We start from the raw sequence: 72,089 nt of genomic DNA, 5'->3' as shown, positions 1-72,089 counted from the left end.
CACATGACCAATCAGTTCAGTTCAGTTGCTCAGTCGTGACCAACTATTGCGACCCAATGGACTGCAGCATGCCAGGTCTCCCTGTCCATCACCAGCTCCCAGAGTTTACTCAAACATGTCCATTGAGTCGGTGATGCTATCCAACCATCTCATCCTCTGTCATCCCCTTCTCCTCCCACCTTCACTCTTTCCCGTCATCAGGGTCTTTTCCAATGAGTCAGTTCTTTGCATCAAGTAGCCAAAGTATTGAAGTTTCAGCTTCAGCATCAGTCCTTCCAATGAATATTCAGGATTGATTTCCTTTAGGATGGACTGGTTGGATCTCCTTGCAGTCCAAGGGACTCTCAAAGTCTTCTCCAACACCACAGTTCAAAAGCATCGATTATTTGGCCCTCAGCTTGCTTTCTAGTCCAACTCTCACATCCATACATGATTACTGGAAAAACCATAGCCTTGATTAGATGGACCTTTGTTGGCAAAGTAATGTCTCTGCTTTTTAATATGCTGTCTAGGTTGTCATAACTTTCCTTCCAAGGAGGAAGTGTGTTTTAATTTCATGGCTGCAGTCACCATCTGCAGTGATTTTGAAGCCCAAGAAAATAAAGTCTGCCACTGTTTCCATTCTTCCCCCACCTATTTGCCATGAAGTGATTGGGACCGGATGCCATGATCTTAGTTTTTTGAATGTTGAGTTTTAAGCCAACTTTTTCACTCTCCACTTTCACTTTCATCAAGAGGCTCTTTAGTTCCTCTTCACTTTCTGCCATAAGGGTGGTGTCATCTGCATATCTGAGGTTATTGAGATTTCTCCCTGCAATCTTGATTCCAGCTTGTCCTTCATCCAGCCCAGTGTTTCTCATGATGTACTCTGCATATAAGTTAAATAAGCAGGGTGACAATATACAGCCTTGACATACTCCATTTCCTATTTGGAACCAGTCTGTTGTTCCATGTCCAGTTCTAACTGTTGATTCCTGACCTGCATTCAGATTTCTCAACAGGCAGGTCAGGTGGTCTGGTATTCCCATCTCTTGAAGAATTTTCCACTTTTTTGTGATCCACACAATCAAAGGCTTTGGCTTAGTCAATATAGCCAAAGTAGATATTTTTCTGAGCTCTCTTGATTTTTTTGATGATCCAGCAGATGTTGGCAATTTGATCTGTGGTTCCTCTGCCTTTTCTAAATCCAGCTTGAACATCTGGAATTTCATGGTTCAAGTACTATTGAAGCCTGACTTGGAGAATTTGAGCATTACTTTACTAGCTTGTGAGATGAGTGCAATTGTGCAGTAGTTTGAACATTCTTTGGCATTGCCTTTCTTTGGAATTAGAATAATAACTGACCTTTTCCAGATGACCAATAAGCCTTAACTAACTGCCTGATGAACTATGGACTGAGGTTCATGACATTGTACAGGAGACAAGGATAAAGACCATCCCCATGGAAAAGAAATGCAAAAAAGCAAAATGGCTGTCCGGGGAGGCCTTGCAAATAGCTGTGAAAAGAAGAGAAGTGAAAAGCAAAGGAGAAAAGGAAAGATATAAGCATCTGAATGCAGAGTTCCAAAGAATAGCAAGGAGAGACAAGAAAGCCTTCCTCAGTGATCAATGCAAAGAAATAGAGGAAAGCAACAGAATGGGAAAGACCAGAGATCTCTTCAAGAAAATTAGAGATACCAAGGGAACATTTCATGCAAAGATGGGCTCGATAAAGGACAGAAATGGTATGGACCTAACAGAAGCAGAAGATATTAAGAAGAGGTGGCAAGAACACACAGAAGAACTGTACAAAAAAGATCTTCATGACCCAGATAATCACGATGGTGTGATCACTGACCTAGAGCCAGACATCCTGGAATGTGAAGTCAAGTGGGCCTTAGAAAACATCACTACAAACAAAGCTAGTGGAGGTGATGGCATTCCAGTTGAACTATTTCAAATCCTGAAAGATGATGCCGTGAAAGTGCTGCACTCAATATGCCAGCAAATTTGGAAAACTCAGCAGTGGCCACAGGACTGGAAAAGGGCAGTTTTCATTCCAATCGCAAAGAAAGGCAATGCCAAAGAATGCTCAAACTACCGCACAATTGCACTCATCTCACACACTAGTAAAGTAATGCTCAAAATTCTCCAAACCAGGCTTCAGCAATATGTGAACTGTGAACTTCCTGATGTGCAAGCTGGTTTTAGAAAAGGCAGAGGAACCAGAGATCAAATTGCCAACATCCACTGGATCATGGAAAAAGCAGGAGAGTTCCAGAAAAACATCTATTTCTGCTTTATTGACTATGCCAAAGCCTTTGACTGTGTGGATCACAATAAACTGGAAAATTCTGAAAGAGATGGGAATACCAGACCACCCGATCTGCCTCTTGAGAAACTTGTATGCAGTTCAGGATGCAACAGTTAGAACTGGACATGGAACAACAGACTAGTTCCAAGTAGGAAAAGGTGTACGTCAAGGCTGTATATTGTCACCCTGCTTATTTAACTTATATGCAGTGTACATCATAGAAACACTGGACTGGAAGAAGCACAAGCTGGAATCAAGATTGCCGTGAGAAATATCAATAACCTCAGATATGCAGATGACACCACCCTTATGGCAGAAAGTGAAGAGGAACTCAAAAGCCTCTTGATGAAAGTGAAAGTGGAGAGTGAAAAAGTTGGCTTAAAGCTCAACATACAGAAAATGAAGATCATGGCATCCGGTCCCAATCACTTCATGGCAAATAGATGAGGAAACAGTGGAAACAGTGTCAGACTTCACTTTTCTGGGCTCCAAAATCACTGCAGATGGTGACTGCAGCCATGAAATTAAAAGATGCTTACTCCTTGGAAGGAAAGTTATGACTAACCGAGATAGCATATTCAAAAGCAGAGACATTACTTTGCCAACAAAAGTCCGTCTAGTCAAGGCTATGGTTTTTCCTGTGGTCATGTATGGATGTGAGAGTTGGACTGTGAAGAAAGCTGAGCGCTGAAGAATTGATGCTTTTGAACTTTGGTGTTGGAGAAGACTCTTGAGAGTCCCTGGGACTGCAAGGAGATGCAGCCAGTCCATTCTGAAGGAGATCAGCCCTCGGATTTCTTTCGAGGGAATGATGCTGAAGCTGAAACTCCAGTACTTTGGCCAACTCATGAGAAGAGTTGACTCATTGGAAAGGACTCTGATGCTGGGAGTGATTGGGGGCAGGAGAAGGGGAAAACAGAGGATGAGATGGCTGGATGGCATCACTCACTCAATGGACGTCAGTCTGGGTGAACTCCAGGAGTTGGTGATGGACAGGGAGGCCTTGTGTGCTGTGATTCATGGGGTCACTAAGAGTCAGACACAACTGAGCGACTGAACTGAACTGAATCTTAATTAATTTTTTCCTTATTAAAATTCCTAAAGTACCTTTCTTCCTAAACTAATGGCAATTAGTCGCTCAGTCATATCCGACTCTTTGCAACCCCATGGCCTGTAGCCCACTAGGCTCCTCTATCCATGGGGATTTTCCAGGTAAGAATACCAGAGTGGGTTGCCGTGCCCTCCTCCAGGGGATCTTTCTGGCCCAAGGATTGAACCCAGGTCTCCTGCATTACAGGCGGATTGTTTACCAACTGAACCACCAGGGAAGCCTAAACACATTAAACTTTTACTAATATTCAACTGTAATAAGGAGAATATCTGGTCTCACATCATTTTTGTTCCCTATACACTTAAGAAACCCAGATAAATTCTAAACATACTTTTTAACTTAAAAACCGATTCAAAAAAAAATAAAATTGACTTAAAAATTTAAGAAAATAACAATATTATCAAATTTGACTTATTAAATAGAGTAGTATGCCTGTGATTTTAATGTAGTCTTTTAATCACATTGTAGTTTTAAATGAATTTTTAAGTAGAGATCCTAATCTCATAAATATTTTTACTAAAGATATAAAGATAATTTAATTGAATGCTCATTTCCTCCAGTATATTTTCTGTTTGGTATTTAAATATAAGAGAACAGAATTAGCAACCATTATCTGACTTTGTGATTTAGAGGGCATTTGTCATAACATGAATTATAGCTATATCAAGAAATACAGGCAATCATAATTTCAAGTGAATTTTTCTATTTTTAAAATAGCGAGAATAATTTACTATGTAATTTAAAATATTTATTTATCTAAAACTTGTTTCATATAGTACAAACGTTTAAATCTCTTTTCTATGTCTATGAATATCTATGTGATAATACCAGAAAGTTTTTCTTTGTCAGTGAAGATAATAAAGTCCAGAAACCTTTCCCAAAGGATACGCACAACTAGCGAAGGGAAAGTCCCTTGCTTTTAACTATTATTAGACCATTTGTTTGTGCCTAAGGTTACTTAAGTCCTCATAGACAATAGCCCAAGAATCTGCACTTATGTCACCATAATTGACGTTACGACTGTGTATGTGCCAAGTCACTTCAGTCATATCCAACTCTTTGTGACCCTGTGGACTGTATCCCACCAGGCTCCTCTGTCCAGAGGATTCTCCAGGCAAGAATACTAGAGTAGGTTGCCATGACCTTCTTCAGGGGATCGTCCCAACCCAGGGATTGAACCTGTATCACTTATGTCTCCTGCATTGGCAGGCACAATCTTTACTGCTACTCCTCTCCCAGTGGAATCCATCACAGAGGATAAGTAAAACCTCAGTGCTGAAATATCCTGAGGAAGGTTTCACAGGCTTATAAATAACTAAGGACATCATAAACATCACTGCTGATACTCTGGCTCATGATCATGGACTCTGGACAATACAAGTTGCTGTGGGCTTTAAATAACTGTAATTACCCACTTATCTTTATCTTAAGACACATACAGTATAACAGAATTTAGGAAAGGAATTTTCCTGTCTGTAATCAGTGAAGTTTACTTGCATTGTTTAAATAGTGAGATCTCTTAAATTGATGGAGCCTTGGTAGAAAGTCATTCATTGCAGTGTAAGGATTTGAATATTCACTACCTTCTCTCTGCTTCAAAAAGAGGGCTAAATTATTATGATTTTTTTAATTGACTACTAATGGAAAAGAAGTATTTATAATGTTACAATAAAAATGTGTGTATTTGGGATAATGGCTTTGACCTGAGAAAAGAATAATGTTTAAAAATAGCTTTGGAGAACTTTATCTTCTAAGTGTCATTTTTGTGTGTTATTAATTTTAACATACAAATAATAACTATTTTTATTCTGTTTTCAAAGATGGCTACAATAAGGGAAACTACATATATTGAGCTAAAACAAGGTAAAAATATTTTTTATATATTTACTACTGTCATGTAATGAGTCAAAACACTGACATAGCTATCATAATGGCTATAAATACTATCTTAAAAATTAGATTCATTGCTCCTATTGTAGATAATATGAAACAGTGCTATTTTAAATGAAGAAAATCTCTTACCTATAAATATACTAAGAGTAGAAATTTAGAATGTGAGTAATTTTAGGCAATAAAATAGGCTAATTTCTTGCAGAAATCCATGCCACATATGATTTAATAAAATAACAAAAGAACATCTTTCATTGCTTAATAGAATAACAGTTTAAGAAGCCTAATGACATCTATTTCAAATTTTTGCATCTTTCTGACATTAAAATTTATTTGTATGCAATGTCTCATTAAAATGTAAACAATTTAATTCTACATCTAGAGAGTATTAATAGTACTACAATCAAAGCCACAATTTCATTTATTTTGCTTTATGCCTATCAGTAGATTTCTGCCATGGGCGACAGGGAAACAAGCAACCACTCAGAAGTGACTGACTTCATTCTTGTCGGCTTCAGGGTCCGCCCAGAGTTCCACATTCTCCTCTTCCTGCTTTTTCTGCTTATCTATGCCATGATCCTTCTAGGGAACGTTGGCATGATGATCATTATTATGACTGATCCCCGGCTGAACACACCAATGTATTTCTTCCTAGGCAACCTCTCCTTCGTTGATCTCTTCTATTCATCTGTTATTGCACCCAAGGCTATGATCAACTTCTGGTCTGAGAGAAAGTCCATCTCCTATGCAGGCTGTGTGGCCCAGCTGTTTCTCTTTGCCCTCTTCATTGTGACTGAGGGATTTCTCCTGGCAGTCATGGCTTATGACCGCTTCATTGCCATCTGCAACCCACTCCTCTACTCCATTCAGATGTCAACACGTCTCTGTGTTCAGTTGGTAGCTGCCTCCTACTTTTGTGGCTGTATCAGCTCAGTTATTGAGACCAGCATGACATTTACTTTACCCTTTTGTGCTTCTCGGGCCATTGACCACTTTTACTGTGATTACCGTCCACTTCAGAGGATTTCTTGTTCTGATCTCTACATTCCTAATATGGTATCCTTTTTCCTATGCAGCATTATCATTTTGCCTACCATAATTGTAATTATTGTGTCTTATATATATATTGTATCCACAGTTCTAAAAATACGCTCCACTGAGGGGTGAAAGAAAGTCTTCTCCACTTGCAGCTCTCACCTGGGAGTCGTGAGTGTACTGTATGGTGCCATCATCTTTATGTATTTCATCCCTGACAGATTTCCTGAGCTGAGTAAAGTGGCCTCCTTGTGTTACACCCTGGTCACTCCCATGTTGAATCCTTTGATTTACTCTCTGAGAAACAAAGATGTCAAAGAATCTCTGAGGAAGATCCTAGGGAATAAACTATGTTTATTTAATTCTATATTAACTGAAAATAGAATTAAGTAAATGTAATATAACTGAAAGCACTAAGTTTTATAGCAACCTGGGGAAGGACTGATGCAAAAAAAAATAAAATGTACCCATTAATTTTAGAGACTATTTGTTTGAATCCTATATACTTACTGCCAAAGAATACATTTGTACTATGTTCTGTCTGGCTGTTGATTTTGGAATGAAATTACTTTCTCTGTACTTCATGTCATGTTCATCTTCATTTTGGATAAGGATAATGATTGCCTTGTAGTTTGTTTTTAGGAAGTACATATTCCAATTTTACTCCAAACTCTGAGATTGTTGTTTGGAATGTATTGTTTATCTTGAATCAGTCACATATGTTATGTGGTTATATGTTTACTTGGTAGAGGTAATACAATCTGATGTATTAAGCAGGACAGAACAAAATATTAGATTTACTGAGGAAATCTTTGTGAATGTCTAGTGAGAGAATCAGATAGTCTGTAGTACATAGAGTCTGAAGTGTGAAATGTAAGTAGCACTTAATGGAGAAGGGAATGGCAACCCACTCCAGTATTCTTGCCTGGCAGGCTACAGTCCATAGGGTCACAAAGAGTCGGACATGACTGAGTGATTAACAGTTTCCAAATGGCTAAATGAATGGCACATTTATTTCATGGTTTCTCTGAGTTAAATCATTATTATTTCTCCCTTCATTTGAATATCTACTAAGCTGATAAATTATTTTTGAAAATTCTCCTTTTTCACAAGAAAACTAGTAAAAATAAACAAGTACAGATAATTCACATTTTGCTATATATGCCTTAGTGAGAATTCATTCATCAAATTAATATTTATTGAATTTTGATGTACTCTTTGCTTATAAAAATTCCTAGGTGTAAATAATTTCTATACTTGAGATCACACTAATTGAGGGAAAATATCTAAACAATAGTCATATGGTAAACCCAGTGAATAAAGGCATATGTATAAATTACAAAGAGAGAGCAGCTTATACAGATGATGATATAAATTACTTTTTTCTGCAGGAAGCAGGGAGCACTGGGGATTTTTTTTTTAAGATATTGTGTTCTAAAAAAAAATAAAGATATTTTGTTCTAATAGGCATTTTATAAAAATCACATTGGTAACTTGCAGTTGATAAATATTCATGGAAGAAGATAATCACAGAAAATGTGTGATTGTTCAAGTAAGAGGTTATGGTGGCTTTAGGATGATAGTCTTACACAAGATGGTGAAAAGAGGGAATACCTTTAAAATTATTGGTAAACTAAACTGAACACTGATTAATGGATGATAAAATAAGAAATAGGTGGAAGTGAATAATGACTTCTAATGTTTGAGCATCTCTGAGGAAACGCTGCCTCACAAATGGAGGAGGAAATATGAGTAATAATAGTTAATCATTAAGAGTTAAGAAAATAATGTCAGATCATACTGAGTTTTCTAATTCTGGTTTTGCTTATGTGCTCCATACTCAACTGTCTTTACTTTGCAGAAACTCCTGTTTCTCAGTTTAATATAATGATGACACTAATGTCTAACAGGCAAAGACTCTGTGCTTCAGATTTAGCTGAAGTGGAACTGAAAAGAATTAGGACTTTCTTTCTTTGAAGGCTTATTCCATTATAGGACTCAGAATGTTGCATGAAAAATTCTATATTTTACATGCAAAAGAGTGCTGGTAAAATATGCCTAAATAGATTGAAGAGCACATTTATCTAAAACATTCTTATGTCTTTAATCTCATCTTATGACATCCCATTACATTTATAGTTATAGCTCATTGTAGAGTCATAACTAGTAAATTTTATTAAATTAAATTTTAGAGTTCATGGTATTGAATCCTCACTCAGTTGCTGCTACACTAACAGCAATTATATTTAAAAATTTAGCCTCCTTTTATTATTCTGTTTTTATATAAGAAATATCTAAATAAATTGTTAATTAATAATGATAATGTTTTTATTATAATATATAATACATACACATAAATAAATTTTCTATTTTCTTGAGTATCTTTCTATTTTTCAGGTGAAAATCAAACCTTTTTTAAAAAAAGATATTTCTGAATCATTGCTCAAAAATGCAAGTTCTCAGATCTAAAAAAGATCTGCTCATTATTTTTTTAAAAAACACGTTATTGAGGAAGAATTTGTGTGAAATAAACAGTATGTATTTAAAGTGAACAACTCTATAAGTTTTGGTGTCAATAAAAACACCACATCTTCAAGATACAGAACATTTCCTTCATTTCCAAAAGGTTAATTATGCCTCTTTTCAGGCCATGCTTCCCTCCAAACCCATTTCTAGATAACCAGTGCTTTGGCTGGTTTATAATGGAGTCATACAGTATGTGCTCTTTTCTCTCAGGCTTCTTCATACTCTTCTTCAATTTACTCTGAGTAAATTGATTTTGAGATTTATTTTGTCATGTATAATATTCCAATTTCCATTACACATGTATACCAATTTTTATGCACTCTTAAATATGGGCAATTGATGTTTGTTAAGCTTTTAGATATTGTGTATACAGCTGTTTTAAGTGTTCATATGTGTTTGCCTAGTTTGTTTCCTTTATCTTTGCTGAATTTTGAGACTTGTGATTCTTAGATCTCATAATAAATATATATTTGACTTGAAGAGACTACCAGGGAAATATATAGAAATAAATAAAGAACAAACCCAACAAAATCGACTAAATCTCAGGAAGAATAGTGAGAATCTATGACATTTGAGCCAGGACCCACTCCCTCCCTGCCCTCTCTCATCCCAGCAGAGGTGAAAGTGCACTCAGGCAAGTACAGGCAGGAACATAGAGATCCCTCTGCTCCTGGATCCCAGTCAAAGGTTGCCATCTAAAAAAGATGGTACAATCAATCCCCTTGATTGTAGTTGCTGCAAACATTACTTGTCCCCTCAAGCTCCACGTTGAAGAAAGTCTAATCAAGGCAAGAGTACCTAAAATGTCTGGTGATCTCTACCCAACCCCCATTCGTGGGTAAAAGCTCTACCCTAAGCATGCCAGGCCAGGAGTACTGGGCCCCAATTCCAGCTGCTTCAGTTCTCTCAAAGGATAGAAATTTTATGCTCAGAATACCATAGGCTAGTGGCCTCCCTCAGAAACCTTCTCCTAAAGCAGGAGTGTCATTCTGAGCTAACTGGGCCACTATTCCTGCTGCAGTGCAGGTTTTACCTAGAACAAAATGTGTACTGTGATAACAGAGGGCTCCACAGCTCTCTGCATGTGAACTGACTCTATCTGTAAAAATGTGTAGGAAATTTAAGCTTAAGTGAACTCCAAAACTTAATAAATATTTGGTGATAAGCAATTAAAAGGAGACTGGTGGTTCTATAAGAGCAAAAAGCTAACTGTAGACCAACTAGATGTTTATCAGAAAGAACCAAGGAAGAAAGCAGCTAAAAAAGGTCCTTCTGAAAGTGAAAGAAAGTGAAAGTGAAGTCGCTCGGTCGTGTCCAACTCTTTGCAGCCCCGTGGACTGTAGCCCACCAGGATTCTCCGTCCATGGGATTCTCCAGGCAAGAATGCTGGAGTGGGGTGCCATTGTCTTCTCCAGGGGATCTTCCTGACCCAGGGATTGAACCCAGGTCTCCCACATTGCAGGCAGAGGCTTTAACCTCTAAGCCACCAGGGAGCCTTAAAAAAGGTCCTTCTAGGGTTGGGTAAGCCTCAAGTTGTGGCCATGCCTCAGCCAATTAGGGGAGTACCCTGCTACCTGCCCCACTTACACAGAATTAGTGGCCCCACCACAGATAGTTATCTCACAGAGTTCACACAAGGGATGCCCCTTGGCTCTGGTGACCTAGAGGCATGGCTCTTCTAGACCTCACACATCATCTACACAGGCCATGCCTTCAAGACTGGGAGAGATAGCTGTTTCATCTGATGTATAGAAACAAACACGGAGAGTCAAGCAAAGCAAGGAGATAGAAGAGTATGTTTCAAATTATTGAACAGATAAAACCTCATTAAAAAGACTTTACAAAACAGAGATAAGTAATCTAGTTGATACAGAGATCAAAGTAATACTCATAAAGATACTGACAGACTTCAAGAGAAAGGAAAAAAAAAAAAAGAAAGATTAGTGGTTACCAAAGGTGAACAGGTTAGAGTGGAGGGATGCACGATGAAATGGGTCAATTGTATGATGATTTATAGAAACTAAATATTTGATGTGAGCATGTTCTACTATTTAGAAGTAGAAATAAAACGCTGTACACATGAAACATGTAATGTCACAAATCAATGTTGCCTAAATAAAAAACAAAGTTAAAAATAGATGATGATGATAATGGTAATAATGATAATATTATTAATTGAAAACTTTCTTCTACCAAAAGCTTAATTTGTGGTACTTTAGGTAATCTGTGTAATAATGTATATAATCCTGTTGAGTGAAGTAGGGAAGTAGTAATAGTGAAGTAGTGATAGTGTTCATTCAACCTTAAAAACCATTCAAGAATTTCTCAAAATCTGTGCTTAGTGGTGCAGGGCCTTAAAACTAGACTGTCTGATATCAGAAGCAGCACTCTTACCCTGTTCTTTTAAATGAGGGTTGCAAACAAATCGGTGATATACTACATGCAATTCTGCTAAAATGCAAATAAGAATTATTTTGAATGAAAAATAATTCTGAAGCTCACAGAAATAGTAAGTAATATTAGCTGAGAAATCTTTAAAGAACATGTTTAATAGTAATGGTGAAAGTGGGCACACTTGTCTTGTTCCTGACTTTAGAGGAAATGCTTTGAATTTTTCACCATTGAGGATAATGTTTGCTGTGGGTTTGTCATATATAGCTTTTATTATGTTGAGGTATGTTCCTTCTATTCCTGCTTTCTGGAGAGTTTTGATCATAAATGGATGTTGAATTTTGTCAAAGGCTTTCTCTGCATCTATTGAGATAATCATATGGCTTTTATTTTTCAATTTGTTAATGAGGTGTATTACATTGATTGCTTTGTGGATATTGAAGAATCCTTGCATCCCTGGGATAAAGCCCACTTGGTCATGGTGTATGATATTTTAGAACTAATCAATGAATATAGTAAAGTTGCAGGATATAAAATCAACACACAAAAATACCTTGCATTCCTATACACTAATAATGAAAAAATAGAAAGAGAAATTAAGGAAACAATTCCACTCACCATTGCAACGAAAAGAATAAAATACTTAGGAATATATCTACCTAAAGAAACTAAAGACCTTATATATAGAAAACAATAAAACAGTGGTGAAAGAAATCAAAGAGGACACTAATAGATGCAGAAATATACCATGTGCATGGATTGGAAGAATCAATATAGTAAAAATGAGTATACTACCCAAAGCAATTTATAGATTCAATGCAATGCCTATCAAGCTACCAACGGTATTCTTCACAGAGCTAGAACAAATAATTTCACAATTTGTATGGAAATACAGAAAACCTCGAATAGCCAAAGCAATCTTGAGAAAGAAGAATGGAACTGGAGGAATCAACCTGCCTGACTTCAGGCTCTACTACAAAGCTACAGTCATCAAGACAGTATGGTACTGGCACAAAGACAGAAATATAGATCAATGGAACAAAATAGAAGGCCCAGAGATAAATCCACACACATATGGACACCTTATCTTTGAAAAAGGAGGGAAGAATATACAATGGATTAAAGACAATCTCTTTAACAAGTGGTGCTGGGAAAACTGGTCAACCACTTATAAAAGAATGAAACTAGAACACTTTCTAACACCATACACAAAAATAAACTCAAAATGGATTAAAGATCTAAATGTAAGACCAGAAACTATGAAACTCCTAGAGGAGAAATAGGCAAAACACTCTCCGCCATACATCACAGCAGGATCCTCTATGACCCACCTCCCAGAATATTGGAAATAAAAGCAGAAGTAAACAAATGGGACCTAATTAAACTTAAAAGCTTCTGCACAAGAAAGGAAACTATAAGCAAGGTGAAAAGACAGCCTTCAGAATGGGAGAAGATAATAGCAAATGAAGCAACTGACAAACAACTCATCTCAAAAATATACAAGCAACTCCTACAGCTCAACTCCAGAAAAATAAATGACCCAATTAAAAAATGGGCCAAAGAACTAAATAGACATTTCTCCAAAGAAGACATACAGATGGCTAACAAACACATGAAAAGATGCTCAACATTACTCATTATCAGAGAAATGCAAATCAAAACCACTATGAGGTACCATTTCACGCCAGTCAGAATGGCTGTGATCCAAAAGTCTACAAGTAATAAATGCTGGAGAAGGTGTGGAGAAAAGGGAACCCTCTTACACTGCTGGTGGGAATGCAAACTAGTACAGCCACTATGGAGAACAGTGTGGAGATTCCTTAAAAAACTGGAAATAGAACTGCCTTATGATTCAGCAATCCCACTGCTGGTCATACACACTAAGGAAATCAGAATTGAAAGAGACACGTGCACCCCAATGTTCATCGCAACACTGTTTATAATAGCCAAGACATGGAAGCAACCTAGATGTCCATCAGCAGATGAAAGGATAAGAAAGCTGTGGTACATATACACAATGGAGTATTATTCAGTCATTATAAGAATACATTAGAATCAGTTCTAATGAGGTGGATGACAATGGAGCCTATTATACAGAGTGAAGTGAGCCAGAAAGAAAAACACCAATACAGAATACTATCTTGAGAAATTTGTATGAAGGTCAGGAAGCAACAGTTAGAACTGGACATGGAACAACAGACTGGTTCCAAATAGGAAAAGGAGTACGTCAAGGCTGTATATTGTCACCCTGCTTATTTAACTTATATGCAGAGTACATCATGAGAAACACTGGACTGGAAGAAACACAAGCTGGAATCAAGATTGCCGGGAGAAATATCATTAACCTCAGATATGCAGATGACACCACCCTTATGGCAGAAAGTGAAGAGGAACTAAAAAGCCTGTTGATGAAAGTGAAAGTGGAGAGTGAAAAAGTTGGCTTAAAGCTCAACATTCAGAAAACGAAGATCATGGCATCCGGTCCCACCACTTCATGGGAAATAGATGGGGAAACAGTGGAAACAGTGTCAGACTTTATTTTTTTGGGCTCCAAAATCACTGTAGATGGTGACTGCAGCCATGAAATTAAAAGACGCTTGCTCCTTGGAAGGAAAGTTATGACCAACCTAGATAGCATATTTAAAAGCAGAAACATTACTTTGCCAAAAAAGGTTCATCTAGTCAAGGCTATGGTTTTTCCTGTGGTCATGCATGGATGTGAGAGTTGGACTGTGAAGAAGGCTGAGCACCGAAGAATTGATGCTTTTGAACTGTGGTGTAGGAGAAGACTCTTGAGAGTCCCTTGGACTGCAAGGAGATCCAACCAGTCCATTCTGAAGGAGATCAGCCTTGGGATTTCGTTGAAAGGAATGATGCTAAAGCTGAAACTCCAGTACTTTGGCTACCTCATGCAAAGAATTTACTCATTGGAAAAGACTCTGATGCTGGGAGGGATTGAGGGCAAGAGGAGAAGGGGACGACAGAGGATGAGATGGCTGGATGGCATCACTGACTCGATGGGCGTGAGTCTGGGTGAACTTCGGAAGCTGGTGATGGACAGGGAGGCCTGGCATGCTGCGATTCATGTGGTCACAAAGAGTCGGACACAACTGAGCGACTGATCTAATCTGATCTGATCTAATGGGACCAGATACCATGATCTTCGTTTTCTGAATGTTGAGCTTTAAGCCAACTTTTTCACTCTCCACTTTCACTTTCATCAACAGGCTTTTTAGTTCCTCTTCACTTTCTGCCATAAGGGTGGTGTCATCTGCATATCTGAGGTTATTGATATTTCTCCCCAAATTCTTGATTCCATCTTGTGCTTCTTCCAGCCCAGCGTTTCTCATGATGTACTCTGCATAAAAGTTAAATAAGCAGGGTGACAATATACAGCCTTGACGTACTCCTTTTCCTATTTGGAACCAGTCTGTTGTTCCATGTCCAGTTCTAACAGTTGCTTCCTGACCTGCATATAGATATCTCAAGAGGCAGGTCAGGTGATCTGGTATTCCCATCTCTTTCAGAATTTTCCACAGTTTATTGTGATCCCCACAGTCAAAGGCTTTGGCATAGTCAATAAAGCAGAAATAGATGTTTTTTCTGGAACTCTCTTCCTTTTTTCTTGATCCAGTGGATGTTGGCAATTTGATCTCTGATTCCTCTGCCTTTTCTAAAACCAGCTTGAACATCTGGAAGTTCACGGTTCATGTATTGCTGAAGCCTGGCTTGGAGAATTTTGAGCATTACTTTACTAGCGTGTGCTGCTAATGCTGCTAAGTCACTTCAGTCGTGTCCATCTCTGTGCGACACCATAGACTTCAGCCATCCCAGGCTCCGCCATCCCTGGGATTCTCCAGGCAAGAACACTGGAGTGGGTTGCCATTTCCTTCTCCAGTGCATAAAAGTGAAAAGTGAAAGTGAAGTTACTCAGTCGTGTCGGACTCCTAGCGACCCCTTGGACTGCAGCCTACCAGGCTCCTCCGTCCATGGGATTTGCCAGGCAAGAGTACTGGAGTGGGTTGCCATTGCCTTCTCCGAGTGTGTGAGATGAGTGCAATTGTGCAGTAGTTTGAGCATTCTTTGGCATTGCCTTTCTTTGGGATTGAAATGAAAACTGCCTTTTTCCAGTCCTGTGGCCACTGCTGAGTTTTCCAAATTTGCTGGCATATTGAGTGCAGCACTTTCACGGCATCATCTTTCAGGATTTGAAATAGCTCAACTGGCATTCCATCACCTCCACTAGCTTTGTTCATAGTGATGCTTTCTAAGGCCCACTCGACTTCACATTCCAGGATGTCTGGCTCTAGGCTAGTGATCACACCATCGTGATTATCTTGGTCATGAAGATCTTTTTTATACAGTTCTTCTGTGTATTCCTGCCACCTATTCTTAATATCTTCTGCTTCTGCTTCTGCTTTGGTGGTGATGTTTTAGTCATTAATTTGTGTCTGACTCTCATGACCCATGGACTTGTAGCCCACCAGGCTTGTCTGTCCATTTCCAGGCATGAATTCTGGAGTGGGTTACCATTTCCTTCTCAAGAGGATCTTCCTGACCCACATCCCCTGCATTGTAGGCAGATTTTTTACTGCTGAACCACCAAGGAAGCCCATGTATTTTATTTTCTTTTTTAAATTTATTTTAATTTGAGGCTAATTACTTTACAATATTGTGGTTGTTTTTGCCATACATTCACATGAATCAGCCATGAGTGTACATGTGTTCCCCATCCTGACCCTCCCTCCCACCTCCCTCCCTATCCCATCCTTCAGGGTCATCCCAGTGCACCAGTCCTGAACACCCTGTCTAATACATAGAACCTGGACTGGCAATCTATTTCACATATGATAATATACATGTTTCAATACTATTCTCTCAAATCATCCCACCCTCACCTTCTCCCATAGAGTCCAAAAGTCTGTTCTTTACATCTGTGTCTCTTTTGCTGTCTTGCATATAGGGTCATTACCATCTTTCTAAATTCCATATATATGTATTAATATATTGCATTGGTGTTTTTCTTTTTCTTCTTTTAAATATAAATTTATTTATTTTAATTGGAGGCTAATTACTTTGCAATATTGTATTAGTTTTGCCATACATTGACTTGAATCTGCCATGACTGTACATGTTTTCCCCATCCTGAACCCCCCCCCACCTCCCTCCCCATCCCATCCCTCTGGGTCATCCCAGTGCATCAGCCCCGAGCACCCTGTATCATGCATCAAACCTGGACTGGCGATTCATTTCACATATGATATTTTACATGTTTCAATGCCATTTCCTAAATCATCCCACCCTCGCCCTCTCCCACAGAGTCCAAAAGACTGTTCTATACATCTGTGTCTCTTTTGCTGTCTCATATACAGGGTTATTGTTACCATCTTTCTAAATTCAATATATATGCATTAGTGTACTTTATTGGTGTTTTTCTTTCTGGCTTACTTCACTCTGTATAATCGGCTCCAGTTTCATCCACCTCATTAGAACTGATTCAAATGTATTCTTTTTAATGGCTGAGTAATACTCATTGTGTACATGTGCCACAACTTTCTTATCCATTTTTCTGTTGATGGACATCTAGGTTGCTTCCATGTCCTAGGGAAACCCATGTATATATGTGTGTGAGTGATATATGTGTGTGTGTGTGTGTGTGTGATGTGTAAACTTATATATGTTATATATATATATATACATACATATACACACACTGTTTATATATATATAAATTCACACTGTTCTCAAGTGTGCACAGAACATTTTTAAGGACAGATCACACACTAGACAAGAAAACAAGTCTCAGTATATTTAAGAAGACTGAAATCATATTAAGCATCTTTTCTGACTATAAGAACATGAGACTAGAAATCAACCATGGGCTTCCCCAGTGGCTCAGTAGTAAAGAATCTGCCTGCAGTGAAGGAGATACAGGAGATGTGGGTTCAATCCCTGGGTCAAGAAGATCCCCTGGAGTAGGAGATCGCAACCCACTCCAGTATTCTTGCTGGGAAAAAAATGCCATAGACAGAGGGGTTTGGCAGGCTAAAGTACATAGGGTCACAAAGAGTCAGACACAACTAAAGTGCCTGAGCATGCATGCATGCAGAAATCAGCTATAAGAAAAAAACTACAAAAACATATGGAGATGAAGCAATATGCTACTAAATAACCAATGAGTCAGTGCAGAAATCAAGAGGAAATCAAAAGTAACTAGAGACAAATGAAAATGAGAATCAGTGATTCAAATTATGGGAAGCAGGAAAAGAAGTCCCAAGAGGGACGTTTATAATGGTACAATCCTACCTCTGGAAGAAAGAAAAATCTCAAATAAACAATCTAATCTCATATCTAAAGGAACAGTGGAAAAAAAAAAAGAAGAAATATAAATTAAGACCAGTACAAAGTTAGTAGTAAGAAAGAAATAATAAGGATTAGAACAGAAATAAATAAAATCAAGACAAACAAACAATAGAAAGACCAACAAAACAAAGATCAGTTATTTGAAAAGATAAACAAAATTGATAAACTTTTAGCCAGACTCATCAGGAAAAAAAGAGAGAGAGAGAGTGAACTCAAATATATAAAATCAGAAGCAAGAGAAGAAATTACAAACCACAGAAATACAAAAAATATTGTGCTCACTGCAAGTTGTGTCTGACTCTTTGTGATCCTTTGAACTGTAGTCTGTGAGACTCCTCTGTCTGTGGTATTCTCCAGGCAAGAATGCTGAGTGGGTTGCCATGCCCTCTTTCAGGGGATCTTCCTGACCCAGGGATTGAACCCACATCTCCTGTGTCTCCTACACTGCAGGCAGAATCTTTACCTGCTGAGTCATTGGGGAAGCCCCACAAAGAATGATAAAACATTAATAAGAACAGTCATGCCAATAAAATGAGCAAATTCTTAGAAATGTATAATCTCCTAAGACCGAATCAAGAAGAAATAGAAAAAATGAACAGACTTATTGTCAGTAACTTTAATCAGTAATAGCAACCTCCCAACAAACAGAAGTCCAGACCAGACAGCCTCACAGGTGAATAATATCAAACATTTTGAGGAGAGTTAACACCTATCCTCCTCAAACTATTCTAAAAATTGAAGAAGAAAGAACAACTTTCACATTCATTCTATGATGCCAACATCACCCTGATGACAAAACCAGACATGACAAGATAAAGGTCAACATCACTGTTGAACAAGATGCAAAAATGCTCAACAATATATTAATAACAACAAAAAAATCAAGAATGTATTAAAAGTATTACACACCATCTTCAACTGGGATTTACCCCCAGGATGCAAGGATGAGTCAGTGTTACCAATTCAGTGTGATAGCCTCATTACTAATTGATGATAAAAGTTATATGATCATCTCACTAGATGCACAAAAATCTTTTGACATGATTCAACATCCACTGTCATGGAAATGATCAACAATGAAGATCTAGATGGATCATATCTCAACTAATAAAGGGTATATATATTATATATGTGTGTGTGTGTGTGTGTGTAAAACAACTCCCAACCAACCTTATGCTTAACAATGAAAAGTTGAAGGTACTTCTTCTAAATTAGGAATAAGCAAGATGATCAGACAAGGAAAAGAAAAATAATCCAAATTGGAAAGAAAGAAAGAAACTGTCAATGCTTGCAAATGGTATGTTACTATACACAGCCAATCCTAAAGTTGCAAACAAAAAAAAAAGTAACTATTAGACTTCATAAATGAATTCAGTAAAGTTATCAGATAAAAAGTTTATACAGAATTCTGTAGTTTTCTATACACTTAACCATGAACAAGAGATTTTAAGAAAAATACAATTCATTATTGCATCAAAAATAATAAAGTATCTAGGTTTAAATTTAAGGAGATAAGAGATCTGAACTTGGAAAAATGTAAGACATTGATGGAAAAAATTGACAATAACACAGAAAGATACACCATACTCATGGATTGGAAGAATTAGTATTGTTAAAATGACCATACTAAGCAAAGCAACCTACAGATCCAATGCAATCCCCAATAAAATGCTAATTGTATATTTAAAGAGAACCTACAGAACTACAGCAGAACTATAGTTCTAAAATTTTTATGGAAACACATGAATAAAAATTCCCAAATAGCCAAAACTGTCTTGCAAGAAGGTCAAAACTGGAAATATCTTGAGCCTTTATTTCATACTATACTACAAAGCTAACTAATCAAAGACAGTAGAGTAGTGGCACAACAGACACATAGATCAATGGAACAGAATAGAGATCCCATAAGTAAATCCAGGTTTCCTGTCAATTAATCTACAATAAAGTAGGTAAGAAAAAACAATGGGGAAAAGGCAGGTTCTTCAATACATGGTGTTCAGAAGAAACCCGCATAGCTACATGCAAAAGAATCAAATTGGTTTATTTTCTCATACCATATACAAAAATAAACTCAAATTGGATTTAAAACTTAAAATAGGATCTGAAACCATGAAACTCTTAGAAGAAACCATAGACAGTATGTTCTTTAACATCAGTCTTAGCAGCATTTTTTTCAATCTGTTTCCTCTGGCAAGAGTAACAGAAGTAAAAAATAAATGGGACTGCATCAAGCCAAAAATCTTTTGCAGGGTGAAGGAAACTGTAAACATAATGAAAGGGTAGCCTACTGAATAGGAGAAAATATTTGCAAACAAAATATCTGATAAAATGATGATATCGAAAATATATAAAAAACTATTGCCATTCAACTTCAAAAAAACAAAACAAACAAAACTACAACCTGATTGAAAAACAGGCAGAGGATCTGAATAGCCATTTTTCCAAAAAATATACAGATGACCAACAGGCCTTCAGTTCAGTCACTCAGTCGTGTACGACTCTTTGCGACCCCATGAATCATAGCACGCCAGGCCTCCCTGTCCATCACCAGCTCCCAGAGTTTACACAAACTCATGTCCATCAAGTTGGAGGTGCCATACAGCCATCTCATCCTCTGTCGTCCCCTTCTCCTCCTGCTCCCAATCCCTTCCAGCATCAGAGTCTTTTCCAATGAGTCAACTCATCGCATGAGCTGGCCAAAGTATTGGAGTTTCAGCTTTAGCATCAGTCCTTCCAATGAACACTCAGGACTGATTTCCGTCAGAATGGACTGGTTGGATCTCCTTGCAGTCAACAGGCCTTAACTAACCTTATTTAGTGTTTTCCTGTTTAAAATATCCAATCAACCTTCTCTTCCTAAACTGATTAAGCTTTTACTAATACTGAATTATAATAAAAGAGAAGCTCTGGTCCCACATCATTTTTGCTATATATACACTTACAAAAACCCAGAAAAATTCTAAACGTAATTTTTAATTTAAAAACTGGTTTTTAAAAAATAATATTAAAATTAACTGATAAAAATATTTTAGAAAAATGACACTCTTATCAAGTTGGGCTTACTAAATAGAGTAGTATGTCTCTGATTTTAATATAGTCTTTTAGTCACACTGCAGTTTTAAAGGAATTTTTAAATAGAGAGCCTAATATCATAAGTATTTTTGCTAAAGATATAAAGTTAATTGTATGAATGTTATCTTTCCCTTCAGTATATTTTTTAACTGTTTGGTATTTAAATATAGGAGAACAGCATTAGCAACCATAATCTGTCTTTGAATTTGTGATTTAGAGGGAATTTCTCATATCCTGAAACATAGCTATATCAAGATATATAGGTAATAATTTCAAGTGAATTTTTCTTTTTCCCTTGTTATTGACTATTATTAGACTATTTGTTTGTACCTAAGGTTACTTCTGTCCTCATGGACAATAGCCCAAGAGTCTTCACTTATGGCATCATAATTGACTTTACGATTACTCCTCTCTCAGTGGAATCCATCACAGAGGATGAGCAAAAATTCAATACTGAAATATCGTGAGGAAGGTTTCTCAGGCTTTAAATAACTAACACCATCATAAACATCACTACCCATACTCTAGCTCATGATCATGGACTCTGGATGATGCAAGTTGCGATGGTCTTTAAATATCCATGGTTACCCAAGTATATTTATCTTAAAAAACCTAAGGCTTAACAGAATTCAGGATAGGAATTTCCCTTTATGTATATCAGTGAAGTTTACTTGCATTATCTAAACAGTGAGATCTCCTGAAGTGATGGAGCCTTGGTAGAAAGTCATTCACTGCAGTGTAAGGATTGGAATATTCACTACCTTCTTTCTCTGCCTCAAAAAGAGGTTTAAATGACTGTGATATATTTTAAATGACTGTTAATGGAAATGAAATATTTATAATGAGGCAATAAAAATGTATATATTGGGAGAATGGCTTTGACCTGAGAAAAGGAAAATATTTGAAAATTCCATTAGAAAACTTTATCTTCACTTAGTGATTTTTGGATGTTATTAATTATGCCAATAATGTCTATTATATTGTATTTTCAAAGATGGCCTACATAAATAAGGAAAATGAAACATACTGAGCTAAAATAAGGTAAAAATATTTTCAACTTATTTACTACTGTCATGTAATGAATCAAACACTAACTTCGTTCTCATGAGGGCTGTAAACACTATCATATAGATTACATTGGAGAAGGAAATGGCAACCCACTCCAGTGTTCTTGCCTGCAGAATCCTATGGATGGGGGAGCCTGGTAGGAGGCCGTCTATGGGATCGCACAGAGTGGGACACGACTGAAGCGACTGAGCAGCAGTAGCATAGATTACATGAGATACTTCTATTTTAGATAATGTGCATACTACAATTTTAGATGAAGAAAGCCTCTAGCTATAAATATATTAAGAATAGAAATTTAGAATGTGAGTGATTTTAGGCAATAAAATAGGCTAATTTCTTGCAGAAATCCCTGCCAGTTATGATTTAAATAAAATAACCAAAGAACATCTTTCACTGCTTAATAGAATAACAGTTTAAGAAGCATAATGACATCTACTTCAAATTCTTGCATCTTTCTGACATTAAAATTGTTTTGTATGCAATATCTTATTAAGCAGTAAATAATTTAATTCTCCATTTAAGAAAGTATTAACAGCACTAGAATCAAAGCCACAGTTTCATTTATTTTGCCTTGTGCCTCTCAGCAGATTTCTGCCATGGGTGACAGGGAAACAAGCAACCACTCAGAAGTGACTGACTTCATTCTTGTCGGCTTCAGGGTCCGCCCAGAGTTCCACATCCTCCTCTTCCTGCTTTTTCTGCTTATCTATGCCATGATCCTTCTAGGGAACGTTGGCATGATGATCATTATTATGACTGATCCCCGGCTGAACACACCAATGTATTTCTTCCTAGGCAACCTGTCCTTCGTTGATCTCTTCTATTCATCTGTTATTGCACCCAAGGCTATGATCAACTTCTGGTCTGAGAGAAAGTCCATCTCCTATGCAGGCTGTGTGACCCAGCTGTTTCTCTTTGCCCTCTTTATTGTGACCGAGGGGTTTCTCCTGGCAGTCATGGCTTATGACCGCTTCATTGCCATCTGCAACCCACTCCTCTATTCTGTCCAAATGTCAACACATCTCTGTGTTCAGTTGGTGACTGGTTCCTATTTTTTTGGCTGTATCAGCTCAGTTCTTCAGACCATCATGACATTTACTTTATCCTTTTGTGCTTCTCGAAACATTGACCATTTTTACTGTGATGACCGTCCACTTCAGAGGATTGCTTGTTCTGATCTCTACATTCATAAGATGGTATCCTTTTTCCTATGCAGCATTATTATTTTGCCTACCATAATTGTCATTATTGTGTCTTATATATATATTGTATCCACAGTTCTAAAAATACGCTCCACTGAGGGGCGAAAGAAAGTCTTCTCCACTTGCAGCTCTCACCTGGGAGTCGTGAGTGTACTGTATGGTGCCATCATCTTTATGTATGTCATCCCTGACAGATTTCCTGAGCTGAGTAAAGTGGCCTCCTTGTGTTACACCCTGGTTACTCCCATGTTGAATCCTTTGATTTACTCCCTGAGAAACAAAGATGTCAAAGAAGCTCTGAGGAAGATCCTGGGGAAAAAAACTATTTTTATTTAATTCTATATTAACTAAAAATAGAATTATGTAAATGTTATATTCTGAAAGTGCTGAGCTTTATAATAACTTAGAGAAACACTGATTCAAATCTTTTTTTAATATTAATTTATTTATTTTAATTAGAGGTTAATTACTGTACAATATTGTATTGGTTTTGCCATACATCAACATGAATCCGCCACAGGTATGCACATGTTCCCCATCCTGAACCCCCTCCCACCTCCCTCCCCGTACCATCCCTCTGGGTCCTCCCAGTGCACCAGCCCCAAGCATCCAGTATCCATGCATCGAACCTGGACTGGTGATTCATTTCATACATGATATTATACATGTTTCAATGCCAGTCTCCCAAATCATCCCACCCTCTCACTCTCCTACAGAGTTCAAAACACTGTTCTATATATCTGTGTCTCTTTTGCTGTCTCCCTTACCATCTGTTATCTCGCTTACCATCTGCTGTTATCATTACCATCTATCTAAATTCCATGTATGATTCAAATCTTAAGAGACTTTATTTGTTTGAATCCCATATATGAAGAATATATACTTTGGAAGATGTATTTCAACCTAATCAAAATACATACATCAGGAAGATGGACTGTATTTTGTCTGGCTGTTGATTTTGGAATGGAGTGACTTTCTCTGTACATCCTTTTGGATAATGATAATGGTTTCCATGTGATTTGTTTTTAAGACATATATATTCCAACTTTACTTCTGACTCTTTGAGGCTGTTGTTTGAGATGTATTGTTTATCTTGAGTCAGTAGCATATGTTACATATATATACTTGGTAGAGGTAACACAGTCTGATGTATTAAGAAAGACAGAACAAAATACCAGATTTACTAAAGAAATCTTTGGGAATGTCTAGTGAGAGAATCAGATACTCTGCAGTACACAGTCTCAAGTGTGAAATATAAGTAACTCTTAATTGTCCAGAGTCTAACCGAGTGGCATATTTATCTCATGGTTTCTCTGGCTTGAATGATTATTATTTCTCCCCTTCATTTGAATATCTACTAAACTCATAAATTGTTTTTTTTTTATAAATTGTTTTTTAAAATTGTACTTTTTCACAAGGAAACTGTAATAAAAATAAACAAGAGTAAAGATAATTCATATTTTGTTATGTATGCCTTAGTGAGAATTCATTCATCAAATTAATACTTATTGAATTTTTATATACTCTGTGCCCTATAAAAATTCCCAATTTTAAATAATTTCTGTACTTGAGCTCACAGTAATTGATGGAAAAAATAGCTAAATAGAGAGCTATTAATAACATGTCAAATGGTAAACCCATTTAATAAAGTGAGTGAAAGTTGCTCAGTCGTGTCTGACTCTTTGCAACTCTATGGACAGTCCATAGAATTCTCTAGGCCAGGATACTGGAGTGGGTAGCCCCTCCCTTCTCCAGGGAATCTTCCCAACCCAGGGATTGAACCCAGGTCTTCCACATCGCAGGCAGATTCTTTACCAGCTGAGCCACAAGGGTAGAAATTACAAAGACAGAGCAGCTTCTACAGATGAGTAATATAAATTATCAGGGAAAACTTCATAAGTACATTTGTAAACATAAATGAACTTGAGCAAGGTGAAATAGAAAAGTTTCTGGGCAAAGGCAATTAAATAATGATATGTTAAACTTCCAAAAATTTAATTCCTGATTTTAATGTAAAAGAGAGGGACTGAGATTTAAGACTTAAAAGGAAATTCATTTAAATTGTGCATATCTATATAAGAAGACAAGGAGGTTGGTTTATTTTCTGCAGACCACAGGGAAGCACTAGGGATTTTTCTTTAAAGAATATATTGTGTGCAAATCGACATTTTAGGAAAATCACTTTGGTAACTTGTGGTAGATAAATATTCATAGAAGAAGATAATCACTGTCTTATGACAGTGGAGAGAGGGAATACCTTTAAAACTACAGATAAGTTGTCCATAGGTACGTGGGTTTATCTCAGGGCTTTCTATTTTGTTCCATTGATCTATATTTCTGTCTTTGTGCCAGTACCATACTGTCTTGATGAGTGTGGCTTCGTAGTAGAGCCTGAAGTCAGGCAGGTTGATTCCTCCAGTTCCATTCTTCTTTCTCAAGATTGCTTTGGCTTTTCGAGGTTTTTTGTATTTCCATACAAATTGTGAAATTATTTGTTCTAGTTCTGTGAAAAACACCGTTGGTAGCTTGATAGGGATTGCATTGAATCTATAGTTTGCTTTGGGTAGTATACTCATTTTCACTATATTAAATCTTCTGATCCATGAACATGGTATATTTCTGCATCTATTAGTGTCCTCTTTGATGTCTTTCTTCAGTGTTTTATAGTTTTCTATATATAGGTCTTTAGTTTCTTTAGGTAGATATATTCTTAAGTATTTTATTCTTTTCGTTGCAATGGTGAATGGAATTGTTTCCTTAATTTCTCTTTCTATTTTCTCATTATTAGTGTATAGGAATGCAAGGTATTTTTGTGTGTTGATTTTATATCCTGAAACTTTACTATATTCATTGAGTAGCTCTATTAATTTTCTGGTGGAGTCTTTAGGGTTTTCTATGTAGAGGATCATGTCATCTGCAAACAGTGAGAGTTTTACTTCTTTTCCAATTTGGATTCCTTTTATTTCTTTTTCTGCTCTGATTGCTGTGGCCAAAACTTCCAAAACTATGTTGAATTGTAGTGGTGAGAGTGGGCACCCTTGTCTTGTTCCTGACTTTAGGGGAAATGCTTTCAGTTTTTCACCATTGAGGATAATGTTTGCTGTGGGTTTGTCATATATAGCTTTTATTATGTTGAGGTATGTTCCTTCTATTCCTGATTTCTGGAGAGGTTTTATCATAAGTGGGTGTTGAATTTTATCAAAGGCTTTCTCTGGATCTACTGAGATAATCATATGGCTTTTATTTTTCAATTTGTTAATGTGGTGTATTACATTGATTGATTTGCAGATATTGAAGAATCCTTGCATCCCTGGGATAAAGCCCACTTGGTCATGGTATATGAACTTTTTAATGTGTTGTTGGATTCTGATTGCTAGAATTTTGTTAAGGATTTTTGCATCTATGTTCATCAGTGATATTGGCCTGTAGTTTTCTTTTTTTGTGGGATCTTTGTCAGGTTTTGGTATTAGGGTGATGGTGGCCTCATAGAATGAGTTTGGAAGTTTCCCTTCCTCTGCAATTTTCTGGAAGAGTTTGTAGGATAGATGCCAGCTCTTCTCTAAATTTTTGGTAGAATTCAGCTGTGAAGCCGTCTGGTCCTGGGCTTTTATTTGCTGGAAGATTTCTGATTACAGTTTCAATTTCCGTGCTTGTGATGGGTCTCTTAAGATTTTCTATTTCTTCCTGGTCCAGTTTTGGAAAGTTGTACTTTTCTAAGAATTTGTCCATTTCTTCCACGTTGTCCATTTTATTAGCTGATAGTAGTCTCTTATGATCCTTTGTATCTCTATGTTGCCTGTTGTGATCTCTCCATTTTCATTTCTAATTTTATTGATTTGAGTTTTCTCCCTTTGTTTCTTGATGAGTCTGGCTAATGGTTTGTCCATTTTATTTATCCTTTCAAAGAACCAGCTTTTGGCTTTGTTGATTTTTGCTATGGTCATCTTTGTTTCTTTTGCATTTATTTCTGCCCTAATATTTAAGATTTTTTTCCTTCTACTAACCCTGGGGTTCTTCATTTCTTCCTTTTCTAGTTGCTTTAGGTGTAGAGTTAGGTTATTTACTTGACTTTTTTCTTGTTGTTTGAGGTATGCCTGTATCGCTATGAACTTTTCCCTTAGGTTGCTTTTACAGTGTCCCACAGATTTTGGGTTGTTGTGTTTTCATTTTCATTTGTTTCCATGCATATTTTGATTTCTTTTTTGATTTCTTCTGTGATTTGTTGGTTATTCAGCAGTGTGTGGTTCAGCCTCCATATGTTGAAATTTTTAATAGTTTTTCTCCTGTAACTGAGATCTAATCTTACTGCATTGTGGTCAGAAAAGATGCTTGGAATGATTTCAATTTTTTTGAATTTACCAAGGCTAGATTTATGGCCCAGGATGTGATCTATCCTGGAGAAGGTTCCATGTGCGCTTGAGAAAAAGGTGAAATTCATTGTTTTGGGGTGAAATGTCCTATAGAAATCAATTAGGTCTAACCGGTCTATTGTATCATTTAAAGTTTGTATTTCTTTGTTAATTTTCTGTTTAATTGCTCTATCCATAGGTGTGAGTGGGGTATTAAAGTCTCCCACTATTATAGTGTTATTGTTAATTTCCCCTTTCATACTTATTAGCATTTGTCTTACATATTGCTGTGCATATACCTAGGGACACCTTATCTTTGACAAAAGAGGCAAGAATATACAGTGGAGAAAAGACAATCTCTTTAACAAGTGGTGCTGGGAAAACTGGTCAACCACTTGTAAAAGAATGAAACTAGAACACTTTCTAACACCATACACAAAAATAAACTCAAAAAGGATTAAATATCTAAACATAAGACCAGAAACTATGAAACTCCTAGAGGAGAACATAGGCAAAACACTCTCTGACATACATCACAGCAGGATCCTCTATGACCCATGTCCCAGAATATTGGAAATAAAAGCAAAAATAAACAAATGGGATCCAATTAAAAATAAAAACTTCTGCACAACAAAAGAAACTATAAACAAGGTGATATAAACACTGATGAAATCAAAGAGAACACTAATAGATGGAGAAATATACCATGTTCATGGATCAGAAAAATCAATATAGTGAAAATGAGTATACTACCCAAAGCAATCTATAGATTCAGTGCAATCCCTATCAAGCTACCAACGGTATTTTTCACAGAACTAGAACAAATAATTTCACAATTTGTATGGAAATACAAAAAATCTCGAATAGCCAAAGTAATCTTGAGAAAGAAGAATGGAACTGGAGGAATCAACCTGCCTGACTTCAGGCTCTACTACGAAGCCACACTCATCAAGACAGTATGGTACTGGCACAAAGTCAGAAATATAGATCAATGGAACAAAATAGAAAGCCCAGAGATAAATCCATTCATGCATGGACACCTTATCTTTGAACAAGAAGGCAAGAATATACAGTGGAGAAAAGACAATCTCTTTAACAAGTGGTGCTGGGAAAACTGGTCAGCCACTTGTTAAACAATGAAAGTAGAACCCTTTCTAACACCATACACCAAAATAAACTCAAAATGGAATAGAGATCTAAATGTAAGACCAGAAACTATAAAACTCTTAGAGGAGAACATGGGCAAAACACTCTCCGACATACATCACAGCAGGATCCTCAATGACCCATCTCCCAGAATATTGGAAATAAAAGCAAAAATAAACAAATGGGACCTAATTAAACTTAAAAGCTTCTGTACAACAAAGGAAACTATAAGCAAGTTGAAAAGACAGCCTTCAGAATGGGAGAAAATAATAGCAAATGAAGCAACTGACAACTCATCTCAAAAATATACAAGCAACACCTATAGCTCAATTCCAGAAATAAACGACCCAATCAAAAAATGGGCCAAAGAACTAAATAGACATTTCCCCAAAGAAGACATACAGATGGCTAACAAACACATGAAAAGATGCTCAATATCACTCATTAACAGAGAAATGCAAATTAAAACCACAATGAGGTACCATTTCATGACAGTCAGAATGGCTACGATCCAAAAGTCTACAAGCAATAAATGCTGGTGAGAGTGTGGAAAAAGGGAACCCTCTTACACTCTTGGTAGGAATGCAATCTAGTACAGCCACTATGGAGAATAGTGTGGAGATTCCTTAAAAAACTGGAAATAGAACTGCCATACACCCCAGCAATCCCACTGCTGGGCATACACACTGAGGAAACCAAAATTGAAAGAGACACGTGTACCCCAATGTTTATCACAGCACTCTTTATAATATCCAGGGCATGGAAGCAACCTAGATGTCCATCAGCATATGAATGGATAAGAAAGCAGTGGTACATATACACAATGGAGTATTACTCAGCCATTTAAAAGAATACATTTGAATCAGTTCTAATGAGGTGGATGAAACTGGAGCCGATTATACAGAGTGAAGGAAGCCAGAAAGAAAAACAACAATAGAGTATACTAACGCATATATATGGAATTTAGAAAAATGGAAACGACAACCCTGTATGAGAGACAGCAAAAGATACACAGATATATAGAACAGTCTTTTGCACTCTGTGGGAGATGGGGGAGAATGATTTGGGAGAATGGCATTAAAACATGTATAATATCATATAAGAAATGAATCGCCAGTCCAGGTTTGATGCATGATACAGGGTGCTCGGGGCTGGTGCACTGGGATGACCCAGAGGGATTGTATGGGGAGGGAGATGGGAGGGGAGTTCAGGATGGGGAACACGTGTACACCCGTGGTAGATGAATGTTGATGTATGGCAAAACCAATACAATACTGTAAAGTAAAAATAAATAAATAATAAGATTACAGATAAACTAAACTGAATATTAATTAATGGTTGATAAAGTTAAAACAAGGTAGAAGCGAGTAATGACTTCTAATGTTTGAGCATCTCTAACTGGGTAAATACCACCTAACAAAATGAAAAGAAAAGTATAAGTAATAACACTTAATCATTAAGAGTTAACAAAATAAAGTCAGGTCAGACTGAGCTTTCTCATCCTGGTTTGCCTATGTGCTTGATAGTCAATTGTCTTGACTTTACAGAAAGTCTTCTCAGTTTAATAAAAGAATACTAAGGTTCCGTGAGCAAAGAACCTGTGCCTGGGAATTAGGTGAGGTGAAACTGAAAAGAATTACGAATTTCTTGAAGGCTTGTTCCATTATAGGACTCAGTGTGTTGCATGAAAGATTCTGTATTTTACAAGCAAAAGAGTGGCAGTAAAACATGCCTAAATAAACTGAAGATCACATTTATCTAAAACATTATTACTACTTTAATCTCATCTTGTGGCATCTCATTACATTTATAATTATAGCTGATTGTAGAGTCATAACTAGCTAATTTTACTAAATGGGAGTGTTCATGGTATTTACTCCTCTCTCAGCTGCTGCTACACTAACAACAATTATATTTAAAAATTTAGCCTCCTTTTAATATTCCATTTTAATATAATAAATATCTAAATAAATTGTTAGTTAAAATAATAAATATATAATTATTATGATTAAGCAAAACTAAATTCTCTATTTTATTGTGCAGCTTCCTATTCTTCAGGTGAAGATGAAACCTTTTCAAAAAAAAAAAAAAAAGATGTTTCTGAACCATTGCTCAAAAATATAAATTCTTGGAAATAAAGAAGACCTGCACATTATTTTTTTAAACACTTTATTGAGGAAAAATTGGTTTGAAATAAACAGTATGTATTTAAATAAAACAACTCTGTGAGTTTTGTGGCCAATAAAAACACCACCGCATAAGATACAGAATATTTCCTTCATTTCCAAATGGTGGATTACGGCTCTTTTCAGGCCATTCTTCCCTCCAAGCCCATCTCCAGATAACCAGTGATCTGGATGGTATGTAGTAGAATCATACAGCATGTCATCTTTTCTCTCAGGCTTCTTCACTGTGTAAAATGATTTTGAGATTTCTTCATTTTATCATGTATAAGTAACCCATTCTTTTTATTACTGAGTAATTTTCCATTTTCCATTGTACATATATACCAATTTTGTTTATACACTCTTAAACAAATGGGCAATTGAGGTTTGATCAGCTTTTAGATATTGTGAATAGAGCTGATATGTGTTCATATGTGTTTGCCTAGTTTGTTTTCCTTATCTTTGCTGATTTTTGAAGCTTGAGATTCTGAGATCTCATAATAAATATGTTTGATTTTAAGAGACTACCAGGGAAATATCTGAAAATAAAGAACAAACAAAAAAATATTTACTGAACAAAATCTACTAAATCTCAGGAAGACTGAGAATCTGACATTTGAGCAAGAACCCACTCCTTCCCTGCCCTGTCTCGTCCCAGCAGAGCTGAAAGTACACTCAGGCAAGTACAGGCAGGGACATAGAGATGCCTCTGACCCTGGGTCACAGTCAAAGGCTACCATGTCCCCTTGATTGTTGTTGCTGCGAACATTACTTGTCCCCTCCAGCTCCACATTGAACAAGGTCTATGCAATGGAAGGGTAGCTAAAACATATGATGATCTCTACCCAGCCCCCATTCAAAAGGTCTACCCTAAGAATGCCAGGCCAAGAGTACTGGGCCCCAATTCCAGCTACTCCCATTCTCTTAAAGGACAGAAGTTTTGTGCTCAGAACACCATAGGCTAGTGACCTCACTCAGAAAATTTCTCCTAAAGCAGGAGTGTCATTCTAAGCAAACTGGACCACTGTACCTGCTTGTTTCAGAACAGATGAACGCAGGTTTTACCTAGAAAGAAAGTTGTACCATGATAGTGGAGGCCTCCACAGCTCTCTCCACTTGAATTGACTCTATTTAGAAAAACATGTGTAGGCAATTTAAGCTTAAGTGAACTCCAAAACTTAAAAATATTTGGTATAAGCAATTAAGAGGAGACTAGTGATCCCATGAGAGTGAAAAGCTTACTGTAGATCAACTACAAGGCTATCTTGTGCACAGGGCCATGCTCATTAAGTTCGGTTCAGTTTAGTCACTCAGTCGTGTCTGACTCTTTGCAACTGCATGACCTGCAGCACACCAGGCCTCTCTGTCCATCACCAACTCCCAGATTCCACCCAAACCCATGTCCATTGAGTCGGTGACACAATTCAACCATCTCATCCTCTGTCATCCCCTTCTCTTCCTGCCCTCACTCTTTCCCAGAATCAGGGTTTTTTCAAATGAGGCAGCTCTTCGCATCAGGTGGCCAAAGTATTGCAGTTTCAGCTTCAACATCAGTCCTTCCAATGAACACCCAGGACTGATCTCCTTTAGGATGGACTGGTGGATCTCCTTGCAGTCCAAGAGACTCTCAAGAGTCTTCTCCAACACCACAGTTCAAAAGCATCAATTCTTCGGTGCTCAGCTTTCTTTATAGTCCAAATCTCACATCCATACATGACCACTGGAAAAACCATAGCTTTGACTACACGGAACTTTCTTGACAATGTAATGTCTCTGCTTTTTAATATGCTGTCTAGGTTGGTCATGACTTTCATCCAAAGAGTAAGCGTCTTTTACTTTCATAGCTGCAATCACCATCTACAGTGATTTTGGAGCCCAGAGAAATAAAGTCAGCCACTGTTTCCCCATCTATTTGTCATGAAGTGACAGGACCGATGACATAATCTTTGTTTTCTGAATATTGAGCTTTTGGCCAACTTTTTCACTCTCCTCTTTCACTTTCATCATGAGGCTCTTTAGTTCTTCACTTTCTGCCATAAGGGTGGTGTCATGTGCATATCTGAGGTTACTGATATTTCTCCTGGCAATCCTGATTCCAGCTTGTGCTTCCTCCAGCCCAGCATTTGTTATGACATACTCTGCATCAGTACAGTCAGTTCAGTTGCTCAGTCGTGTTCGACTCTTTGCAACCCCATAAAACGCAGCATGATAGGGCTCCCTGGTCATCTCCAACTCCCTGAGTTCACCCAAACCCACGTCCATCGAGTCAGTGATGCCATCCAGCCATCTCTTCCTCTGTCCTCCCCTTCTTCTCCTGCCCCCAATCCCTCCCAGCACCAGAGTCTTTACAATGAGTCAGCTCTTCGCACGAGGTGGCCAAAGTACTGGAGTTTCAGCCTTAGCATCATTCCTTCCAAAGAAATCCCAGGGCTGATCTCCTTCAGAACGGACTGGCTGGAACTCCTTGCAGTCCAAGAGACTCTCAAGAGTCTTCTCCAACACCACAGTTCAAGTACTCGGCATATAAATAAATAAACAAACAAACCAGGTGACAACATACAGCCCTGACGTACTCCTTTTCCTATTTGGAACCAGTCTGTTGTTCCATGTCCAGTTCTAACTGTTGCTTCCTGACCTGCATACAGATTTCTCAAGAGGCAGTTCAGGTGGTCTGGTATTCCCATCTCTTTCAGAATTTTCCACAGTTTATTGTGATCCCCACAGTCAAGGGCTCTGGCATAGTCAATAGAGCAGAAATAGATGTTTTTCAGGAACTCTCTTGATCTAACTATGTGCTGATGGTTGCAGTTGCACTCCCAACCTGGTCGTTTTATGGCCCGAGGTGATCCAGCCCTCAGGTCTACAGGCTCTATGGTCAGATTGATGGCAAACTCTAAGAGGGTTTACACCAAAGGGGACCTTTCCAGACATCTGCTGCCAGTCCCGCAATCCATGTGGTGAGTCCCTGCTGACTGAAGCCTCCTCAGGACACCCTCCAACAAAAGCAGGTAGTTCAGTCAGTTTCCTGTGGAGTCACTGCTCCTTTCTTCCTAGTCTTGGTGCACAAGGTTTTGTTTGTTCGTTTAAACTGAAGTCTCTGATTGCCCTAGTCCTGTGGAAGTCTTGTAATCAAATCTTGCAGGCCTTCAAGGTCAGATTCCCTGGGGATTCCTAGTCCCTTTGTCAGGTCCACAGGTTGGGAAGCCTGATGTGGGGTTCTGAACCTACACAACAGAAGGAGAACTTTTTCTCTAGTTTTTGGGTCACTGACCAGTGGGTTTGGGATTTGATTTTATCATGATTGTGCCCCTCCTACTGTCTCACTGTGGCTTCTTCTTTGTTTTTGGATGTGGAGTATCTTTTTTTAGTAGGTTCTGGCATCCTCCTGGCAATGGTTGTTCAGCAACTTGTTGTGATTTTAGTGTTCACAGGAGGAGATGAGTGCACATCCTTCTACTCTGCCAACTTGAACTGGAAGCTGCCTATATCTTTTTGAATTATGGTTTTCTGTGGGGTGACTTTGGAGTAACATAGGTATTAGCAAGATCAGACTGTCATAGCTGCATCTGTGATTGCAAGGCATGAGAAGAGGTGGTATTAAAGTATCACAGAAGCCTGGCAATCTCTTCAAGACTGAGAACCATGGTGAGGTTTGCCCACTAGATGCTAGAACCAAAATAAGAAACAATCCAAGAAGCATACTGAAAGAGAAAGAAATACCTTCTCTTCTTACATCCTGACTTGTACCTTTATACTGTTAAAGCAGCCATAGACAAAAGGTAAATGAATGAGGGCAAGATTTGCTCTAGAGGCTATAGTTGTATGATCACTACTCTAGAATATACAAAGACTCCACAACAGTATGTTGGGAAATAAGAAACCATTTCTTTTACTGCAAATTTGGCATAATTCATTCTGTTACTTTCCTTATCTAATGAGTTTTTTATTTTGCCTTCATGTTCTGAAAAACAGAACATGTTTTTTCTGGATTTAGTGTTTTCATTTGGTCTTCCATTGTCCCGTCTTTTAGCACTTTAAGGATAGTATTCTATTGTCTTCAGTTTTGAATTTTTCTGGCCAAAATCCTTGCTTTATGTTTTGCTTGATAATATATTTTTTTTTCCTTTTTGTTTCTTTGATAGTATTTTTCATCCATTTTCAGAAATTTTATCCTGCTGTCCCTTCATTCCATTTTCTTTCTGTTCCTTTTACTTGGGTTTTTGTGAATTTTCTTGTATCTGCGTGTTTAGAGTTGCTATCTACTTTCAAATAAAATTTGACCATTATAGTTTCTACTATTTTTCTAATCAGCTCCTTTCTAATTATATTTGTAATATTTTCTCAGTTATCATTGAATGTCTGTTAGGTGTTTTTATTTTTTTATTTTTTTTTCATTTTTAACTATGATTGTGTTTGATTTGTTTCAATTGTTTTGTATTCGTTTAAATTTTTCTTGAATTGTTTCCTTTTTCTCATGAATTACAGTCATTTGCTGCTTGTTGTACAGTATCTAAATATGGTTGGTTCATTTAATTTCTACAAAGTTTATATTTTGTCATGGAAGACAGATTTTATAGTAATTACTTGCTCATGAGTAGATATGGAAGCATCTTAAGTTCTGTATTTTTCAATGTTATCTGAATTTTATATTTGTAGTATAAGCACACATTTCAGTGAGAATGTATTCTTCTTTGTATATTGAAGTGCATTAGTTGTTAATATTGTGGTTATGTCTTTTGAAGCTAAATTATTGATGGGGGTTGTGGCAAAAATGGCAGAGTAGGAAGACCTTGAGCTTACCTCCTCCCACAGACACACCAAAATTGCAACCACTTACAAAGAAGCTATCTATTTAAGTAACCTAAGGACTGTCAGAAAAATTTTCCACAACTAAAGACCTGAAGCAGGAACAACAGTGAGGTGGATAGGAGAGGCAGAGACACATTATACTCAGGACTGACACCCCTGGGTTAGCAACCCACAAGTGGAAGGAGTATCATATGTAGACGTCGTTGCCAATGAACACACAGCTGTTCAACATCCCCCCATTAGGCTTCCGAGTCCAGGAGGGCCTGCACAGGGAAGATAAGCCCTCAGAAAATCTAGCTTTGACAGCCTGAAAGCTTTCTATTTGGAAAATCTGGAAGGCTATAGGAAGCAGAAACATCACTCTTTAACCATGCATACAAAATGTCACACACTCTAAGTCCCAGTACACAAGCAGTAATTCGAAAGAAGCAAGGGTCAGACCCACCTGCTGATCTTGGAGAGCCTCCTGGATAGGTGAAGGCAACTGAGACTCCCCCTTGGAAAGGGAACACTGGAAGTAGCAATTTTGAGGAGCTCTTTCTACTGTGATGACATCAGCCTACCAAGTGTCATTTTGGAAACTTAAACCTATCAGTATGGAGGACATACCCACCCATGCTCAGTTCCAGCAGGTCAGTTCCAACCCAATCTCCACTGAGCTGTGCAGACAGCAAATCAGGGACCCATCGCCACCCCCAGGAGGCCAACACCAGCCTAACTATCCCTTGGCTAACCAGACAGCTGCATGAGGACCTGGCCCTACTCTCCAGTCATGTCATATCTGAGGTTATTGATATTTCTCCTGGCAATCCTGATTCCAGCTTCTGCTTCCTCCAGCCCAGCATTTGTCATTAGGTACTCTGCATCAGTACAGTCAGTTCAGTTGCTCAGTCATGTCCGATTCTTTGCAATCCCATGAATCACAGCACTCCAGGCCTCCCTGTTCATCCCCAACTCCCGGAGTTCACTCAAACCCACGTCCATCGAGTTAGTGACGCCATCCAGCCATGTCATCCCCTGTCGTCCCCTTCTCCTTCTGCCCCCAATCCCTCCCAGCATCAGAGTCTCTTCCAATGAGTCAACTCATTGGATGTTTTATTCTTTGTATATTGAAGTGCATTAGTTGTTAATATTGTGGATATATCTTTTGAAGCTAAATTATTGATGGGTGTTAAATTGGGCTCTTTGAACTGTGGTGTTGGAGAAGACTCTTGAGAGTCTCTTGGACTGCAAGGAGATCCACCAGTCCATTCTAAAGGAGATCAGTCTTGGGTGTTCATTGGAAGGACTAATGTTGAAGCTGAAACTCCAATACTTGGCCCCCTGATGCGAAGAGCTGACTCATTTGAAAAGACCCTGATTCTGGGAAGGATTGAAGGCAGGAGGAGAAGGGAATGACAGAGGATGAGATGGTTTAATGGTGCCACTGACTCAATGGACATGGGTTTGGGTGGACTCCGGGAGTTTGGTGATGGACAGAGAGGCCTGGTGTGCTGCAGGTCATGGGGTTGCAAAGAATCGCACAGTGCAACTAAACTGAACTGAACTTACTGAGGATGGCCCTGTGCACCAAATAGCCTCGTGGTTGGTCTACTGGTAGCTTTTCACTCTCATGGGACCACTAGTCTCCTCTTAATTGCTTATACAAAATATTTTTAAGTTTTGGAGTTCACTTAAGCTTGAATTGACTACGTGTTTTTCTAAATAAAGTGAGTCCAAGTGGAGAGAACTGTGGAGGCCTCCACTATCATGGTACAACTTTCTTTCTAGGTAAAACCTGCGTTCATCTGTTCTGAAACAAGCAGGCACAGTGGTCCAGTTTGCTTAGAATGACACTCCTGCTTTAGGAGAAGGTTTCTGAGTGAGGCCACTAGCCTATGGTGTTCTTAGCACAAAACTTCTGTCCTTTAAGAGAACGGGAGTAGCTGGAATTGGGGCCCAGTACTCTTGGCCTGGCATTCTTAGGGTAGACCTTTTGAATGGGGGCTGGGTAGAGATCATCACATGTTTTAGCTACCCTTGCATTGCATAGACCTTGTTCAATGTGGCACTGGAGGGGACAAGTAATGTTTGCAGCGACAACAATCAAGGGGACATGCTAGCTTTTGACTGTGACCCAGGGTCAGAAGCATCTCTATGTCCCTGCCTGTACTTTCATGAGTGCACTTTCAGCTCTGCTGAGACGAGAGAGGGCAGGTAAGGAGTGGGTTCTTGCTCAAATGTCATAGATTCTCAGTCTTCCTGAGATTTAGTAGATTTTGTTCAGTAAATATTTTTTTGTTTGTTCTTTATTTTCAGATATTTCCCTGGTAGTCTCTTCAAATCAAACATATTTATTACAAGATCTCAGAATCTCAAGCTTCAAAAATCAGCAAAGATAAGGAAAACAAACTAGGCAAACACATATGAACACATATCAGCTCTATTCACAATATCTAAAAGCTGATCAAACCTCAATTGCCCATTTGTTTAAGGGTGCATAAACAAAATTTGGAATATATGTACAATGGAAAATGGAAAATTACTCAGTAATAAAAAGAATGGGTTACTTATACATGATAAAATGAAGAAATCTCAAAATCATTTTACACAGTGAAGAAGCCTGAGAGAAAAGATGACATGCTGTATGATTCTATTACATACCATCCAGATCACTGGTTATCTGGAGATGGGTTTGGAGGGAAGAATGGCTTGAAAAGAGGTCTAATCAACCATTTGGAAATGAAGGAAATATTCTGTATCTTGATGTGGTGGTGAATTCATTGGGCACAAAACTCACAGAGTTGTTTTATTTAAATACATACTGTTTATTTCAAACCGATTATTCCTCAATAAAGTGTTTAAAAAAATAACATGCAGGTCTTCTTTAGATCCAAGAATTTATATTTTTGAGCAATGATTCAGAAACATTTTTTTTTTGAAAAGGTTTCATCTTCACCTGAAGAATAGGAAGCTGCACAATAAAATGGAAAGTTTAGTTTTGCTTATTCATAATAATTATATATTTATTATTTTAAGTAACAATTTATTTAGTTATTTCTTATATTAAAAATGGAATATTAAAAGGAGGCTAAATTTTTAAATATTATTGTTGTTAGTGTATCAGCAGCTGAGAGAGGATTAAATACCATGAACGCTCCCATTTAGTAAAATTAGCTAGTTATGACTCTACAATCAGCTATAATTATAAATGTAATGGGATGCCACAAGATGAGATTAAAGTAGTAATAATGTTTTAGATAAATGTGGTCTTCAATTTATTTAGGCATGTTTTACTAGCACTCCTTTGCTTGTAAAATACAGAATCTTTCATGCAACACGCTGAGTCCTATAATGGAACAAGCCTTCAAGAAATTCGTGATTCTTTTCAGTTTCACCTCACCTAAATCCCAGGCACAGGTTCTTTGCTCACGGGACCTTAGTATTCTTTTATTAAACTGAGAAATAAGACTTTCTGTAAAGTCAAGATAGTTGACTATCAAGCATATAGGCAAACCAGGATGAGAAAGCTCAGTCTGACCTGACTTAATTTTGTTAACTCTTAATGATTAAGTGTTATTACTCATACTTTTCTTCTCATTTTGTTAGGTGGTATTTCCCCAGTTAGAGATGCTCAAACATTAGAAGTCATTACTCACTTCTAGCTTGTTTTAACTTTATCAGCATTAATTAATATTCAGTTTAGTTTATCTGTAATTTTAAAGGTATTCCCTCTCTCCACTGTCATAAGACAGGATTATCTTCTTCTGTGAACATTTATCTACCACAATTACCAATGTGATTTTTCTAAAATGTCAATTTGAACACAATATATTCTTTAAAGAAAAATCCCTAGTGCTTCCCTGTGGTCTGCAGAAAATAAGCAAACTCCTTGTCTTCTTATACAGATGTGCACAATTTCCATGAATTTCCTTTTAAGTCTTAAATCTCACTCCCTCTCTTTTACATTAATATCAGGAATTAAATTTTTAGAAGTTTAACATATCATTATTTAATTGCATTTTCACAGAAACTTTTCTATTTCACCTTACTTAAGTTCATTTATGTTTACAAATGTACTTATGAAGTTTTCCCTGATAATTTATATTACTCATTTGTAGAAGCTGCTCTGTCTTTGTAATTTCTACCCTTGTGGCTCAGCTGGTAATGAATCTGCCTGCAATGAAGAAGACCTGGATTCAATCCCTGTGTTGGGAAGATCCCCTGGAGAAGGAAAGGGCTACCCACTTCAGTATCCTGGCCTAGAGAATTCCATGGACTGCCCATAGAGTTGCAAAGATTTGGACACGACTGAGAAACTTTCAGTCACTTTATTCACTGGGTTTATCATATGACATGTTATTAATAGCTCTCTATTTAGCTATTTTTTCCATCAATTAGTGTGAGCTCAAGTACAGAAATCATTTAAAATTGGGAATTTTTATAGGGCACAGTGTATATAAAACTTCAATAAGTATTAATTTGATGAATGAATTCTCACAGAGGCATATATAACAAAATATGAATTATATTTACTGTTGTTTATTTGTATTACAGTTTCCTTGTGAAAAGGTACAATTTTAAAAAACAATTTATCAGTTTATCAGCTTATTCAAATGAAGGGGAGAAATAATAATGATTCAGCCAAAGAAACCATGAGATAAATGTGCCACTCGGTTAGCCTCTGGACAATTAAGAGTTACTTACATTTCACACTTGGACTGTGTACTGCTGAGTATCTGATTCTCTCAATAGATATTCCCAAAGATTTCTTTAATAAATCTGGTACTTTGTTCTATCTTTCTTAATACATCAGACTGTGTTACCTCTACCAAGTGTGTGTGTGTGTGTGTGTGTGTGTATATATATATATATATATATATATATATAACATATGGTACTGACTCGAGATAAAAAATACATCCCAAACAACAGCCTCAAAGAGTCAGAAGTTGGAATATATATGTCCTAAAAACAAATTACATGGAAACCATTATCATTATCCAAAAGGAAGTACAGAGAAAGTCATTCCATTCCAAATCAACAGCCAGGCAAAATATAGTCCATCTTCCTGATGTATGTATTCTGATTAGGTCCAAATACATCTTCCAAAGTATATATTCTTAATATATGGGATTCAAACAAATAAAGTCTCTTAAGATTTGAATCAGTGCTTCTCTAAGTTATTATAAAGCTCAGCACTTTCAGAATATTACATTTACTTAATTCTATTTTCAGTTAATATAGAATTAAATAAACATAGTTTTTTCCCCAGGATCTTCCTCAGAGCTTCTTTGACATCTTTGTTTCTCAGAGAGTAAATAAAAGGATTCAACATGGGAGTGACCAGGGTGTAACACAAGGAGGCCACTTTACTCAGCTCTGGGAATCTGTCAGGGATGACATACATAAAGATGACGGCACCATACAGTACACTCACGACTCCCAGGTGAGAGCTGCAAGTGGAGAAGACTTTCTTTCGCCCCTCAGTGGAGCATATTTTTAGAACTGTGGATACAATATATATATATAAGACACAATAATTACAATTATGGTAGGCAAAATGATAATGGTACATAGGAAAAAGGATACCATATTAGGAATATAGAGATCAGAACAAGAAATCCTCAGAAGTGGACGCTCATCATAGTAAAAATGGTCAATGTTTCGAGAAGCACAAAAGGATAAAGTAAATGTCATGATGGTCTGAAGAACTGAGCTGATACAGCCAAAAAAATAGGAACCAGCCACCAACTGAACACAGAGATGTGTTGACATCTGCACAGAGTAGAGGAGTGGGTTGCAGATGGCAATGAAGCGGTCATAAGCCATGACTGCCAGGAGAAACCCCTCGGTCACAATGAAGAGGGCAAAGAGAAACAGTTGGGTCACACAGCCTGCAAATGAGATGGACTTGCTCTCAGACCAGAAGTTGCTCATAGTCTTGGGTGCAATAACAGATGAATAGAAGAGATCAACGAAGGACAGGTTGCCTAGGAAGAAATACATTGGTGTGTTCAGCCGGGGATCAGTCATAATAATGACCATCAGGCCAACATTTCCTAAAAGGATCATGGCATAGACAAGCAGAAAAAAAAGGAAGAGGAGGATGTGGAACTCTGGGTGGACCCTGAAGCCGACAAGAATGAAGTCAGTCACTTCTGAGTGGTTGCTTGTTTCCCTGTCACCCATGGCAGAAATCTGCTGAGAGGCACAAGGCAAAATAAATGAAACTGTGGCTTTGATTCTAGTGCTATTAATACTTTCTTAAATGTAGAATTAAATTACTTACTGCTTAATAAGATATTGCATACAAAACAATTTTAATGTCAGGAAGATGCAAGAATTTGAAGTAGATGTCATTAGGCTTCTTAAACTGTTATTCTATTAAGCAGTGAAAGATATCCTTTGGTTATTTTATTTAAATCATAATTGACAGGGGTTTCTGCAAGAAATTAGCCTATTTTATTGCCTAAAATCACTCACATTCTAAATTTCTATTCTTAAAATGTTTATAGCTAGATGCTTTCTTCATCTAAAATTGTAGTATGCACATTATCTAAAATAAAAGTATCTCATGTAATCTCTGCTACTGCTGCTCAGTCACTTCAGTCGTGTCTGACTCTGTGCGATCCCATAGATGACCTCCTACCAGGCTCCCCCACCCATGGGATTCTGCAGGCAAGAACACTGGAGTGGGTTGCCATTTCCTTCTCCAATGTAATCTATATGATAGTGTTTATAGCCCTCCTGAGAGTGAAGTTAGTGTTTGATTCATTACATTACAGTAGTAAATAAATTGAAAATATTTTTACCTTATTTAGCTCAATATATTTCATTTACCTTATTTATGTAGGCCATCTTTGAAAATAGAATAAAATAGCCATTATTTGCATAATTAATAACATCCAAAATTCACTAAGTGAAGATAAAGTTCTCTAGTGGAATTTTCAAATATTTTCCTTTTCTCAGGTCAAAGCCATTCTCCCAATATATACATTTTTATTGCCTCATTGTAAAGATTTCATTTCCATTAACAGTCATTTAAAAAATATCACAGTCATTTAAACTTCTTTTTGAGGCAGAGAAAGAAGGTAGTGAATATTCCAATCCTTACACTGCAGTGAATGACTTTCTACCAAGGCTCCATCACTTCAAGAGATCTCACTGTTTAGATAATGCAAGTAAAGTTCACTGATATACATAAAGGGAAATCCCTTTCCTGAATTCTGTTAAACCTTAGGTGTTTTAAGATAAATATAATTGGGTAACCATGGATATTTAAAGGCCATAGCAACTTGCATCGTCCAGAGTCCATGATCATGAACTAGAGTGTGGGTAGTGGTGTCTAAGATGGTGTTAGTTATTTAATGCCTGTGAAACCTTCATCAGGATATTTCAGCATTGAATTTTTGCTCATCCTCTGTGATGGATTCCACTGGGAGAGGAGTAATCGTAACGTCAATTATGGTACCGCAGGTGAAGACTCTTGGGCTGTTGTCCATGAGGACTGAAGTAACCTTAGGTACAAACAAATAGTCTAATAATAGACAAAAACAAGGGAAAAAGAGAAAAATTCACTTGAAATTATTACCAATAATTCATCAACCGAAAACCTTTGCAGATGAAGGACTCTTTGAACAAAATGTAAAGGCAAGCCGACTACATAGGAGAAAATATTTGCAAACAATACATTTTATAAGAGGTTAATATTCAAAATATGCCAAAAAAAACCACACATACAACTCAATTCAAAAACAAAAGTAAACAAACAAACAAAAAAGAAGCAAAAAGCAATCATTTTAAAAGCAAGCAGAGGATCTGAATATCCATTTTTCACAAAGACATATGATTGTCAACAGGCCTTAATTAACCTTAATTAGTATTCTCCTTTTTAAAATATCTAAACTGCTTTCTCTTCCTCTACTGGTTAAACTTTTACTAATACTGTATTATATTAAAAAGAAGACCTGGTCCCACATCATTTTGGTGTTTATACACTTATAAAACCCAGATAAAATATAAAAATGCTTTTTTTTTAATTTAGACAGTTATTTTCTAAAAATAAAATTAAAATACAAACATATTTAGGAAAAATGGCATTCTTAGAAAATTAGGCTTGTTAAGTAGCATACTATGACTGTGACTTTAATGTAGTCTTTCAGTCACCATGTAATTTTGAAAGAATTTTCAAATATAGATCCTGATCTTAAACTGTTTTTACAAAGGATTTTTTTAAATGTATTGAATACTATCATCTCTTCCAATATATTATCTAACTGTTTTGTATTTAAATATAGAAATACATAGAATTATCAACCATTACCTCACTTTGAATTTGTGATAGTGGGCATTTGCCATATCATGAAATATACCTACATTAAGAAGCATCAGTTCAGTTCAGTTCAGTCACTTAGTCGTATCCAACTCTTTGCGACCCCATGAATTGCAGCACGCCAGGCCTCCCTGTCCATCACCAACACCCAGAGTTCACTCAGACTCACGTCCATCCAGTCAGTGATGCCATCCAGCCATCTCATCCTCTGTCATCCCCTTCTCCTCCTGCCCCCAATCCCTCCCAGCATCAGAGTCTTTTCCAATGAGTCAACTCTTTGCATGAGGTGGCCAAAGTATTGGAGTTTCAGCTTTAGCATCATTCCCTCCAAAGAAATCCCAGGGTTGATCTCCTTCAGAACGGACTGGTTGGATCTCCTTGCAGTCCAAGGGACTCTCAAGAGTCTTCTCCAACACCACAGTTCAAAAGCATCAATTCTTCGGCGCTCAGCCTTCTTCACAGTCCAACTCTCACATCCATACATGACCACAGGAAAAACCATAGCCTTGACTAGACGGACTTTTGTTGGCAAAGTAATGTCTCTGTTTTTCAATATGCTATCTAGGTTGGTCATAACTTTCCTTCCAAGGAGTAAGCGTCTTTTAATTTCATGGCTGCAGTCACCATCTGCAGTGATTTTGGAGCCCCCCAAAATAAAGTCTGACACTGTTTCCACTGTTTCCCCATCTATTTCCCATGAAGTGATGGGACCAGATGCCATGATCTTCGTTTTCTGAATGTTGAGCTTTAAGCCAACTTTTTCACTCTCCACTTTCACCTTCATCAAGAGGCTTTTCAGTTCCTCTTCACTTTCTGCCATTAGGGTGGTGTCATCTGCATATCTGAGGTTACTGATATTTCTCCTGGCAATCTTTTTTTTTTTTTTTTAGGATTATTATTATTTTTTAATTTAATTTTATTTTATTTTTAAATTTCACATAATTGTATTAGTTTTGCCAAATATCAAAATGAATCCACCACAGGCAATCTTGATTCCAGCTTGTGTTTCTTACAGTCCAGAGTTTCTCATGATGCACTCCGCATATAAGTTAAATAAGCAGGGTGACAGTATACAGCCTTGACGTACTCCTTTTCCTATTTGGAACCAGTCTGTTGTTCCATGTCCAGTTCGAACTCTTGCTTCCTGACCTGCATACAGATTTCTCAAGAAGCAGGTCAGGTGGTCTGGTATTCCCATCTCTTTCAGAATTTTCCACAGTTTATTGTGATCCCCACAGTCAAAGGCATTGGCATAGTCAATAAAGCAGAAATACATGTTTTTCTGGAACTCTCCTGCTTTTTCCATGATCCAGCAGATGTTTGCAATTTGATGTCTGGTTCATCTGCCTTTTCTAAAACCAGCTTTGTTCGGAAGTGCAGCGCAAAATATCCTTGAAGGAGAAGGTCCTTGGGAAAATGGTGGAAGGCCAGAAGTACCCAGGCTTTGCAATAGCTGAAAAACATCTCCTGCTTTTAGCTATGCTCGGCGCCAAGATTTAATAATATTAAAGATGTTGCTTGAGAAAATGGGTCATGGGATAAACACCTGTGTCATTTAGAATGCACTGTCCTTGAAATATCTCTTACTGATTATGTCTTAACCCCGTACGCACTCTGCTGGCCATATACTCTAAGCTCTTTGTTCCTGCTTCTATAAAAAGGCTCGACTGCAGAAATATATTTGTCAGTCCTTGCAAGAGACTGTCCGAGTGTTGTTCTTTCAGGTTTGTCATTTCCAAGTCGGAGAGAAAATCCCCACAAGTGGCGCCACGAACAGGAACATGAAAGGAAGCCTGAACAAAGCGACGAGCCCTGCAGAAAGAGGCAAGCAGGATGGGACAACATAGCAATAAGATTCCTGTCATTTCTATAATGCACCATTTTCTGAAACAAAATGGTATTACTATTTCAAGAGATCAATTGAACGGTTGCTATCATATTTTACTGGAACAATTCATGGTTCCCAGAAGAGGGGACACTCAATCTAGACATATAGAAAAGGGTTAAAAGTAATGTTTTGCGAGCATATCGGCAAGGGTTACATGGTCACTCATACGGGCTATCATAGAACAAATTGAAGGGCATAACGTTGATTTGGAAGTAAAGACTATTCAGCCCTACATGAATATGAGCTTAAGGAACAAGATATGCAAGGTGCTTTGAAATATAAGAATGTTATGCTCAATCAGACACAATCCTTAGAAAAACAACTTAGCGACATATATATACAGGATGTGTCAAAACTGAAGCCACTTAGAATGGAGGTCATTTCATTCAACGGACAGCCCAAATCTGAGGTTTTTCCTTCTGCTCCACCTGTAACAGCAGTTGCTAACTTTGCTCATACTAATCATTTCACTTCTCCTCAGGAGATACCTGCTTGTGCTTTTGCTTTCCCAATACAGTTTAATCAACCTGCCCAAGGCCAAAATACATGGGCTAATCTAGATTTTGGCATGTTGTCTAGCTTTAAGAAAGCATGCATTCTGTATGGACCTACTTCTCCTTACTGTGTAGAATTCCTCGGAGGATGGGCTGATCATTATATGCCATATGATTTTTTTCAAATAGCAAAGATGGTTCAAAATCTTCAACAATTACTTTAATGGCAAATATGGGTTAATGATGAGACCCAACAAATGATGATTGACCAGCAATCTCATGGTAACCCTTCCAATTTAACCTGTGATATACTCACTGAAACAAGAGCCATGACCTATATGATTGCACAATTAGCTAATATTAACCCTCAGATGTTACATTTCATTAAAGAAACTGCCTACAAGGCATGGGCAAAGGTTGATAGCATGAACTCTGATGGTTCATTTGTTAAGATTATTCAAGGACATGAGGAGGCATATTCTCAATTTATAGGGAAATTAAAAGATGCAATCGAAAAATCTATTAAGGATGTGACTTTACAAAATATTATTTTAAAACAACTTGCTTTTGAAAACACTAATGAGGAATGTCAATCCATGTTTAGACCAATTCTAGAGACTGGCTCTCTTATGGAATATTTGAAAGCTTATAAGGATATCAGATCTATGTCCCGTAGAGCAAAATTGGTGACATTAGAAACCTTTATTGTACAGAAAGCTGCTAATGCCAAATGTTTTAACTGCGGGAAGGCCAAACATATGAAAAAACAATGCCACCTGCCAACACAGGCCAAAAAAAAATACTACTACTTCTAATAAGAAGAGACCCCCAGGAGTATGTCCAAGATGTAAAAAGGGGTTCCATTGGCTGAATGAATGTCATTCTAAATTTGATAAGGATGGAAACACATTGACCCCCGATGCACAACAAAAACAACAGGGGCCATCATCTAGCCCCGTTACAAAAGGAGGACTCAATGTTATGATGCTACAAGCAGCTACATCTAAGAGTGCTTGCATTGATATACCTAGTCCTTATGACATGAATTAATGGAATTATATAATCCCCACAAAATTCCCACCGGATATTATGGCCCAATTCCATCCGGGACGGTGGGACTAATTTTGGGACATAATAGCTGCACAATGAAAGGTTTAATGGTATTAACAGATGTTATTGATGAAGATTATAAAGGGGAAATACATGTTATGGTAAATGTTGTGAAAATGGGGAATATATATTTACAAAAAGGGGAACATTTTGCACAATTATTACTTTTACCATATGTCAAACCAATGAAAGCATCTGATAAAATTCGGCAGGGAGGCTTTGGTAATACCAGCCTTGCTGCTGCACTATCCACCTTGTTAAAGGAACATCAGAAATCCATGCTCACTTTACACATACAGGGAAAAAATTTCACAGGCATGCTAGATACCAGAGCTAACATTTCAATCATTAGAGTGGAAAAATAACCCCTTGATTGGGGTAAAATTGTGGCTCCTTCTAGACTACTAGGAGTGGATAAAACTAATGTAATAAAAAAGAAATCAAGAAAATGGCAAATGTTGATAGATCTAAGAAATATTAATAATACTATAAAGCCTATGGGGCCTTTACAACCTAGATTACCCTCCCCTTCCATGGTACCAAAAGGCTAATCTATAATTATTATTTTACAAGATTGCTTTTTTACTTTGCATCCTAAAGATAGAAAACATTTTGTTTTTTCAGTTCCTTCTAGAAATCACATGGCTCCTGTTAAAAGATTTCAATGGAAGGTTCTACCTCAGGGAATGATGAACTCTCCTACCATTTGCCAATATCTCATATCTGTTTTATTACAACCCATTAGAGATAAATATCCTACTGCTTTCATAATTCATTACATGGATGATATACTTCTCTCCATGGAATCTGAACTCTGTTTACAACAGTTATATAATGAAGTTACTATTACTCTTCAAAATCATGGCCTGCTTGTTGCACCAGATAAAATTCAATTGAAAGCACCCTTTAATTATTTAGGACATGTTATGGAAGAATCTAAAATCAAACCTCAAAAATCTCAAATTTCTGTGCAGTCTCTATGCACGCTGAATGATTTTCAAAAGTTGCTAGAAGATATTAATTGGCTACAGCCATCTGTTGGCATCCCCACCTATGCCTTACAAAATCTATTTAAAATTTTAAAGGGATCCCTTAACCCTAATAGCCCTAGGCAGCAAACAAAAGAGGCCAGAGAAGAGCTAGCCTTAATGGAGGAACACATTCAACAATCTTTCTCAACTCGGCTAGATCATGATCAACTGGTTTCTTTATATATATTCCCCACTGAACATTTGCCCACTGCAATTATAGCTCAACACAGCCCAATAGAATGGATATATTTATACACTAAACAGTCTAAAAAAATCGTATCATATATTGAGAAAATAGGGCAATTAATTGTGTCAGGGAGAAGCCACGTACAAATTTTGTCTGGATTTGATCCATATACAATACACGTCCCCTTGACAAAAAAAGGAATTGCAAATTGCCTTACAGTATAACCTGACCATGCAAATAGCATTAAATGATTTTCAAAATGTTATCTCATTTCATTTGCCAAAAGGAAAATTATGGGACTTTCTACAATGTACTAAATTCATTATAACTAATATCATTGCATCCCAGTCTATTTCCAATGCACCCACCTATTTCATTGATGGCAACAAGAAAGGCATAACAGGGATTGTTGGCCCTAATATCAAAGAAAATTACCCACTACCTATTCTTCAGTACAAAGAATTGAATTGTATGTTTTATATGCTCTCTTGTCTCTTCAACCATTATCCCTCAACGTATATACGGATTCCAAATACCTTGCTTCCCTTTTTCCCGACTTTGTTACCGCCTTTTTATATAATCTAGATGAAGAATTATATACTCTTTTTTCACAAACTCAAGCCTTAATTCACTCACGTATGGAACCTTTCTCCATTGAACATATACGTGCTCATTCAGGTTTACCTGGCCCTCCGGTTGCAAGAAATGATGCCATTGACAGGCTCATAGCTCCCGTCTTTACGTCTGCCAGTGACAAACATGCTAATCTTCATACCAATGCTAACAGATTGCACTCTAAATACCATATTCCTCTCACTGAAGCAAGGCATATTATTAAAACCTATGATGTCTGCGCCCCTCTGCACTTACAAACTACGATTTCAGGAGTTATCCCCCAAAGCCAACAGCCTAATTCCCTTTGGCAGTCTGACTTCACTCAGTGCTCCCTAGGAAAGTTTTCTTTGCTTTTTGTCTCAATAGATACATTTTTCCAGCTTTATCTGGGCAATACCTGTCTCTTCAGAATCCAGCAAACACTCCATTTCCACACTCTTACTCACCTTCCCCATTATGGGGATTCCTTCAGTCCTGAAAACAGACAATGGTCCTGCATTTACCTCGCACTCGTTTCGTTCATTTTTATCAGAATGGAACATCACACACATTACAGGAATGTGTGAGGGTACACATTATCCTATAATCCCCAAAGCCAAGCCATTATTGAAAGAGCCCACCACACCCTAAAAACTCATTTATTAAAACAGAAAGGGGGAATTTATAATAGGAGGTACACTTCTTATCCTATGAACCCTCAATTATTATTATCTTTAATTCTTTATTCCCTAAATTTTTTAAACTTAACAAAAAATAATTCTGACACTCATGCAGATAGACATTTTGCAGAAGACAAAAACAGCAAATTAGAAATCAATACACCGATATGGTATAAGCAATTCAATCAATGGCTGCCAGGAATCTTACGACTCCTAGGCAAGGGTTATGGTCTTGTCGTTGCAGATGGAGAAGAAATCTGGGTTTCCCTTCGCCCTGTCCGTTACCGAGAAGGACCCCAAGACTGGACTCCCTTGGCAAGTGATGAAGCTGACGCGAAGGGTCTCGTCAATGACCTTGAAGGAGCCAACGAGGAAACGCCATTGTCTGAATCCTTACCTGACATGGGTTCAAGTGAAAAACATGACTCGTCAGGCTGAGCAAACACTGAAGAACACTGGAACTCCTATGACTCCAGATTAAGCTGTTTCTGGCAATGTTAACTGTTCTTTCCTGTTCCTCTGGGGTAAGTGTGGAATATATTTATTGGACATATATACCTAATCCACCTTTGTTATCCATAGTGGATTGGGTTGACAAGGCCCCTATGGTATTCACCAACGATAGTCTGCACTTCCCTGCCCCATGGTCAAAGCAGGGGTCAATTCATGAAGAAGATGAAGGAAAAAAGATAAATGTTTCAATTGGATTCGAGACACTACCTATATGCTTCGGAGTTCACTCTTTGTGCATGACTATATTCCCACAATGGTGGGCTTACTCGGTACACAATGTTTCCGCCTACAGTATAGGAATGTTTGCAACTGCATCCTTCCTCTTAAATGGTTCTGAAAGACATTATCCTGGACAAATAGCTAACTATACTGACTCACTTTTCCAGCCTACAGAACTAATATGTGATGCTGTATCTTGGAAAAAGAAACAATCAATTCAACCACTATATTAGTCTAACTGCCGGGAACAGTTCGGGATGGTTTCTATCAAACAACAAAATCAGTCCATATTCAAATTCGTGGATTGGGGGCCCAAAGGGTTATTTGTGAATTGCTCTGAGGAGCAAGAAAAAAATCATAGCTGCTCGTGGTATCATAGAGTCAACACATGGGGATTCCATAAGACCAATATTGGCTTTTGGACTGATAAGGATGTATTGTTAAATTGGTATAATGGAGGGTTATCTCCACCTTGGCCCAGAATTATAGTCCCTCTTATAGGACCTGAACAATGGCATATTTGGAAGATTCCTGCTGCACTGGAATGCTTTGCCAATGTACTGTGAAGGCTTTAAAACCCCAAAACTATAACTTTATGTATAATAGTACAGGTTATATCCAATCCTGTGTGCACCTCCCGTACATGTTTATTGTAGGTAACTTTGATATAGATATTTCTGCTAAAATTGTTAACTGTACAGCTTGTGCTTTATATACATGTTTAAACCATACTATTTCTTACCACAACGCCAACGTCACTATAGTCAAGCAGAGGTCTAAACTATGGCTTCCTGTCAATTTAACAGAGCCATGGGCCGACTCTGTATTCCTTTCAGTTCTGCTCAGAAATGGTCTGAAAAGGTCGAAGTGCATAATAGGGTGGATTATTGATGGCATTCTTAGTCTAATATCCATTGTTACAGTAGGAACCCTGTCTGATATGGCATTACACAATTCTATACAAAATCATGATTTTATCACTGTATGGCACAACGACTCTCATGATTTTTGGATTCGACAAGCCCAAATAGATCAGCAATTACAAACACGAATTAATGAGTTACAAGCTGTGATAATCCACTTAGGAGATCAAATGCAGCAACTGACTTTCCAAACACATATACGTTGTCACTGGAATTTTATGTCTTTTTGTCTGACTAACATGCCTTATAATACACTGAATATCCTTGGGATAAAGTTAAAGCGCATTTTCAGGATCTCACAAACAACTCAAGTTTAGACATCAATCTGTTGAAACAACAAAATGCTAATTTTCAAGTTGAGGTACCTAAGGAGTTGTACAGCACTCAATTTTATGATCCTTTAACTAAAACCCTATTGTCCCTAGACCCAAGAACTTGGTTTTTATATATGTATTAATCACCCTACTTTTTCTGTCATTGATTATAGGATACAGATGTCTCTATTCAAGACTCCAAGCCTCTCACAATGGAGTCCAACTAGCAGCTACCATGCTTAAGCTAAAAACAAAAGGAGGTCATTTAGAACGCGCTGTCCTTGAAATATCTTTTACTGATTATGTCTTAACCCCGTATGCGCTCTGCTGGCCATATACTCTAAGCTCTTTGTTCCTGCTTCTATAAAAAGGCTCGACTGCAGAAATAAATTTGTCAGTCCTTACAAGAGACTGTCCAAGTTTTGTTCTTTCAGATTCATCATTTCCAAGTCCCGGGGAGAAAATCCCTACAAGCTTGAACATCAGGAAGTTTAGGGTTCACGTATTGCTGAAGCCTGGCTTGGAGAATTTTGAGCATTACTTTACTAGCAGGTGAGATGAGTGCAATTGTGCGGTAGTTTGAGCATTCTTTGGCATTGCCTTTCTTTGGAATTGGAATCAAAACTGACCTTTTCCAAAATTACAAATTGAAATGGGATTTTTTTTAATCATAAGTATAATTTACTACATAACTTAAAATATTTACTTATCTAAAACTTTCCTCATATGCAAACTTTTAAATCTCTTTTCTATGCTTACCAATATGTATGTTGAGATAATGCCATAAAGTTTTTCTTTGTCAGTAAAGAAAATAAAGTCCAGAAATATTTCCCAAAGAATATACACAACTATAGAAGGAAAAGTTCCTTGTATTTGGACTATTATTAAACTGTACCTGAGGTTATTTCAGTCCTTATGGACAACAGCCCTGGAGTCTATACTTGTGTCTCCATAATTGACTTCACGATTACCCCTCTCCCAGTGGAATCCATCATAGAGGATGAGTAGAAGCTCAATGCTAAAATACTCTTGAAAAAGGTATCAGAGATTTAAAAATAACTGAGGCCGTTAAAAACACCACTTTTGATTCACTAGCTCATGATCACAGATTATAGACAAAAGGTTGCTATGATCTTTAAATATCCATAGTTATCCAGTTATCCTTACTTTAAGACATATCAGGTACACTAGAATTCAGGAAAGGGATTTTCTTTATGTATATCACTGAAGTTTCCTTTCTCTGTCTAAAGGGTGAGATCTCTTGAATTGATGCAGCCTTGGTAGAAAGTTGTTCATTGTGGTATAAGGATTGGAATATTCACCAGCTTCTCTCTTTGCTTTTAAAGAGAGGGCCAAGTAATTACGACATTTTTTAAAATTAAATGACGATTAATGCAAGTTCCACATTTGTAATGAAGCAATTAAAATTCATGTATTTGAAAGAATGACTTTGATATGAAAAAAGGAACGTATGTTTAGAAGTAGAGTTAGAGAACTTTATCTACTCAGTGATTTTTTATTTTACTTAATTTACCAATATTGTCTAATCACATTGTTTTCAAAGATGGCTCCAATAACAATGGAAACTAAATATATTGAGGTAAAATAAAATAAAATATTTCAAATATTTTTAATACTGTCATGTAATGACACAAATACTGACTTAGCTATCATAATGGCTATAAACACTACCATAGAGATTCCCTGCAATATGCTTATTTTAGATCAGATGTAATACTCCTAATTTGGATAAGATAATTTTTAACAATAAATATAGCAAGAATAGAAATTCAGAATGTGAGTAATCTTAGACAATAAAATATGCTAATTTCTTACAGAAATCCTTGCCAATGTATGATTTAAATAAAATAACCAAATAACTTCTTTCATTGTTTAATGGAATAACAATTCCTGAAGTTTAGTAATATCTAAATCCAAATCATGCATCTTATTGACGTTAAAATTGTTTTGTATACCTTTTCTGATTAAGAAGTAAATAATGTATAGCTACATTTAAGAGCATATTGACAAATTGATGACTCAAAGTCGCAATTTCATTTCTTTTGCCTCCCAGCAGTTGTCTGCCATGGGTGACAGGGGAACAAGCAACTACTCAGAAGCAACTGACCTCATTCTTGTTGGCTTCAGGGTCTGCCTGGAAATAAACATTCTCCTCCTCCTGCTATTTCTGCCTATCTACCCCAGGATCCTTCTAGGAAATGTTGGCATGATGGTCATTATTATGACGGACCCCCAGCTGAACACACCAATTATTTTTTCCTAGGCAAACTCTCCTTCATTGATCTCTTCTATTCTTCTGTTATTGCACCCAAAGCTATGAGCAACTTCTGGTCTGAGAGCAAGTCCATCTCATTGGCAGGCTGTATTAGCCAGTTCTTTCTCTTTGCTCTCTTCATTGTGACTGAAGGATTTCTCCTAGCAGTCATGGCTTATGACCGCTTCATTGCCATCTGCAACCCACTCCTCTACTCTGTGCAGATGTCAACACATCTCTGTGTTCAGTTGGTGGCTGGTTCCTATTTTTTTGGCTGCATCAGCTCAGTTCTTCAAACCAGCATGACATTTACTTTATCCTTTTGTGCATCTCGAACCATTGACCATTTTTACTGTGATGACCGTCCACTTCAGAAGATTTCTTGCTCTGATCTCTATATTCATAAGTAGGTTTCTTTTTTCTTATGCAGCATTATCATGTATCTCACTCCTGATACATTTCCTGAGCTCAGTAAAGTGGCTTCCTTATGTTACACCCTAGTCATTCCTATGTTGAGTCCTTTCATTTACTCTCTGAGGAACAAAGATGTCAAAGAAGCTCTGAGAAAGAGCCTAGAGAAAAGATACTTTAATTCTCTTTTTACAGTAATGTAAATGAAAGTCCTGGAAATTATAACAACTTGGGGAAGCAACTGATTAAAAAGTTGTACCCATTGATCTTACAAATATTTAATCATAAAGTTTTCATTTATTAGAATTCCATGAGAGAGGGAGAGGGTGGGAAGATTTGGGAGAATGGCATTGAAACATGTAAAATATCATGTATGAAACGAGTTGCCAGTCCAGGTTCGATGCACGATACTGGATGCTTGGGGCTGGTGCACTGGGACGACCCAGAGGGATGGAATGGGGAGGGAGGAGTGAGGAGGGTTCAGGATGGGAAACACATGTATACCTGTGGCGGATTCATTTTGATATTTGGCAAAACTAATACAATTATGTAAAGTTTAAAAATAAAATTAAATTAAAAAAAAAAAAAGAATTCCACGTATTTACAGCTGAAAAGTACATTTGGAATATGATTTGCCTGTTTGATTCAGAATGGAATGACTTTCTCTGTGCTTCATCTTCATTTTGCTTGCATTAGTAACATGTGTTATGTGGATATAAATATACATGGTAGAGGTAGCACAAGCTAATGTAATAAGCAAATGAAATATCATATTTTCTGAAGAAATCTTTGTGAACTCTTAGTGAGAGAATCACTCTGCAGTGCACAGCCTGAAGGGTGACATGTAAGTAACTCAACTGCCCAGAGGCTAAATGAATTTATTTCATGGTTTCTCTGACATGAATAATTGTATCTCCCCATCATTTGAATATTAATTAATCTGATAAATTATTTTTGGATATCCTTCCTTTTTACAAGAAAACTGTAATAAAATAAACAAGTAAATTTTATATTTTGTTGACACTTACTCCTTGGAAGGAAAGTTATGACCAACCTAGATAGCATATTGAAAAACAGAGACATTACCTTGCCAACAAAGGTCCATCTAGTCAAGGCTATGGTTTTTCCTGTGGTCATGTATGGATGTGAGAGTTGGACTGTGAAGAAGGCTGAGCGCCGAAGAATTGATGCTTTTGAACTGTGGTGTTGGAGAAGACTCTTGAGAGTCCCTTGGACTGCAAGGAGATCCAGCCAGTCCATTCTGAAGATCAGCCCTGGGATTTCTTTGGAACGAATGATGCTAAAGCTGAAACTCCAGTACTCTGGCCACCTCATGCGAAGAGTTGACTCATTGGAAAAGACTCTTCTGCTGGAAGGGATATGGGGCAGGAGGAGCAGAGGATGACAGAGGATGAGATGGCTGGATGGCATCACTGACTCAATGGATGTGAGTCTCAGTGAACTCCGGGAGTTGGTGATGGACAGGGAGGCCTGGCATGCTGCGATTCATGGGATCGCAAATAGTCGGACACGACCGAGCGACTGATCTGATCTGATGTGCCTTAGTGAGAATTCTTTTATCAATCCAATACTTATTGAATTTTTATGTACTCTTTGCCCTATAAAAATTCCTAGGCATAAGTAATTTCTCTACTTGAGGTCACAGTAATTGAGGGGAAAATATCTGACTAGAGAGCTAACATGCCATATGTTAAACCCAGTGAATACAAGCAAATATAGAAATACGTATAGAGTGCAGTCTTTAGAGATGAGTGATCTAAATGATCAAGGAAAGTTTCAAAACTTCCTGAAATTTAGTTTTTTATTTTAATGCACAAGAGAGGGAGTAAGAGAAACTTTGAAGGAAATTCATGGAACTCATACAGACCTATATAACAAGACAAGGAAGATTTCTTTTATTCTGCAGGCAGCAGGGAAGCACTGTGGATAACGCATATATATGGAATTTAGAAACATGGTAAAAATAACCCTGTGTACGAGACAACAAAAGAGACACTGATGATAGAACAGTCTTATGGACTCTGTGAGAGAGGGAGAGGGTGGGAAGATTTGGGAGAATGGCATTGAAACATGTAAAATATCATGTATGAAACGAGTTGCCAGTCCAGGTTCGATGCACAATACTGGATGCTTGGGGCTGGTGCACTGGGACGACCCAGAGGGATGGTATGGGGAGGGAGGAGGGAGGAGGGTGCAGGATGGGGAACACATGTATACCTGTGGTGGATTCATTTTGATATTTGGCAAAACTAATACAATTATGTAAAGTTTTAAAATAAAATAAAATTAAAAAAATAAAAAATAAAAGAATATATTGTGTTCAAATTTGTATTTTAGAAAAATTGCATTTTAACTTTGGGTAGCTAAATATTCATGAAAGAAGAGAATCACAGAGAGCCTCTGATTATCCAAATGAGAGGTTATCATTGTTTTAATGACAGCAGTCTTACATGAGACAGTGAAGAGAGGGAATATCTTTTAAACCATGGATAAACTAAGCTGAATATTGGGGTGGTTAATAAAATGAGGTCTGGTGGAAGATAATAATTATTTCAATGTTTAATAATCTCTTACTGGGAAAATGCTGCCTCATAAAATAAGGAAGAAAATATGATTAATAATATTTAACCATTAAGAGTTAAGAAAATAGAACTGCCTTATGATCCAGCAATCCCACTGCTGGGCATACACACTGAGGAAACCAGAAGGGAAAGAGACACGAGTACCCCAATGTTCATCGCAGCACTGTTTATAATAGCCAGGACATGGAAGCAACCTAGATGTCCATCAGCAGATGAATGGATAAGAAAGCTGTGGTACATATACACAATGGAGTATTACTCAGCCATTAAAAAGAATACATTTGAATCAGTTCTAATGAGGTGGATGAAACTGGAGCCTATTATACAGAGTGAAGTAAGCCAGAAAGAAAAACACCATTACAGTATACTAACACATATATATGGAATTTAGAAAGATGGTAACAATAACCCTGTGTACGAGACAGCAAAAGAGACACTGATGATAGAACAGTCTTATGGACTCTGTAAGAGAGGGAGAGGGTGGGAAGATTTGGGAGAATGGCATTGAAACATGTAAAATATCATGTATGAAACGAGTTGCCAGTCCAGGTTCGATACACAATACTGGATGCTTGGGGCTGGTGCACTGGGACGACCCAGAGGGATGGAATGGGGAGGGAGGAGGGAGGAGCATTCAGGATGGGGAACACATGTATACCTGTGGTGGATTCATTTTGATATTTGGCAAAACTAATACAATTATGTAAAGTTTAAAAATAAAATTAAATTTAAAAAAAATAATAAAAAAGAGTTAAGAAAATATTATCAGAACTCAGACTGAGCTTTCAAATTCTGCTTTTGCCTATGTGTTCCAAGGTCAACTGTCTTGACTTTGCAGAAACTCTGGTTTCTCAGTTTAATATACCTGACTATCCTTATATAATATTTTCCTGTTTAAAATATCCAATCTACTTTCTCTTCCTAAACTAATTAAGCTTTTACTAATACTGAATTGTAATAAAAGAGAAGCTCTGGTCCCACATCATTTTTGCTATCTAAACACTTTAAAAACCCAGATAAATTCTAAACATAATTTTTAAATTAAAAACTGGTTTTTAAAAATAATATTAAAGTTAACTTATAAAAATATTTTAGAAAAATGACATTCTTATCAAGTTGGGCTTACTAAATAGAGTAGTATGTCTCTGATGTTAATGTAGTCTTTTAGTCACACTGCAGTTTTAAAGGAATTTTTAAATAGAGAGCCTAATCTCATAAGTATTTTTGCTAAAGATATAAAGTTAATTGTATGAATGCTATCTTTCCTTCAGTATATTTTTTAACTGTTTGGTATTTAAATATAGGAGAACAGCATTAGCAACCATAATCTGTCTTTGAATTTGTGATTTAGAGAGCATTTGTCATATCCTGAGGCATTTGTCATATCCTGAAACATAGGTATATCAAGATATACAGGTAATAATTTCAAGTGAATTTTTCTCTTTTTCTCTTGTTTTTGACTATTATTAGACTATTTGTTTGTACCTAAGGTTACTTCAGTCCTCATGGGCAACAGCCAAAGAGTCTTCAATTATGGCACCATAATTGACTTTACGATTACTCCTCTCCCAGTGGAATCCATCACACAGGATGAGCAAAAATTCAATGTTGAAATATCCTGAGGAAGGTTTCACAGGCTTTAAATAGCTAACACTATCATAAACACCACTACCCATACTCTAGTTCATGATCATGGACTCTGGACGATGCAAGTTGCTATGGTCTTTAAATATCCATGGTTACCCAATTATATTTATCTTAAAACACCTAAGGTTTAACAGAAGTCAGGAAAGGAATTTCCCTTTATGTATATCAGTGAACTTTACTTGCATTATCTAAACAGTGAGATCTCTTGAAGTGATGGAGCCTTGGTAGAAAGTCATTCACTGCAGTGTAAGGATTGGAATATTCACTACCTTCTTTCTCTGCCTCAAAAAGAAGTTTAAATGACTGTGATATTTTTTAAATGACTGTTAATGGAATTGAAATATTTATAATGAGGCAATAAAAATGTATATATTGGGAGAATGGCTTTGACCTGAGAAAAGGAAAATATTTGAAACTCCATTAGAGAACTTTATCTTCACTTAGTGAATTTTGGATGTTATTAACTATGCCAATAATGTCTATTTTATTGTATTTTCAAAGATGGCCTACATAAATAAGGAAAATGAAATATATTGAGCTAAAATAAGGTAAAAATATTTTCAATTTATTTACTACTGTCATGTAATGAATCAAACACTAACTTCGTTCTCATGAGGGCTATAAACACTATCATATAGATTACATGAGATACGTCTATTTTAGATAATGTGCATTTTACAATTTTAGATGAAAAAAGCCTCTAGCTATACATATTTTAAGAATAGAAATTTAGAATGTGAGTGATTTTATGCAAAAAAATAGGCTAATTTCTTGCGGAAATCCTGCCAGTTATGATTTAAATAAAATAACCAAAGAACATCTTTTCACTGCTTAATAGAATTACAGTTTAAGAAGACTAATGACATCTACTTCAAATTCTTGCATCTTCCTGACATTAAAATTGTTTGGTATGCAATATCTTATTAAGCAGTAAATAATTTAATTCTACATTTAAGAAAGTATTAACAGCACTAGAATCAAAGCCACAGTTTCATTTATTTTGCCTTGTGCCTCTCAGCAGATTTCTGCCATGGGTGACAGGGAAACAAGCAACCACTCAGAAGTCACTGAGTTCATTCTTGTCGGCTTCAGGGTCCGCCCAGAGTTCCACATCCTCCTCTTCCTGTTTTTTCTGCTTGTCTATGCCATGATCCTTCTAGGGAACGTTGGCATGATGATCATTATTATGACTGATCCCCGGCTGAACACACCAATGTATTTCTTCCTAGGCAACCTCTCCTTCGTTGATCTCTTCTATTCATCTGTTATTGCACCCAAGGCTATGATCAACTTCTGGTCTGAGAGCAAGTCCATCTCCTATGCAGGCTGTGTGACCCAGCTGTTTCTCTTTATCCTCTTCATTGTGACTGAGGGGTTTCTCCTGGCAGTCATGGCTTATGACCGCTTCATTGCCATCTGCAACCCACTCCTTTACTCTGTGCAGATGTCAACACATCTCTGTGTTCAGTTGGTGGCTGGTTCCTATTTTTTTGGCTGTATCAGCTCAGTTCTTCAGACCATCATAACATTTACTTTATCCTTTTGTGCTTCTCGGAACATTGACCATTTTTACTGTGATGAGCGTCCACTTCTGAGGATTTCTTGTTCTGATCTCTATATTCCTAATATGGTATCCTTTTTCCTATGCACCATTATTGTTTTGCCTACCATAATTGTCATTATTGTGTCTTATATATATATTGTATCCACAGTTCTAAAAATACGCTCAACTGAGGGGCGAAAGAAAGTCTTCTCCACTTGCAGCTCTCACCTGGGAGTCGTGAGTGTACTGTATGGTGCCATCATCTTTATGTATGTCATCCCTGACAGATTCCCAGAGCTGAGTAAAGTGGCCTCCTTGTGTTACACCCTGGTCACTCCCATGTTGAATCCTTTGATTTACTCTCTCAGAAACCAAGATGTCAAAGAAGCTCTGAGGAAGATCCTGGCGAAACAACTATTTTTATTTAATTCTATATTAACTGAAAATAGAGCTAAGTAAATGTAATATTCTGAAAGTGCTGAGCTTTATAATAACTTAGAGAATCACTGATTCAAATCTATTTTTAATATTAATTTATTTATTTTAATTGGAGGTTAATTACTTTACAATATTGTATTGGGTTTGTCATACATCAACATGAATCTGCCACAGATATACACATATTCCCCATGCTGAACCCTCTCCCACCTCCCTCCTCGTACCATTCCTCTGCGTCCTCCCAGTGAACCAGCCCCAAGCATCCAGTATCATGCATCGAACCTGGACTGGTGATTCGTTTCATATATGATATTATGCATGTTTCAATGCCATTCTCCCGAATCATCCCACCATCTCCCTCTCCTACAGAGTCCAAAAGACTGTTCTATACATCTGTGTCTCTTTTGCTGTCTCGCTTACAGGGTTATCGTTACCATCTTTCTAAATTCCATATACGATTCAAATCTTAAGAGACTTTATTTGTTTGAATCGCATATATGAAGAATATATACTTTGAAAGATGTATTTGGACCTAATCAGAATACATACATCAGGAAGATGGACTATATTTTGTCTGGCTGTTGATTTTGCAATAGACTGACTTTCTCTGTACTTCCTTTTGGATAATGATAATGGTTTCCATGTAATTTGTTTTTAGGACATATATATACCAACTTCTGACAATTTGAGGCTGTTGTTTGGGATGTATTGTTTATCTTCAGTCAGTACCATATGTTATATATATATACCTTTACCAAGTATATATATATACTTGGTAAAGGTAACAGTCTGATGTATTAAGAAAGACAGAACAAAATACCAGATTTACTAAAGAAATCTTTGTGAATGTCTAGTGAGAGAATCAGATACTCTGAAGTACACAGTCTCAAGTATGAAATTTAAGTAACTCTTAATTGTTCAGAGGCTAACCAAGTGGCACATTTATCTCATGGTTTCTCTGGCTTGAATCATTATTATTTCTCCCCTTCATTTGAATATATATTAAGCTGATAAATTGTTTTTTTTAATTGTACCTTTTCACAAGAAAATTGTAATAAAAGTAAACAAGAGTAAAGATAATTCATATTTTGTTACATATGCCTTAGTGAGAATTCATTTGTCAAATTAATACTTATTGAAAAATTCCCAATTTTAAATGATTTCTGTACTTGAGCTCACATTAATTGATGGAAAAAATAGCTAAATGGATAGCTATTAATAACATGTCATATGGCAAAACCAGTGAATAAAGTGAGTGAAAGTTGCTCAGTCGTGTCCGACTTTTTGCAACTCTATGGACAGTCCATGGAATTCTCTAGGCGGACACTGGAGTGGGTAGCCCCTCCCTTCCCCAGGGAATCTTCCCAACCCAGGAACTGAACCCAAGTCTTCCACATTGCAGGCAGATTCATTACCAGCTGAGCCACAAGGGTAGAAATTACAAAGACAGTGCAGCTTCTATAGATGAGTGATATAAACGATCAGGGAAAACTTCATAAGTAAATTTGTAAACATAAATAAACTTCAGCAAAGTTAAATAGAAAACTTTCTGTGCAAAGGCAATTAAATAATGATATGTTAAACTTCCAAAAATTTAATTGCTGATATTAATGTAAAAGAGAGGGAGTGAAATTTAACACTTAAAAGGAAATTCGTGGAAATTGTGCACATCTATATAAGAAGACAAGGAAGTTGGCTTATTTTCTGCAGACCACAGGGAAGCACTCGGGATTTTTCTTCAAAGAATATTTTGTGTTCAAATCGACATTTTGAAAAATCACGTTGGTAACTTGTGGAAGATAAATATTCATAGAAGAAGATAATCACTGTCTTATGACAGTGGAGAGAGGGAATACCTTAAAATTGTAGACACACTAAACTGAATATTAATTAATGGTGATAAAGTTAAAACAAGCTAGAAGTGAGTAATGACTTCTAATGTTTGAGCATCTCTAACTGGGGAAATACCACCTAATAAAATGAGAAGAAAAGTCTGAGTAATAATAGTTAATCATTAAGAATTAACAAAATAAAGTCAGGTCAGACTGAGCTTTCTCATCCTGATTTGCCTATGTGCTTGATAGTCAACTGTCTTGACTTTACAGAAACTCTTATTTCTCCATTTAATAAAAGAATACTAAGGTCCAGTGAGCAAAGAACCTGTGCCTGGGATTTAGGTGTGGTGAAACTAAAAAGAATTACGAATCTCTTCAAGGCTTGTTCCATTATAGAACTCAGTGTGTTGCATGAAAGATTCTGTATTTTACAAGCAAAAGGATGCTAGCAAAACATGCCTAAATAAACTGAAGACCACATTTATCTAAAACATTATTACTACTTTAATCTCATTTTTAATCTCATTACATTTATAGTTATAGCTAATTGTAGAGTTATAACTAGCTAATTTTACTAAATGGGAGTGTTCATGGTATTTAATCCTCACTCAGCTGCTGCTACACTAACAACAACTATATTTAAAAATTTGGCCTTCTTTTAATATTCTGTTTTAATAGAAGAAATATCTAAATAAATTGTTAGTTAAAAATAACAAATATATCATTATTATGAATAAGCAAAACTAAATTTTCTATTTTATTGTGCAGCTTCCTATTCGTCAGGTGAAGATGAAATCTTTTCAAAAAAAAAAAAGATGTTTCTTAATCATTGCTCAAAAGATGCTTGGGGCTGGTGCACTGGGACGACCCAGAGGGATGGAATGGGGAGGGAGGAGGGAGGAGGGTTCAGGATGGGGAACACATGTATACCTGTGGCAGATTCATTTTGATATTTGGCAAAACTAATACAGTTATGTAAAGTTTAAAAATAAAATAAAATTTAAAAAAAATACAAATTCTTGGATCTAAAGAAGACCTGCACATTATTTTTTAAACACTTTATTGAGGAATAATTGGTTTGAAATAAACAGTATGTATTTAAATAAAACAACTCTGTGAGTTTTGTGGCCAATGAAATCACCACCACATCAAGATACAGAATATTTCCTTCATTTCCAAATGGTTGATTAGGCCTCTTTTCAAGCCATTCTTCCCTCCAAACCCATCTCCAGATAACCAGTGATCTGGATGGTATGTAATAGAATCATACAGCATGTCATCTTTTCTCTCAGGCTTCTTCGCTGTGTAAAATGATTTTCATATTTCTTCATTTTGTCATGTATAAGTAACCCATTCTTTTTATTGCTGAGTAATTTTCCATTTTCCATTGTACATATATACCAAATTTTGTTTATGCACTCTTAAACAAATGCACAATTGATGTTTGATCAGCTTTTAGTTATTGCGAATACAGCTGATATGTGTTCATATGTGGTTGCCTAGTTTGTTTTCCTTCTTTGCTGTTTTTTGAAGCTTGAGATTTTGAGATCTCATAATAAATATGTTTGATTTGAAGAGACTACCAGGGAAATATCTGAAAATAAAGAACAAACAAAAAAATATTTACTGAACAAAATCTTCCAAATATCAGGAAGACTGAGAATCTATGACATTTGAGCCAGGACCCACTCCTTCCCTGCCCTCTCTCATCCCAGCAGAGCTGAAAGTGCACTCAGGCAAGTACAGGCAGGAACATAGAGATCCCTCTGACCCTGGGTCACAGTCAAAGGCTACCATGTGCCCTTGATTGTTGTTGCTGCAAACATTACTTGTCCCCTCCAGTGCCACATTGAACAAGGTCTATGCAATGCAAGGGTAGCTAAAACATATGATGATCTCTACCCAGCCCCCATTCAAAAGCTCTACCCTAAGAAAGTAAGGCCAAGAGTACTGGGCCCCAATTCCAGCTGCTCCCATTCTCTTAAAGGACAAAGTTTTGTGCTCAGAACACCATAGGCTAGTGACCTCACTCAGAAACCTTCTCCTAAAGCAGGAGTGTCATTCTAAGCAAACTGGACCACTGTGCCTGCTTGTTGGTTTTACCTAGAAAGCAAGTTGTACCATGATAATGGAGGCCTCCACAGCTCTCTCCACTTGAACTGACTCTATTTAGAAAAACATGTGTAGGCAATTCAAGCTTAAGTGAACTCCAAAACTTAATAAATATTTGGTATAAGCAATTAAGAGACTAGTGGTCCCATGAGAGTGATAAGCTAACTGTAGACCAACCACAAGGCTATCTGGTGCACAGGGCCTTGCTCAGTAATTTCAGTTCATTTAGTCACTCAGTCGTGTCTACCTCTTTGCAACCCCATGACCTGCAACACATCAGGCCTCTCTGTCCATCACCAACTCCCAGAGTCCACCCAAACCCATGTCCATTGAGTCGGTGGCACCATTAAACCATCTCATCCTCTGTCGTCCCCTTCTCCTCCTGCCCTCACTCTTTCCCAGCATCAGAGTCTTTTCAAATGAGTCAGCTCTTCGCATCAGGTGGCCAAAGTATTGAAGTTTCAGCTTTATCATTAGTCCTTCCAATGAACACCCAGGACAGATCTCCTTTAGGATGGACTGGTTGGATCTCCTTGCAGTCCAAGAGACTCTCAAGAGTCTTTTCCAACACCACAGTTCAAAAGCATCAATTCTTCACCGCTTAGCTTTCTTTATAGTCCAGCTCTCACATCCATACATGACCACTGGAAAAACCATAGCTTTGACTACACGGAACTTTCTTGACAAAGTAATGTCTCTGCTTTTTAATATGCTGTCTAGGTTGGTCATAACTTTCCTCCCAAGGAGTAAGCGTCTTTTAATTTCATAGCTGCAATCACCATCTGCAGTGATTTTGGAGCCCAGAGAAATAAAGTCAGCCACTGTTTCCCCATCTATTTGTCATGAAGTGATGGAATCAGATGCCATAATCTTAGTTTTCTGAATGTTGAGCTCTTGGCCAATTTTTTCACTCTCCTCTTTCACGTTCATCAAGAAGCTCTTTAGTTCTTCACTTTCTGTCATAAGGATGGTGTCATGTGCATATCTGAGGCTATTGATATTTCTCCAAGCAATCTTGATTCCAGCTTGTGCTTCCTCCAGCCCAGCGTTTCACATGATGTACTCTGCATCAGATCAGTTCAGTTCAGTCGCTCACTCATGTCGACTCTTTGTGACCCCATGAACCGCGGCATGCAAGTCCCATTGTTCATCACCAACTCCCGGAGTTCACCCAAACCCACGTCCATCGAGTCAGTGATGCCATCCAGCCATCTCATCCTCTGTCTTCCCCTTCTCCTCCTGCCCCCAATCCCTTCCAGCATCAGGGTCTTTTCCATTGAGTCAACTCTTCGCATGAGGTGGCCAAAGTACTGGAGCTTTAGCCTTAGCATCATTCCTTCCAAAGAAATCCCAGGGCTGATCTCCTTCAGACTGGACTTGCTGGATCTCCATGCAGTCCAAGGGACTCTCAAGAGTCTTCTCCAACACCACAGTTCAAGTATTCTGCAAAAAAATAAATAAAGTAATAAATCGGGTGACAACATAGAGCCCGGACGTACTCCTTTTCCTATTTGGAACCAGTCCGTTGTTCCATGTCCAGTTCTAACTGTTGCTTCCTGACTTACATACAGATTTCTCAAGAGGCAGGTCAGGTGGTCTGGTATTCCCATCTCTTTCAGAATTTTCCACAGTTTATTGTGATCCCCACAGTCAACGGCTTTGGCATAGTCAATAAAGCAGAAATAGATGTTTTTCGGGAACTCTCTTGATCTAACTATGTGCTGATGGTTGCAGTTGCACTCCCAACCTGGTCATTTTCTGGCCTGAGGTGATCCAGCCCTCAGGTCTACAGGCTCTACGGTCAGATTAATGGAAAACTCTAAGAGGGTTTACACCAAAGGGGACCTTTCCAGACATCTGCTGCCAGTCCTGCCGTCCCTGTGGTCAGTCCCTGCTGACTGAAGCCTCCTCAGGACACCCTCCAACAAAAGTAGGTAGTTTGGTCAGTTTCCTATGAAGTCACTGCTCCTTTCTTCTGAGTCTTGGTGCACAAGGTTTTGTTTGTTCCCTTAAACTGAAGTTTCTGTTTGCCCTAGTCCTGTGTAAGTCTTGTAATCAACTCTTGCAAGGCCTTCAAGGTCACATTCCCTGGGGATTCCTAATCCCTTTGTCAGGTCCCCAGATTGGGAAGTCTGATGTGGGGTTCTGAACCTACACAACAGGAGAACTTCTTTGTTATTATTGTCTCCAGTTTGTGGGTCACTGACCAGTGGGTTTGGGATTTGATTTTATCATGGCTGTGCCCCTCCTACTGTCTTACTGTGGCTTCTTCTTTGTCTTTGGATGTGGAGTATCATTTTTTAGTAGGTTCTGGCATCCTCCTGGCAATGGTTGTTCAGCAACTTGTGATTTTAGTGTTCTCACAGGAGGAGATGAGTGCACATCCTTCTACTCTGCCATCTTGAACTGGAGGCTGCCTATATCTTTTTGAATTATGGTTTTCTGTGGGGTGACTTTGGAGTAACATAGGTATTAGCAAGATCAGACTGTCATAGCTGCATCTGTGATTGCAAGGCATGAGAAGAGGTGGTATTAAAGTATCACAGAAGCCTGGCAATCTCTTCAAGACTGAGAACCATGGTGAGGTTTGCCCTCTAGATTCTAGAACCAAAATAAGAAACAATCCAAGAAGCATACTGAAAGAGAAAGAAATTACCTTCTCTTCTTACATCTTGACTTGTACCTTTATACTGTTAAAGCAGCCATAGACAAAAGATAAATGAATGAGGGCAAGATTTGCTCTAGAGGCTATAGTTGTATGATCACTACTCTAGAATATACAAAGATTCCACAACAAGTATGTTGGGAAATAAGAAACCATTTCTTCTAGTGCAAATTTGCATAATGCATTCTGTTAGTTTCCTTTATCTAATGAGTTGTTATTTTCCCTCATGTTCAGAAAAACAGAACATGTTTTTTCTGGATTTAGTGTTTTCATTTGGTCTTCCATTGTCCCATCTTTTAGCACTTTAAGGATAGTATTCTATTGTCTTCTGTTTTGAATTTTTCTAACCAAAATCTATGCTTTACTTTTTGCTTGATAATATATAATGTTTTTCTTTTTTCTCTTTGTTGCTTTGACAGTATTTTTAATCCATTTTTGGAAATGTTATCCTCCTGTGCCTTCATTCCATTTTCTTTTTTATTTTTTTAATTTAAATTTTATTTTATTTTTAAACTTTACATAACTGTATTAGTTTTGCCAAATATCTTTCTGTTCCTTTTACTTGGGTTTTTGTGAATTTTCTTGTCTCTCGTGTTTACAGTTGCTATCCACTTTCAAAAGAAATTTTGACCATTATAGTTTCTAATATTTTCTAATCAGCTCCTTTCTAATTATATTTGTAATATTTTCTCAGTTATCACTGAATGTCTGTTAGGTTTCTTTTCTTTTCTTTTTTTTTTTTTTTCATTTTTAACTCTATGATTGTGTTTGATTTGTTTCAATTGCTTTGTATTCATGTTTAAATATTTCTTGAATTGTTTCCTTTTTCTCATGAATTACAGTCATTTGCTGCTTGTTGTACAGTATCTACATATGGTTGGTTCATTTAATTACTACAAAGTTTAGATTTTTCATGGAAGCCAGATCTTATAGTAATTAATTGCTCATTAGTAGATGTGGAAGCATCTTAAGTTCTGTATTTTTTCAATGTTATCTGAACTTTATATTTGTAGTATAAGCACACATTTCAGCGAGAATGTATTCTTCTTTGTATATTGAAGTGCATTCATTGTTAATATTGTGGTTATATCTTTTGAAGCTAAATTACTGATGAGGGTTGTGGCAAAGATGATAGAGTAGGAAGACCTTGAGCTTACCTCCTCCCACAGACACACCAAAATTGCAACCACTTACAAAGCAGCTCTATATATATAACCTAAGGACTGTCATAAATATTTCTCACATCTAAGGACCTGAAGTAGGAAAAACAATGAAGTGGATAGGAGAGGCAGAGACACATTATAGTCAGTACTGACATCTCTGGGTTGGCAACCCACAAATGGAACATCATATGTAGACGTCCTTGCCAATGAACACACAGCTGTTCAGTATCCCCACATTAAGCTTCTGAGTCCAGGAGGGCTTGCACAGGGAAGATAAGCCCTCAGAAAATGTAGCTTTGACAGCCTGCAAGCTTTCTATTTGGAAAAGCTGGAAGGCTATAGGAAACAGAATCTTCACTCTTTAACCATGCATACAAAATGTCACACACTCTAAGTCCCAGTACACAAGCACTAATTTGAAAGAGGCATGGGTCAGACCCACCTGCAGATCTTGGAGAGCCTCCTGGATAGGCTGAAGGCAACTGAGACTCCCCGTTGAAAAGGGAACACTGGAAGTAGCCATGTGGAAGTAGCCATTTTGAGGAGTTCTTTCTACTGTGATGACATCAGCCTACCAAGTGTCATTTTGGAAACTTAAACCTATCAGTATGGAGGACATACCCACCCATGCTCAGTTGCAGCAGGTCAGTTTCAACCCAAACTTCACTGAGCTGTGCAGACAGCAAATCAGGGACCCATCGCCACCCCCAGGAGGCCAACACCAGCCTGACTATCCCTTGGCTAAGCAGACAGCTGCATGAGGACTCGGCCCTACTCTTCCTTGGGCTACTAGCAGCACTACCCACCACCCCTGGCTACTCAACCAATCATGAGGATGAGATCCCTTACCCTCCAGGGGTTTCAAAGCAAATGTATAATGCATAGCCACATAGCCAACTCGGCTGGGGTCCAACCCCACCTGCCAGCATGCCTAATATACTAACTCCTACCATTACAGAAGGATACATGCATCCCATATGAGGGCAACACTGGGGCCTATACCTCTGATGACCAAATGAGAGAATGCTTCTGGACCTCATTGGATGTTTCCTACACAAAGTCACTTCTCCAAGATTGAAAACTATAACTGATGTACATAGGAAAATACATAGAGAACTGGGCAAAATAAGGAGACAGAGAAATACATTGCAGATGATGAAATAAGACAGCACTTCAAAAAAGAACTAAACGGAGAGGAGAAAATCAATCTACTTGATAGAGAGTTGAAGGTAATGATCTAAAAATGCTCATGGAACTCAGAAAGAGAATGAATGAATACAATAAGGATTTCAGCAAAGTTAGAAACTATAAATAAAAATTAAACAGAGCTGAAGAATACAATAACTGAGATAAAATCCACACCAGAAGGAATTATCAGTAGATTAGATCAGAGGAATGGATCAGTGCTCTGAAAGACAGGTCATTGGTAATTACACATGATGACCATAAAAAAGAAAAAAAATTTTTAATTAAAATAATCTAAGAGACTTTGGGGATGACATCAAGTATGCCAACATTTACACTATAGAGATCACAGAAGGAAAGAGAGAAATGAACAGAAAACTTATATGAAGAAATAATGGCTGAAAACATCCATACCTCAGGAAGGAAACAGACCCCTAGGTCCAGGAAGTATAGCAATTCAAGTTAGATTAATTCATAGATCCACATCAAGACACATTAACATTAAATTATCAACTATTAAAGATAATGAGAGAATTGTAAAAGCAGCAAGACAACAACAAATAGTTACATTCAAAGAAACTTGTAAAAGACTATCAGATGACTTTTTAGTAGAAAATAGGCAGGCCAGAAATGAGTAGCATGGGCATGATGCATTCAAAGTGATGAAAGGAAAAACCTGCAACTAAGAATACTTTACCCAGCAATGTAATTATTCAGATTTGAAGAAGAGATAAAGATTTTTCCAGACAAATAAAAGCTAAAATGGTTAAGATTCATTATACTGACTTTATAAGCAATGGTAAAGGAACTTAAAGCAGGGGGGAAAAAGACCACAACAAAAATGGGAAAATTATGAATGAGAAATATCATTGGTAGAAAAAAATATATAAAGTAGTGGATCAACCATTTATAAAGTTATAAGAAGTTTAAAAGACAAAAGTAGTAAAAATATTTTATACTCAAAATATGTGATAAGGATAGTCATAGCAAAAAGATATAAAATATTGTATCAAAATCATTAAAGGTAGGACATAGATTTAAAATGTTAGGCTACTAGAATGCAAAAGATTCCACCTGCCAATGACGAACATACTGGACATATGGGTTCAATCCCTGAGCTGGGAAGATCCCCTGGAGTGGGAAAAAGCAACATACTCCAGAATTCTTGTCTGGAAAATTCCATGGACAGAGGAACCTTGTGAGCTACAGCCCTTGAGTGGCAAAGACTTGAACACAACTGAGCGCTGAGTGTACATACATGCACATTCAAACTTAAGAGATCATACACTTAATCATATGTATAGAAATAAAGAATGATAGATAGATAGATAATGCTCAGTTGCTAAATTTTGTCTGACTCTTTGCAACCCCATGGACTGTAGCCTACCAGGCTCCTCTGTCCATGAGATTTTCCGGGCAGAAATTCTGGAGTGAGTTGCCATTTCCTCCTCCAAGGGATCTTCCTGGCTCAAAGATTGAACCCATGTCCCCTGTGTCTCCTGCATTAGTAGGCAGATTCTTTACCTTGAGCCATCTGGGAAGTCAGACAGATAGATTGTTGGGAGGCACAGTGCTAAATAGCCTTGAAGGAGAAAGTCCGTGGGAAAATGGCGAAGGGCCAGAAGTACCCAGGCATTTGTGTACTGATTGCTGAAGAACATTTCCTGCCTTTGGCTATGCTCGGCGCCTAGATTTAACAATAAACATTAAAGATGTTGCTTGAGAAAATGGGTCATGGATAAATACATGGGTCATTAAGAATGCGCTGTTCCTTGAAGTATCTTTTACTGATTATATCCCAACCTTGTGCATGTTCTGCTGGCTGTATGCTCTAAGCTCTTTGTTCCTTGCTCCTATAAAAAGGCTTGACTGCAGAAATAAACTTGTCAGTCCTTGCAGAGATTGTCCAAGTGTTGTTCTTTCAGGTTCGCCATTTCCAAGTCCCGGAGACATATCTCCAACAAGTGGCGCCCGAACAGGGACTTGACAGAAGACTGAACAAAGCGGCGAGCCCTGCAGAAAGAGATAAGCAGGAAAGGACAACATAGCAGTAAGATTCCTTTCATTTCTATAATGCATCACTTGCTGAAACAAAATGGTGTTAATGTTTCAAAAGATCAGTTGAATGACTGCTATCATATTTTACTGGAACATAATCCATGGTTCCCAGAGGAGGGGATGCTCGATCTAGACATATGGATAAGGGTTAAGAATAATGTTTCACGAGCATATCAGCAAGGAGTCCATATTCCCCTTCAATGGTGGGTTACATGGTCACTCATACGGGCTGTCATAGAACAAATTGAAGGGCATAATGTTGATTAGAAACTGTTCAGTGTTTACATGAATATGAGCTTAAGGAACAAGATATGCAAGGTGCTTTGAAATATAAGAATGTTATGCTTAATCAGACACAATCCCTGGAAAAAACAGCTTGGAGACGTATGTATACAGGATATGTCAAAACTGAAGCCACTTAGAGCAGAGGTCATTTCATTCAACGGACAGCCCAAACCTGAGGTTTT

The 72,089-nt window shown here is 37.4% G+C and overlaps 1 protein-coding gene and 4 pseudogenes across 1 annotated transcript; 4 read left to right on the top strand and 1 right to left on the bottom strand.

Annotated features, from left to right (window-relative positions):
• The first annotated feature begins 5,694 nt into the window (after window positions 1-5,694).
• LOC129641517 (olfactory receptor 9K2-like) lies at window positions 5,695-6,702 on the top strand (annotated as a pseudogene).
• A 15,613-nt stretch (window positions 6,703-22,315) lies between these two features.
• On the top strand, window positions 22,316-23,287 carry LOC129641516 (olfactory receptor 9K2). Its single transcript, XM_055566215.1, has one exon. It carries the CDS (start codon window positions 22,346-22,348, stop codon window positions 23,285-23,287), a length of 942 nt encoding a protein of 313 aa, XP_055422190.1. The 5' UTR covers window positions 22,316-22,345.
• Window positions 23,288-40,637: 17,350 nt separating this feature from the next.
• LOC129641515 (olfactory receptor 9K2-like) lies at window positions 40,638-41,621 on the bottom strand (annotated as a pseudogene).
• Window positions 41,622-53,758: 12,137 nt separating this feature from the next.
• LOC129641513 (olfactory receptor 9K2-like) lies at window positions 53,759-54,576 on the top strand (annotated as a pseudogene).
• A 5,030-nt stretch (window positions 54,577-59,606) lies between these two features.
• Window positions 59,607-60,605, top strand: LOC129641512 (olfactory receptor 9K2-like; annotated as a pseudogene).
• Window positions 60,606-72,089: the final 11,484 nt, after the last annotated feature.

This window comes from Bubalus kerabau, chromosome 1 (genome assembly GCF_029407905.1).
Source record: "Bubalus kerabau isolate K-KA32 ecotype Philippines breed swamp buffalo chromosome 1, PCC_UOA_SB_1v2, whole genome shotgun sequence".
NCBI classification, from domain to species: Eukaryota; Metazoa; Chordata; class Mammalia; order Artiodactyla; family Bovidae; genus Bubalus; species Bubalus kerabau.
The sequence above is the reverse complement of the archived record's forward strand: the minus strand, read 5'-3'. Positions and strand labels throughout refer to the sequence as shown.

Excerpts from the sequence above, each read along its gene's own strand:
- LOC129641516 (XM_055566215.1), top strand. The coding sequence starts at position 22,346 with ATGGGTGACAGGGAAACAAGCAACCACTCAGAAGTGACTGACTTCATT.